At 36.2% G+C, this 68995-nt stretch overlaps 11 protein-coding genes and 1 non-coding gene across 17 annotated transcripts; 2 read left to right on the forward strand and 10 right to left on the reverse strand.

The window, feature by feature from the left end:
- Positions 1-682: 682 nt before the first annotated feature.
- LOC110603409 (CRIB domain-containing protein RIC10) lies at positions 683-3612 on the reverse strand. 3 transcript variants are annotated; one of them, XM_021741135.2, is made up of 5 exons: positions 3245-3612; positions 2845-3006; positions 2663-2760; positions 2481-2577; positions 683-1259 (listed from the first exon to the last, which is right to left on the reverse strand). In XM_021741135.2, the coding sequence occupies exons 2-5, from the start codon at positions 2900-2902 to the stop codon at positions 1093-1095; spliced, it is 420 nt and encodes a 139-aa protein (XP_021596827.1). In that variant the 5' UTR covers positions 2903-3006; positions 3245-3612; the 3' UTR covers positions 683-1092. The 3 variants fall into 3 exon arrangements, with proteins under 3 accessions (XP_021596827.1, XP_021596826.1, XP_043807616.1); XM_021741134.2 differs by having other exon boundaries at positions 2663-2763; positions 3245-3607; XM_043951681.1 differs by lacking the exon at positions 2845-3006 and having other exon boundaries at positions 2663-2763; positions 3245-3608.
- A 2753-nt stretch (positions 3613-6365) lies between these two features.
- LOC110603438 (nuclear transport factor 2B) lies at positions 6366-8060 on the reverse strand. Its single transcript, XM_021741169.2, has 2 exons — positions 6691-8060; positions 6366-6545 (listed from the first exon to the last, which is right to left on the reverse strand). Exons 1-2 carry the CDS (start codon positions 7057-7059, stop codon positions 6471-6473), a joined length of 444 nt encoding a protein of 147 aa, XP_021596861.1. The 5' UTR covers positions 7060-8060; the 3' UTR covers positions 6366-6470.
- A 2619-nt stretch (positions 8061-10679) lies between these two features.
- Positions 10680-11995, reverse strand: LOC110604042 (probable dolichyl-diphosphooligosaccharide--protein glycosyltransferase subunit 3B). The gene has a single exon (XM_021742083.2). The coding sequence runs from the start codon at positions 11941-11943 to the stop codon at positions 10864-10866; it is 1080 nt and encodes a 359-aa protein (XP_021597775.1). The 5' UTR covers positions 11944-11995; the 3' UTR covers positions 10680-10863.
- Positions 11996-12633: 638 nt separating this feature from the next.
- On the reverse strand, positions 12634-14522 carry LOC110603333 (pentatricopeptide repeat-containing protein At4g21170). Its single transcript, XM_021741030.2, has one exon. The coding sequence runs from the start codon at positions 14429-14431 to the stop codon at positions 12731-12733; it is 1701 nt and encodes a 566-aa protein (XP_021596722.1). The 5' UTR covers positions 14432-14522; the 3' UTR covers positions 12634-12730.
- A 31-nt stretch (positions 14523-14553) lies between these two features.
- TRNAL-UAG lies at positions 14554-14633 on the reverse strand. The gene has a single exon. It is a non-coding gene; the product is annotated as a tRNA-Leu (tRNA).
- A 1269-nt stretch (positions 14634-15902) lies between these two features.
- Positions 15903-17370, forward strand: LOC110603389 (probable xyloglucan endotransglucosylase/hydrolase protein 8). The gene is made up of 4 exons (XM_021741103.2): positions 15903-16273; positions 16353-16453; positions 16562-16764; positions 16853-17370. The coding sequence occupies exons 1-4, from the start codon at positions 16087-16089 to the stop codon at positions 17253-17255; spliced, it is 894 nt and encodes a 297-aa protein (XP_021596795.1). The 5' UTR covers positions 15903-16086; the 3' UTR covers positions 17256-17370.
- Positions 17371-18492: 1122 nt separating this feature from the next.
- LOC110603384 (transcription factor CPC) lies at positions 18493-19449 on the reverse strand. Of its 2 annotated transcripts, none has more exons than XR_006348911.1 (3): positions 19241-19449; positions 19053-19134; positions 18493-18964 (listed from the first exon to the last, which is right to left on the reverse strand). XR_006348911.1 is itself a non-coding variant. In XM_021741097.2 (3 exons), the coding sequence occupies exons 1-3, from the start codon at positions 19290-19292 to the stop codon at positions 18877-18879; spliced, it is 225 nt and encodes a 74-aa protein (XP_021596789.1). In that variant the 5' UTR covers positions 19293-19448; the 3' UTR covers positions 18493-18876. The 2 variants fall into 2 exon arrangements, 1 of the variants encoding a protein (XP_021596789.1); XM_021741097.2 differs by having other exon boundaries at positions 19053-19137; positions 19241-19448.
- Positions 19450-26770: 7321 nt separating this feature from the next.
- On the reverse strand, positions 26771-30027 carry LOC110603469 (protein translation factor SUI1 homolog). Of its 3 annotated transcripts, none has more exons than XM_021741208.2 (5): positions 29388-30027; positions 27828-27935; positions 27304-27509; positions 27158-27211; positions 26771-27066 (listed from the first exon to the last, which is right to left on the reverse strand). In XM_021741208.2, the coding sequence occupies exons 2-5, from the start codon at positions 27862-27864 to the stop codon at positions 27022-27024; spliced, it is 342 nt and encodes a 113-aa protein (XP_021596900.1). In that variant the 5' UTR covers positions 27865-27935; positions 29388-30027; the 3' UTR covers positions 26771-27021. The 3 variants fall into 3 exon arrangements, with proteins under 3 accessions (XP_021596900.1, XP_021596898.1, XP_021596899.1); XM_021741206.2 differs by having other exon boundaries at positions 29383-30027; XM_021741207.2 differs by having other exon boundaries at positions 29249-30027.
- Positions 30028-31881: 1854 nt separating this feature from the next.
- Positions 31882-33200, reverse strand: LOC110604293 (polyubiquitin). Its single transcript, XM_021742460.2, has 2 exons — positions 33042-33200; positions 31882-32938 (listed from the first exon to the last, which is right to left on the reverse strand). Exon 2 carries the CDS (start codon positions 32936-32938, stop codon positions 32018-32020), a length of 921 nt encoding a protein of 306 aa, XP_021598152.1. The 5' UTR covers positions 33042-33200; the 3' UTR covers positions 31882-32017.
- Positions 33201-37886: 4686 nt separating this feature from the next.
- LOC110603946 lies at positions 37887-39221 on the forward strand. The gene has a single exon (XM_021741954.1). It carries the CDS (start codon positions 37887-37889, stop codon positions 39219-39221), a length of 1335 nt encoding a protein of 444 aa, XP_021597646.1.
- A 187-nt stretch (positions 39222-39408) lies between these two features.
- Positions 39409-40193, reverse strand: LOC110604277 (ubiquitin domain-containing protein 7SL RNA1). Its single transcript, XM_021742443.2, has one exon. The coding sequence runs from the start codon at positions 40191-40193 to the stop codon at positions 39414-39416; it is 780 nt and encodes a 259-aa protein (XP_021598135.1). The 3' UTR covers positions 39409-39413.
- A 5528-nt stretch (positions 40194-45721) lies between these two features.
- On the reverse strand, positions 45722-49293 carry LOC110603093 (chaperone protein dnaJ 50). The gene is made up of 10 exons (XM_021740771.2): positions 48945-49293; positions 48789-48851; positions 48623-48689; positions 48262-48321; positions 47541-47591; positions 47343-47423; positions 46846-46958; positions 46576-46693; positions 46289-46415; positions 45722-46125 (listed from the first exon to the last, which is right to left on the reverse strand). The coding sequence occupies exons 1-10, from the start codon at positions 49061-49063 to the stop codon at positions 46022-46024; spliced, it is 903 nt and encodes a 300-aa protein (XP_021596463.1). The 5' UTR covers positions 49064-49293; the 3' UTR covers positions 45722-46021.
- Between the last annotated feature and the right edge of the window lie 19702 nt (positions 49294-68995).

Raw genomic sequence — 68995 nt, forward strand, 5'->3', positions numbered from 1 at the left:
TTTAAATATGTACTAGCTCAAATAAATTTTATTTTAAACTATTTGAATTCATATAAAATCCAATAATATATTAAAATTCACTTGAAAATAGGTTGGATTTATTTTAAGTTAAAAAACTAATTTAAAGAAAAAAACAAAAGCGTCCAAACCTTTATAAAGGGTATAATATCCCCAACCAAACTAAGACACAACATAGATAAATCAATGGTTTGACACCATCTTAAGCAAAACGAGCATTGTCTACATTCATTCAAAGGCTAGCACAAGAATTCCATTAAAAAGAGTACCAAAGGCTTTTGGCATATGACCCATATCCCAAAAATTTAACTTCCAAGGCTCATCCTTGCACTCATGCATTCTTCATATGGGCTTTCCTTCTTTTAACCCTTTGTTTAGAATTAATAATTTCATAAGAATTTAATTTAATTAATTTTTTTAATAATTCTCTTATTTGTAAAAAAAAAATTCATTCAAAAGATTTACTTTTAAAATAAATTGAAAACATATATTATTTTATAAGAATTCATTTAAATTTTTTCCCAACCGAATGAGGACTAAAAGAATTGGTAAGAAAAGAAAAATCCCATTGCATTAGCATTTCTTGATCATCATAATCTTGGCTTAAAATCAAATGAATATTTGTTAAATTAAACAAATGAAACAGAAGAACAAGACATCTCCATGGAAATTTAATGCCTCTTTTTATAATTTCAGTCAAAGAAAACTCAAAGATGGATCATGGGTTCTGCAGAATAATGATCTACTTCAAGTAATCAAGAAGATAAATAGTGAAAACCCAACAAGAAAGTTCAACAGTTTTTGGATAAAATTGCAGAGATTTAAGCCCCACTTGAGATTTCAAGTGAAATGGATTACTCAAACTCACTTTTCAGTCATATGGGCAAAATCAATGTCTCCCTTAACAATGCTTCCTCCATCTTCACATTTGTTTCCCTTAATCTCTGGCCTTCAATCCATAAAAGTTCATAATATACAAAGCTTCTACTCTTCTTGCTCTCATGACACCAATTCTGAGTAAAGAAAAGGTGACATTTGCAATGTTGACATGCACAGTTATAGTTCTCTGAGTTGTTAATTTGCACCAACCTTTGCATTTCTAGACTCATGAGTTTGATGTTGAGAGGAACTTCTCATCTTCCTTTTCGTTTTCGATTTCTTGGGAATTTTTGGAAGGTCTGAAGACGGTATGCTACTGAACGAATTCAACACGGGTTGATTTCCAATAGATTGATCAAAATCTGATGTAAGAAATTGAAAGTAAAATGAGGAAATTTGCTTAAACCACTAAAACAGATGACAGAGCAAATTTTCTGCACCAACAAAAAATTTTATTAATTGGATGCAAAGACAATGAATATTATCCAAGAATCTGGTTAAAAACTAGTATTTTAAGAAATTCTGAATCTCCAATCTACTCGGTAATTAAAAAGAAAAAATCAATTTAGTAGCTATTATCTTGTACCATTCTAGCTCTCTTTTTGTTTTTCGAACTCTTCTATTTTTCTCATAGACATCTCTCTCTCAAATTTCTTTCCATTCACCTTCTTTCTTCTCAATTTTCTCTCATTTTCTCACAAAACAAACAAGTTTAACTAGCAGCAGCAGACCTACCATATATAATTTTATTGAGAAGCATAATAATTTTTATTTTTTGAGGGAACTGAGAATCACACATACCATATATAAGATTAAGAATGGAAAAAGAAACAAATTCTACCAGCTAGGAAAATTCTATCTATGGTCCACCAAATTTTTTTATATAAGGTAAGGTAAGGCCAGAATTTGTAGAATCTTCTTGTTACAGAAGTAATATCTCGTGACGCAAGAGTCAAAAAGATCTGTCTGTTTTGAGGCAAAGAATCTCATAACTTTTGCATTACAAAACAAAATTACAAACATGGCTTCAATAAATTAAGACAATTATATACGTTTCCCCCCCAGCAACCAGAAACATGAAAAGAACCTATCCTTTGTCTGATTATGCAATACCCCTCACGGTAATCAATTAATTTTCAAGTCTAATGTCCAATTTCAATACGATATTTCAGTCCCTGCCTCATATCAAACATCCAAGTACAAGCAATCTCTCCAACATGTATTTGTGCATTATTCATTTATATATTAAAAAAAAAATGTTAAACACATACACACCTGTACTTTAGACTTTTGCTACAGTGACCTAATAAATACTTAAACTTTTAAAAGCACCTGATTTTTCAAAATAATTACTTTTAAACGGAACCTTTAAATCATATATTTAGCCAAATTGTATTTAAAATTAAAGTTTAGGTATTTATTAGGTCATGATTAAAGTTGAAATTATCTTACTGATAAAACTGTTAAAAATTGAGGTGTCCAAGTATGCATTTAACCCAAAAAAAAAATATATTAAAAAGCATTCAATTTAGCTTGATAATATGTGTATTTCTGGATTTGGGATAGCTTGATAGTGATAATACCTTGAGAGGACCAAGAAGAGAAAGCAAGAGAATTGGGATCTCTTGCATCACTGAGTGTTGTTGTTGCGAAATCAGGAGGTGTTTTGAATTCATTCATCTGCAATACCCATCAAAATTCACAAAATTTCAATGCAAGAACAAGTAATTGATCAGCTGAAAAATTCTACAGAAATTGTGCATACCCAACTGGGAGGAGTACCAGAAGCACCATCCCAACCAATGTGTGCTACATGCTTAACATCTGTTGGGTACCCAATTTCCATCTCTCTCTCCTTCACCACTGCTGCAGAACACCCAAAAAAAAAAGAAAATTCAGATACCCAATTGAAAAAACCTAAGAAACACATAAAGGAAAAGGGTTTACCAAACATTTGGGAGATGAACTTAAAGCCCTTGTAGATCCCTTTGATCTTGGTTGCCATGGTGGAAACAAGTAATGAAGTAAAAGTCTATGCAACAGTTTCTTCAATGAATGGCACAAAAGAAGAGGAAAAACAAAACCAACGAGTAGAGATTGTTGTTTTGCCTGCCATAAAGCGAGAAATATAGATAATTTTTTTAATTATTTATTATATGATTGTGTAATCCACTGCATTTTACAGCAGAAGAAGTCAAGAACAGATGCAAAAAGACAAAAAGATGCAGCAACATGTGATTTAACTATTTCCCTGTGAATGAAGAATGGAATCAATCCTTTGGATTAAAAGAGGGGAATGATGAGAAAGTAAAAAAAGAAAAATTAAGTGATAAATTTAAATTAATACCTCAAGAGAATGGCTGTGACAGCCTCTTCTCTGTTTCCTCCAAGCAATGTTGCAAAGTCTGTTTCCTGTATGTGATTCTTGATGAATACAGAAACATAAAAAGTAGTTTATCTGTGAAATCTTGATAAGTTTGGTTTGGAGTTGCAGAAAAGAGAACCCATTAAGGTAAATGAGAAAAACGAAAGAAACGAGACGGAAGAGACAGCAAGAGGGAAGCCATGGACAGGTCAAGAGCCAAGAAGAATGCTGAGAAGAATCTACAGAAGTGATAAAAGAAGGTGGGGAGCCATAAAAGAGAAAACATGCCAAAGAGCAGAAAATCAAGAATGCATGTTTGTCATTGCAGTTTTTATCCTTTTTTTTCAAAAACATGTATATTTTAGATCCAAAAAATTAAAAGTAAATGGGACTTTTCGCCGATGTGGGTTTGGGAAAATTTTTTTGTTAATTTAAGATTAATGAAAAAATATTTACAGATTTAGGATTTGATAGGTGCTTGGCGGGTCAAAATTCTTCTTTGACACGTTTGTAAAATATGATAGGATTTTTTTTTAATTATTAATATATTATAATAATATATTTATATTATATTAATTTAATAATTCTATTTATATTATATTTTTTATGATAATAAATTTTTTATAATATATTTTATTAATTTTAATATATTATTATAATAGTAATACCAGTTATAAATTTATTTATATAGTACATAATTATTATATTTTATTATTTTTAATATATAAAAATTAATAAAAAATTATAGATACAAATATTTAGAATTATAATATTATTTTATTACTAAATATGTATAATATTGAATTAAATAATTAATTATAAATAATTAAAATTATAAAAATTAAATTTACATTTTATTCGATTGCTCTGACAAAATAATATTAATTTTATAATCCTAAAATTACATAATATCAATAATATTTTTAATTTTAATATTAATAATAAAATACATTAAATATTAATATATTAATATTTAAAATTGTAAAATAATATTATGTAAATATCTATGAAATTATTAAATTATTTATAATTTATTAAAAAATAAATAAATTAATTAATTAATATAAATATTTAAAATATAAAAATTAAATTTACATTTTATTAAATTATTCCGATGACGTTATACATAACATAAAATAATATTGATTTTATGACATTGAAATTACATTAAATAAATAATATTATTAATTTAAATATTAATAAAAAAATATATTGATATATTAAAAATTATAAAAAAATATTTATTATTATAAAAATATAATATAAATAATATTATTAAATTAATATAATATAAATATATTATTATAATATATTAATAATTAAAAATTAAAAAGAAATCCTTGCACTTTATTAAAAAGCGAGGGCGACTACAAATTTATAAATATTTTCTATCCAGCTTTAAAGTAATAAATTTTTTATTTTTAATTTTAAATCAACAAAAAGTCCAAATAAATATAATTTAAAATTATTTTTAACAGTGTTTACCTAACACTCAACAGTAAATAAAATATAATATCAAATGAAATAACTATTGATAAATTTTATTTTGACATTAAAAAATAAATTATCTTTATTTTAAGAATTTAAAAAAATCATAATTTTAGTTTTTAAAAAATCATAATTTTTTTCCTCAGTACTATAAGGGTTTATTGCTTAAAAATCCAAATAATATCCTTTCATAAAAAAAAAAAAATTGAAAGCAATAAATGAAATCACAACTATTTAAAATACAAAATTAATATTTCTTAAAGAATACAAAATTGGTAAACCTTACAGACAGCAAAAGCTAATTAATTACTCTAATTGTTTACTATTCAAACATTTAACTGAAAATAAATACGAGGTGGCAAGCAGGAAGTATTAGATTGTCTGACCTGTTAATCCATTATTATTATTATTATTATTATTATTATTATTATTATTAATTTTAAAAAATATATTAAAAATATTTTTAACACTTTTAAAAAATCTATTAATTAATATTTTTTTAATTTTAACAATTAAATATTATAAAAAAAATATTTATTATATGAAAAGACTAATTAATAAATTTTTTATTAATTAATAAATTTTTTAAAATTATAAATACAAAATAGATAAAATTAATACATAAATTAATTACTAGAATTTTTAAAATACTAATAATATTTTAATATATTTTTTAAAATTAAAAAAATTAAATAATAAGTTTTCTGGGACTAAGTATTAATTTTTTATTATTATTAATTTCAACCTCATGTAGTTAGGAAGATGGAGCTTGCAATCCACTAGATATTAGTGAATCCGTACGCTTCTCTGGCAAATAAGGCTTAGGTGTTGTTTGGCAAAATACAAAGTATTGTGGATGGTTGGAGCCACGTTCTGTCAGCTGCTTCTTACAAGGACACAATCTTATGAATTAAGCCCCATTTTACCCTCTTACCAGTTCCCGGCTTCCAGCTCCTTCTAGACCCGGCTACCGGCTCGGTTTTTGGTCCAGTTTTGGGCTAACACTGCTGATTTGTAGGCATTTCGATTTGAAATGATTTTGGTTTCAATCAGTTACAGTTCGAAGGGATTCTATTCAATTCTGATAACAGTTCGATGTCAATTTATTTTTTTAAAACTATAATATATTAATGTTTTCTACATTAAAACAATAATAATTTTTGAACTGAAACGCTTTGGACCTTAAAGCTAATCAAGCTGGCAGTTCAGGTTCGAAACGGAAGCGGAACTGGACGTGAGTCACAAGTACAGTACGGCCCGCACTCTCACGGCCTGGTCCCTGGAGTGCTCCTTCCGAAGACAGCCTAAGAATGATCGAATAGAGACCTTAACAGCCTCAAAAGTGCTCATGTTTTGGTTTGGGTCAGTTCCGCCTTGGGCCTTTACCTTGTTCTTTTGCCCACTTACAGGCTTTGGGGCTTACTATTCTGCACTTTTGGACCAGCACATCTGCTTAAGTCCACTGTACCTGTGATGAGGCACAGGCACAGCTGCTGTGGGTTTTATGATTCTTTCATCTTCTCTGGCTCAGCCATATAAGCAAAGGGCTCAAGTCGCTAGTTGGTTTAATTAACAAATGGAGAAGATAGTAGAATGTGGAATTGTAGACTTGTAATACAAGAAATCAGTGAAAGATGATATAAATTAAATTTATTCTGTCAAGATTACCCTTCGTCAAATGAGGTAAATACAACAATTTTCCAAATAATATGAGTATACTTTAACCATAGTTGAGGCGAAACATGTCATTCTGCACGAAGAGGCCTCCTTGTGGAGCAGGAATCAAGTGAAACATCTGCATCACAAACAACATTCCAATCAAACAGTCATTTCCCCAAGCATCTCCCGTGCATGACACATTAGCAACTAGCAAAGGGACCATCAACTCAATAATATGCACGTAAAATAGAGAGAGAAGAGAGGGTTGAAAAAGTGAAGACCTGGCTAAATCTTAAGGGGTGATCCTCTCCTGGAAGATAGAGGCTGCCACTGACAAAGACCACAATCCCACCGGCGAAAGAAGAGGGCTGCGAATCAATGGTGCTAACAACATGTTTGCTGTGATCAAATGGCAAGTTGTTTAGCTTATTGGAGATATCATCAACGCCTACTATCTTCTGACCCTCGAAACTAAGCATGGAGTCAGGCTGGTAGAGATTGGCCAGAGAAGATCGATCATTGTCGAAAAGGTTGTAGTAGTGGTTCACAAATGCCCTCCCGACAGTTTCAACCTGTTCTTCCATTTTCTCCACTTGCAGCTCTCTGTGCCAATGAATTCCTTTCTCCTTTCTCGCAAGGCCACGATGCATATATAAATGGAGAATGAATATGGCATGAAGACAAGAAGCGGAAAAAAGAGAAATGGGTCCTTAATTATGACTATAATATCCTTGTGCTTTTTGCCTATGGACAGCACTGAATTCAAAAGGAAAAAGGGTAGTATTGTAAATGGGAATGAGAATCAGCACCGCTGCGTTCTTACGCAAAGTTGAATGGTGCTGGAATTGGAAATATAGAAAAAGGATTGTTGTCGGGCATCAACTTAGAGCAGATTGCGAGGCTACCCCACTCTGCACTTTAAAGCTTTTTGGCCGTCCAAGGTAAACTTTCTGCGTCAGCTTCTGTAAATGTTCAACAAACCCGGACGATCATATGCAACCAGGAAAGAGGAACGGATTTAATAATCTGGGAAGCTGTCCGTTTCCAGAAACAAAGTTTTAGGCCATATAATTAGGAAGATGAAACCCGCAATGAGCGTGAAGATTCTCGCTTTGGTGCTCTGAGCCTAAAGTGTGGAATATATTCCATATTCCTTTGCTTGAGATGAGACATTTCATGGCATCCCAATCGTAATTTATACCAAATAATACATCCTTTTGAAGTAATGACTTGGGGGTTTCAATCATTTGTTAGTAATATACCAAATATACAAGTACATGAACTATTAAGATCCCATGTGGAAGAATTTATATGCATAATTGTATGAATTCTGTCCATCTCATGCAAGTTTTGAATGCAGTAGGAAAAGGGAAAACCCAATTGGCATTTACTGTTTTTTTTTTTTTCGTCATTTGAAAAGAAAATATTAGCAAATACAGATCCAGTAAGACAATTATAGCAAGAAAGTATTCAGACAGGGTGCAGCACCACAAGGCTGGGACGTGGGAATCATCTGTCGAGGTGAATATGTAATATAAGGTTAATAGGTGTGTCTTTCACCTGCATCCACATTTTGGAGCCTAAGCTAATTATAGATCTGACCCATAAAGGATATATCAGTTACCAGTTGTCAGAGTTGCTGATCAAGCATAATTTAGCCACATTTTTATCATAATTATTATTGCTTATTTACACATTTTTTAGTTTAATTTATGATTTTTATCTTGTTTTTACAGAAAAGGAAGAAATTGGAAAATGGGAGAAAAAATGCAGAAAAATTACAAAAGGATGATTTGCCCAGTGATTTGCCCAAAAATCTGCTCCAATCACTGCCCAAATCAAGCCAAAGCAGAAACCCGGAGGCAACAGATAGCAGTGATATGGGCAGTGATTTGCCCAAGAAACTCGAAGATCACTGGTCAAATCACTCGCAGAGACACAGAGGACTGACTCACAGAGAAGCGATATGGGCAGTGATTTGCCCAATCACTTGAAGAAACTGGTCAAAGCACCGGGCAAATCACTTTGACAGTAGAAACTTACAGCAAAGCGGGAAAATGGGCAGAAAACAGAAATCCGAATTTTCAGAAGTCCAAATCCAATCCAATCACTTCCAACACAAAACCAAGAGCCACGAAAGAGTCTCTCATCCAAGGAATTCCAATTGCAATTAAAATCAACATCAAAAGAGGAGTCAAACACCAAATCAAAGAGGGATTTCAAAACCCTAGATGGAGAGAAATTCTGCAGCTATAAAAGGAGAGCCTCCAAACCAGCAATATCATCTTCTGATCAGCTACTTAGCATCTCTCCCTCTTGGCAGAACTGCAGTTTCTTCCCTTTTTCTTTTCTTTTCATCTTTTGTGTATTATGTCCACCATGAGTGGCTAAACACTTTCTTTTCTAGTTGAAGTTGGTGAATTTCAGATTTTGTGATGAATTGGGAGATTTAAATCTCCATTGTTAAACTTCTATTTATTTTCAATATTTATGCAATTTGATCTTTCCATAATTGTTGCTTTGCTTTTAGAATCAATTTAGGCCTATTGCTTTTAATTGCTTGAGTAACAATTGTTTGAATAGTTTAGGTCCGTAATTGCTTAGATTATTTAAACACACATTTAATCAAGTTGCATAATCTAAACTTGACCACACGGTTGGCAAGGTTAGAATTAGGTTTCTCTAAGTCTTAATGCAGTTAACAGTTGTTCGATGCCAAAGGCCCCAAGGACGTTCCTTGGCAACTTGTTAACTAGTGTTTGATTAGCGAACGTTTCCTAATCAAACTAGAACTAAGGAGGAATTTGGATTGTGAGAAGCGTCTTCCACATCCTAAACTAATTTATTGAAATAAATAGGAGTGTTAAAGAATCAATGATCAATTCTAAACAATCTGAAATAGATCCATACTTCAACTAGAAGCTTTTCTCTTATTGATTTACTCATCATTAAATTAATTGCTTTCTCTTGCTTTCTTAGATTTAATTCATCAAAACAAAACCCCCCTCTTTTTATTTATTTGTTATTTATTTACCTAGTCATTATTAGGAAAATCTTTGGTGTCAAGTCCCTGTGGTTCGACCCTATTGCCACTATCTGCAAAGTTATTTGTTGATTGATAATAGGTTTATTTTTGACGGCTTCGACAACCGCTTATCAAAAATTGGCGCCGTTGCCGGGGAATCAGAGTTGCCAAGTAATAAGAGTCTGATAATTAATACTGGGCCTATACGCAGTTAAACAAATAAGATGGACAAACCTTGGCCTTCTAATAAATTTAGCGAAGGCAAAACAAAACAGAACCCTTTTCCCTGACACTTGTAAGGGGCCCTGTATAGCTGTGACCTTAGCAGCATTTTTAGTGCAGTTTGCAAAGCTAGAAAGATCTATAACTCCACGAATGCAACTTATATCTAGTGCTAAATTGCAGACAATCAAGCTCACCATTGGTGAATATCTACTCCATTGTGATGAAAACACATGCAATCGTGTCTATAGGGTAGATCAGAGCACAATTGAATAGGGGGAAAAAGTTAACGATATCTAGCTCGGATGTGCCTAAAAGGACCAAACGTGCACTTAGGAATATGAAAACTCCAAAACATTTTGCTTGAGAAAAGACATTCAAAGAAAGGATACATATAAATCAGACATGAACCTTCAATAACCTAAGCTAAGCTAATAATATCATTTGAAGGGTTGCATGTATCCTCCTAAAGCCTAAATGAAAAACAAAAAAGTGTCGTAAACATATATTTAAGCAGCCAGACAAGCTCACGATGGTTATTCCGGTCAATCTACAGTTTGCAAACAACCTGCCCAAAATCCATTAGAATCCCAGTTCTTTCCCAGGCTTGTCTGGCTTAACCTTCAAGAATCCCAATACAAACATAATGAAATTTGAAGCTATGGAATTCAGTAACTTTGCTTTATCACATATTATTATGCGATTGAAGTCTTAAAGTACACTAGATGAACTTCCAATCTCCAAACCTTCTCATCTATATCTTACAAGCAAAAGCTAAGTCCAATACAAATTACAGTTAAGAAACAAAAGCCTGCTTAACTGAGAAGTAGACAAAGTGAAATCTTAGAACCAACAGTCAACAAAAAATGACAGTATTTTCAGCCATTCATAATAGCATACCTCTAGGTGGAAATAATCCCATGGAAGTGCATAGAAATTTTCACTCATTCACAGAGCATCTTTACCACTCCAAAGACAAACAAGAAATACTTCAAGTTACTAACTGAAAACAAGCAAGCACCATGACGAAATCTTTTAGCATAAAATTTAAGTATTTGCGAAACAGCAAAACAAACTGAAGCTAAAGTTCAAATGTAGCCCTCTATTCTAGGCAAACTAGTACATTGAAACATCAAAGTCATACACCAATATAGTTTCAGTTAATCAAAATGATCACCTTTCACTTCTAGAAATCTGAACTGCATCCTCACTTCCAACTCGAAGGCCAAAAAGTATGAATCCCATATCCAGTCTTCCAATTATCCAAGTAGATAACCTTATTCACAGCCCAAAATGAAACCACTAGTGAAATGACCATAATCAATCTCTGGACAGCCACATTCTTAACCATTACAAGCACATGAGTCACAAACGCTAACAACAGCCCCACAATGGTGTACAAGAACCCAATAGCGAACCCCTCTGCTCCCAGCTGCATCCCAGACCCCTGGTAAAAGAAAATCAGCTTGTTGGGGTCGTTTCGATCAGCCAAAAACATGGGCATCTTACGAATTATATTGTGCATTGCACCAGAAACACTGAAGAAGTACACAAATATCGACCCACCAAGCCATATTTTTGGATCGTGAAGCAATGTCTGGCCGGTCAACACCTTCTTAATCATAAACGGCGTCCAGATTAGTAAAACAGCAAATAGCAAACCCAGTTGGTTCCTGGAGAGAATTGGGGGACGGTGAATAGGTCCCACAGAGAGTTTGGTTCTGGAAGCAACGAAATTGGACATGGATTCAGCCATTCTAGAGAAATCTCCCTGATCCATTGCCTCAGATTCTTTAGGGTTCTTCACATTTGGACCCACTAGGCGTATGTGAGGAAGGGAATTGACGCCAAAGAGACCGAATGAAGATTGGGATTCTTTGAACTCGATGTCGCAGAAGAAGAGCTTACCATAGGATGAGGAGGATTCGTCGGGGTTGTTGGTGATGAAGGAAGAGGCCAGGAGAGAGAACTCGAGGTAGAGGTCTTGGAGGTGAAGCTCGTGCTTGTCATGGAGCTGCTTGGCGTCGAAGAAGATGAGGAGGGAGTAGGGGCGTGGAGTTTTGGTGGAGGTTAAGAAGCGAGAAACGGAGTGGTCATCTAAGTGGATTACGCCATTTTTGGATTGGGATTGTTGAGAGAGGAGTTCGTTGACGAGCTCTTCTGGATCAGAAGTGGAAGTGGCGAGATACGCAAAGAGCGAGACGAGAGCTGTTAAGAGTAGGAGACGGGCGGCTGGGTTTGCAGAGATCGCCATGTTTCTAGGTGGAGAGAAGTCGTTTGGTTTCATTTCCCTTTTGTTGAGGAAGGAAACGGCGTCAATAATAGGAGAGATCTTTTTCAAAAAATATAACTTAATTTTTTAATTAATTTTTCGAATCCTCAAAATTCATAAATTTATTTAATTCAATTTTTAATATCAATAAATAAATTAGTGTTGATGCATATTTACATTAATATAATAATATTTCTATTGAATTTAAACTACATATTAAAATTACATAAATTAAACCATCAAAAAGAAAAATATGATTGAGTAATTTTTTGAACTTATTGTTATGAAATTTTTATGAAAAAAAAATCTTTTTTAAAAAAGTTAACAAAAGAAATATAAAATTATTTATTGGTAAAATTTTATTAATAAATTTATTTATTTTTTAAAAATAATCTTCTAATACGCCCTTTTTTTTCGAATTCGAATATCCTTTGAAAAAATAGTAATTGATACGTGTAGCATCCAGTAAGGAATTGACATGTATGCATACGTCGACACTTCACACTCAGCCCAGTAAACGACATCGTTTTAACTACAGCAACGGAGCTATTCCCATTTCTGTCATTGGAGCTTAGATTTCTAAACTGTGCATTTGGAAACATTAATTTTCAGTACACAATTCTGCAAAACCATGAACCATGTCCTTACGAATGAAACAGAACATTAAAAAAAAAAAAAACTTTTTCCATTTTTGCACTGTGATCATGGCCTGGAAAAAATGATCAAGTCATAAAAAGAGGGCAAAGTATGCAGTTTCAGCCTGCACAGTTACAGACCAAACAAAGACATTAAAGTGTACATTCTATTGCTTGAATTCCAATATCAATCTTTTATAGGTAGCTTTATCTGGTTTAAGCTCCATATTCAACATTTCATCATGCAGTTTCATTGCTTTTCTCAGTTCCTTCGCACGACAAAGCGCTCGGATCATCACTGTAAAACTTGCACTATTCACTAATTTGAGTCCCTTCATATAATCAAACACCCTAATTGAATCTTCAATCCTTCCTTCTTTAACTAAACCATCAAGGACTACATTATATGTTGTTAAATCTAAACTTGCTCCTGATTTCTCCAACTTGCCATGCAATGCTATAACTTTATCAATCTGTCTGATGGAGCAATAATGCTCTACTAGGGAGCAACAGGATAATGAATCTGGTAATAACCCATTCTCTAGAATCACATTCAACAGCTCTTCCACCTCTTGCCATTTGCGTTCTGCACATAACGATGAGATAAATTTACACAAATTAGATGTACATGGACTAAAACCTCTCCTCATGATTTCCCTCAGTATTCCATATCTGTCCTCAAGTTGTTCTTCCTCACAAAGAAGATCTACAAATGCATGATAAGCACTGTTCTTTATAGTGATACCCTTTTCGATTATTACTCGATATAAACTGATAGCTTCCTCTACCCTTTTCTGTTTAGAAAATGCCTTTAGCATACACCCATATGTAGCATCCCACAACAAAATCTTCTCATCACAAGCCTTTTTGAAAAACATTGTTGCAGCATTCACCTTTCCCAAATGACAAAGCTTCTGAATTGTTGAACCACATTCAGATAAAAGAGGCTTTGGAAGCAATCCTTTCTCCATCATTATTGACATTACTCTCTCAATTACTTCAACTTTCCTACATTTGCAAGCTCCATCTAGTATGGAGCTATAGGTACTGAAACTAGTGTCAAGTTTTCTATTATGCATCTCATTTATTCGACAAAATGCAGCTTCCAAATCCCCAATTCTACCATAATAATCAACAACAGAATTGTACATAACTGAATTACAAATACCCATGTCTAACAATTTAACAATTCTCTCAAACTTCCCATCTAGACGAAGAGTATGAGCAACCAGTGAACAAGTAAACTTATCTGGAAGAATCCCAATTCGAAGCATGGAACCATAAAAACACCAGGCTAATTTTGTCTTATTTCCTCTTTGCAAAACATCAAGAAGTGTATTACAGGCATGAACAGAAGGAGTACAACCAATAACTTTCATTTTCCTATACACCTCCAAAGCTTCCATAAACAAACCCTTACGCGAATAGCATTCAAGGACAAAGCTTAACACATCAGATTGAGAACTTTTACCTTTACAAGCTCGAACCATCGTCTCCACGAGCATTTCTGAACTGTGGGCTTGAACTAGAGAATCCAAGATGGTCTTCGCGGATTGTGTAAGACCCGCACGGAGAGAAACTTGGATAACGTGGCATTGAGATATGAGGTCTGGCTTGAATTTGAGATTGGATACGGCCCAGTTGAAGAAGTTGACAGAGATTTGAGGGTGGGATTGGGTATTATAAAGGATTTGGAGGAAGAGAAAAGGAGTTAGCTTAGAGGAGAGATTAAGATTGAGAAGAAGTGAAACCCAGTTGTGTCTTTGGATTAAAATGGAGGAGATTTGAGAAACCATTTGAATTTGGTTGATTTGAGTTCTCCAGTTGAGATTAGAAGTTGCAGTTGAATAAGCTTTGTGAAGAAGCATTAGAGTTCAACGAACAGCCGCTGGTTTGACAGAGTTGCAAATGGGCGTGGAAGGGAAAGGGATTTGCAGGTGATCGAGCAAACGGCGTCGTACAAACAGAAAAAGTTAAAAAATATATTATTTGACAGCTGTGGGATTTGAACCCACGCCCTTTCGGACCAGAGCCTAAATCTGGCGCCTTAGACCACTCGGCCAAACTGTCAAGAGATGTTGTTTCTGTTCGTCTCAATTAGATGTCATATAGTTTTGAAGGATGAGCTGGATATGGACAATTAATCGTTGAACAAAGTCTAGAAAGACTAGGGTATTAACCGAACACAATTAAACTTAATCATAGATAAATTAGTTAACTATTTTGTTTTAATTTTTTTATGAAAATAACTAAATCAATTGCAAATTTGAACTAATTTCTATTTTTTTTATAAGTATAACCTATTTACCTCGAATAAAGACGCATTCAAAAGATAAATGGGTGAGTATTGAAATTGACTATAGTAATTTTAAAATAAAATTTTAATTTATATTATTAACTTGTATTTAAATTCACATAAAATATTATTTTTCGCTTTAATATTATTGATATTAATTTTAAAATTTAAAAATTTTGAATCTCAATAAAAGTCACTTATTATAAAAATAAAAATAAAAATTGCTTTTTCTCCTGCAATGTCTTCAGCCTCACCTGCTTGCCCACATGTACTGTCTGAGGAGAACTAAACCTCATTGCACACTGAAAATGGATATTATTTTCTTGGTGACTGCGATTAGTATGCTGGTCGTTTTAATTAATTAACTAAGAGAGCAACCTCTACTCCCCCAGTTGGAAAGTTTTTTTATTTTTAAAGCAGCACATAAAAAAAACACACACACATCAAACCCTAGTGATATTATAAGTATAAATTTTAAAGGCAACCAATATTTACATGTTATCAACCACTGTTCCAAATGCCTTTTGCTTTGCTTTTGACCGTAAATAAGCTAAAGCAATCCTTGATTCCAAGCCTGTTTCTTTTTGCTCCTGATAGTGTGGCTTGACATGTTTCTCCCTTTGTAGCAATGACACTGTTAAATTTACTCATGGGAGGTTAAAGATTAGCAAATTTTCCATAACAATTATTTAATATAAAAAAATGCTCCAATGAAATTCCCAAAAAACCCTTAATATAGGACATGCTGCATTGCAAATACCAGCTGTCCAATCCAAGAAATTTCTGATTATTATATGACAAATCAAAATCACTCCCCCTTCTCCCTCACATTCCATGTGGACCCATCTCCATTTTTATTCTGCTAATACTCATTGGAGGGCAGCCTGGCTTTCCTCACTCCTCTCTGTGCATCATTTTTATCAAAATCCCTACAATACCCATGTCGGTTTCAATCTTATACTTCTACATTGGTAATAATCAGGATTAATATCTAGAAGAATTTTATCATTGTTTTGCACGTCTCTGGATCATAGCTTACAGGGGTAAAATTGTCCATGTGATCATGACCAAATAATTCATCAACTGTTTTAAATATCAACTTGGTTTCCAGTTTCTACCCTCCATTGTCAAATGCTGATCATTTATTGCTCACAAGTCATAATTCTCTGATAGCAATCCAGCCAAGGAAGCCCCATTTGTCCTTGGCCTCCAAGAACTTCAAGCAAAATGGGAAGATGGGTTTCGACATATCTTCTCCTTATTGCAGCTGCAATGGCAGCTTCTTGTTTACAATCTGAATCAGCTATCTCAAAAGGATCATTTGAAGACAATTTCAGTATTATGTGGTCAGACGAGCATTTCAAAACTTCTGAAGATGGGCAGATCTGGTACCTCTCATTGGACAAAGAAACAGGTACAGAAATCTGACATCTGCATTTATGATTCAAGATTAATTCTCTTTTGGGCATAAATATTTTGTGTTCTTGAAATAGGTTGTGGATTTCAAACAAAACAGAGATACAGATTTGGCTGGTTTAGCATGAAGCTGAAACTGGTTGGTGGTGATTCAGCTGGAGTAGTCACTGCTTATTATGTGAGTCTTTCTTGATAAAATACTACCAAGATAAAATCATTCAAGGATCAACAATGCTCATAATGGAAGCAACTTGATATTTGGAAATTTGAAAAAAATTGATTGCAGATGTGCACAGAGAATGGGGCAGGGCCAACAAGGGATGAATTGGATTTTGAGTTCTTGGGCAATAGAACAGGGCAGCCATATTTGATTCAGACAAATGTATACAAAAATGGAACAGGTGGGCGAGAGATGAGACACATGCTCTGGTTCGATCCAACAGAGGAGTTTCACACCTATTCCATCCTCTGGAACAACCACCAGATTCTGTAAGAAAATCTTGAAATTTCAAGCATTTAGACAGAAACCCATTTTTCAGAACAGTGAAAAATGATCTAAATATTCATTACATGACAGGTTCTTTGTAGACAGAGTTCCCATAAGAGTTTACAAGAACAATGGCGAGGAGAACAATTTCTTCCCCAACGAGAAGCCAATGTATCTATTCTCCAGCATTTGGAATGCCGATGAGTGGGCGACGAGAGGTGGACTAGAGAAGACAGACTGGAAAAAAGCACCATTTGTGTCGTCGTATAAGGACTTCAGTCTCGATGGTTGCCGGTGGGAAGATCCATACCCTGCCTGCGTATCGACGACCACCAAGAACTGGTGGGATCAATATGAAGCTTGGCATCTTTCGGATTCGCAGAAAATGGACTATGCTTGGGTCCAGAGAAACCTCGTCATCTATGATTATTGCAAGGATACTGAGAGGTACCCAACCTTGCCAGTGGAGTGCTCTTTGAGCCCATGGGATTGAAATTGATATTCTTTTTTTTTTTTTTAAATTACTATATTAGTAATTTTTTATTTATATTTTTTTGAGATGAGTTTAAAATGTGTATTTGAAAATTTTATGTCGTGTATAAATTAAATAAAAAGTTTAGTTTTTTATAGGTTCATGTATCATTAATTTGTGTATGGAAAATATGATGAAATCAATTTATTTTATAGTTAGATAAAAACGGCACCGTATTGTGCAACAGAGCTTGTTTGGATTTAAGATTGAGAAAATAGAAAAAATTTATTTTTTTTAAATAATTATTTTAAGTATTTTTACAAAATATAATTTATTTGATGCCAATAAATCTAATTTGGTTGGTTATTAAAAATTTTACTTTTTTTATTTTTTCTAAAGTAAAAAAAAAAAAAAAAACTGTTTTTGTGTACATTTAAAAGTAATTTATTGGCAATAACTAAACCTCCCGTTACTTTTGACCACCATCCGATTAACGTTAACAAACTCCTCCTAAGAAGAAGACAATGGTTGATGGCTTGTACTTTGATAATCGACGCAAACTGGATGATCAGTTTTTTAATAGCTTAGTGGATTTTAGAAAACAATACTATTTGCCTCAACCTTATGCTGCAATGTTGGTGATGAAAGTTTTTTTTAGCTTCACCAAAAAAAAAATCTTATAATTTATGAATTTTAAAGAGATTTATAAAATAAAAAAAATATCAAAAATCCATTAAAAATATTTGATTAGAACATGCAGCGCTCAAATTAATTAAATTCAAAAATTTTATAATCGAAACATCTCTCAGAAGGTTGGCTTTAGAACTAAAGAAAAGTTTACTTTTTTTTCATTTATTTGTATATTTATAAGAAAGCTTAGAATATTTTTAATATATAAGAAAGTGTATATATATAAGAAAGATTTATGAAATATTTGGAATTATTATTTGGAGAAAATAAAAATTAACTAGGATTATATTGAAAATGAAATGTTTTAAAGATATTCATCCAACTAGCAGTAAAATTTTCATTATTTAATTTAATTTTATGGTGCCACCAATTTTTGGCAATCTATCTCTCCTTTTTAATTTGTTCCATCTGTATCCAACTACCAGACTCAAACCACATTTAATATCGCCATCAAATGTAGCTGAAATATCAAAATCTTCGGATAGGAAAAATTCTGATTTTCCTGAGGATTTTTGAATTTTTCCAGGAAAACATACTGCAGAAAGGACAAAGGGTATCGACAATAGACTAATCCCAGCAAATTGAATCTACTTTCTGTCCATTTCCCAACACTGTAAGTCCTTTTTTACTTAAAATATAAAAGCAAATTCCCAAATAAAGAACAACATGTGTCCTTAGCTGAGAATCGGATAGTGCCAGGAGCCAGAAACAAACAAGGAAAAGAAAAAAAGACAATCCAAATGCAAAGCCCAACCAACTTGGAACAAGATAATTGGTTCACAGGAACTTAAGATCTCAACAAGGAACACTCACATGAACATTTGATCCTAATTAAAACATAAGAAGACATGATCTGGTTCTTTAAATGAACAGAACCAGACATGAACTTGTCAACTACAAAAGTGAAACGTGGTCTGTTACATGCAAGGAACGACTCAGGTTCCTTGTCGTTTCATTCAGTTGTCGGATATCTGGAGTTCCAATACTTCTCAATCTCCTCAGCTGTTCTTCCAGGAATCCTCCCAGCAATTAGAGACCATCTAATTATTACATCAGAAACTTGAGATAAAGACGATAATGAATCTGGAAACTAAAGAAACTGAGAGAAACAAACGCTTTAAAACATACCTCTTTCCAACTAGATTATACATCCTAATGACAAGCGCTTCCTCATCCTCAGAAAATTCAAGCGTCTTTTCTTCATTACTTTCTGCTGAACCAAACAACCCAGCATCAACATCTCATGATACGTAGAAAAACTTGAACAGATAGAAGAAATAAACTGAAAACTGAGCAGTGCAGTTCAAAGTGGATACCTTGAGAGTTCACAAAAGTCTCATCAGAAGAAGAACGTTCACTTTCAGCCATATGGGAATTTAGTACAAGATTGCGTCTCACCGATTTGCCAATAAGAACACTCAAGTATGAGCCAGATAGGGTTTGAGGCAATGCAAGTGCTCATACATATTAATAATATCTTAGTGGTGTTGGAAGGCACTGTTCCCCAGAATAATAAAAAAATAGAAGTTTATCTTTGAGAATAAACAAATGTATGGTGCTAAGGAAGGGAAGAATGTTAGTTGAATTAATTACAGGGTTGCAATCTGCCACATGGCATGACTGTTGGAGCTGGCCCACTAAATTGAACTCGACGGGATTCAAGCCCATTAGTTTTAATCCTCTTTTAACTTGATTTTCTTCTTTTGCTGCATGCAGTTATTACAAGGTACAGGTAATTTCCTTGGTATTTCTCTCTTGCGAATTCACTGCAAAGCACTATTAGTAAAATCTAGATTTGCTTAAAGAAATCATATTTAATCAGGACTGCGAGTGCCAAAGTTGTCTGTATATACTTAATTATTGAGGAGCACTACCCCAGTCTAATAAAGTCTGCTGTCGTCTCTCAAAAGGTGACCCCATGATTATAGGTCGGTGTTTAAATGTCACTTCTCATCCATCTTTATCCTTTTCAATTTGTTCTTATCAGATTATCTTGATCCAGATGAGTTTCTTGCAAATTTCCTGATGTTTCAGTCAACTGAAGTTATGATTTGTAAATGAATTTCGTTCATTTTTTTTTCTTTTACATCAAATCTAAACTAGAGAATGAGAAAGATGAGCCCATGAAAGAGCAGTTAATAAAAGCAGGCTACTTTGTGAGCAACTCATACAATACTCAACAAAAGTTCCCTTAGAGAATTCCTCTCAAGATGATTTTTCTCTCCTCTGTATAGAGAGAGAAAATCCCCTGGAAGATTTTTCTCACCGGAGAAAATCCCTTCTTTTTATTCCGATTTTCTTGGGTTGTAGACCCTTGAATTGTCACTTTATCGGCTTCCCTTGTCTGGAGCCTCACCTTTCTAGCTTAACATTGGGTTTCCCTCTCCACCACCACTAAGTGGAATGGTAAATAATTCTATTATTTTACTTCTTACAGCCGCCAAAAACAAGGGTGATTGTTCCTTAAAAGCTGCTTGTCTATTTATATTTTCCTGTTTTATTCATGCGAGATAAGAAATTATAAGGATACTTTTATGGTATAATAAATTAACAGGATAGAGATATTCATGTAAAAGTAATTTATTTTGTTTTAAAAAACTTCTAATTAGCTTATGCAGGATAAGGATAATGATAATAATATATAATTTTTTTATAAATATTAAAGTGTCCAAAAAACGTAATTGAAATAGAACATGTGAGATTCCTTTTATTTCTTTCCTTGTAATAATTGTTTTTCCATGTTTCTTCTTTCTTTTAAGATTAGTCGCTTTACATCTCCGGTCGATTGGCCTTTCTTTGCCCCTTGGATAGGGGAAGGCCACTTCTTCCTCAACCCAAGCATGAGTCTCCCTCTCCCTATTTGAATTAGGTGTTGATGATCGCTGGATTTCTTCACCCCGGTCTAAAAGGCCAGACCCATGAAAACAGTCCATGATCCGAAGGCTTCAATATTCCCCTCGAGAGTCAGGTCCAGCCCGCTCAGTAACAGGGCCGGACTCCGCCTAGACTCCTCAATCAAGCCGGCCCAAACCTCTTGGCCCAGTAATCAGGCCCTCACCAGGCTCAACTTCAGCCCTACCATTCAACCCAGCCCGGAAAGGGAAAAATGACCAAGATGCCCCGCTGGTAGGTCCTTCCGCATGCGTATCAGAGGAGAATTAATGGCCGTTACGCATGGAGCAGGCGCCTGACACATCCGTACATACGGAACTAGGCGGCAGAAGACAGCTAGCATTGTGGCTAAGAGACAGATATATATATCACGGTAGAGGCCACGCAGAGGGGGGTCTCTCTTCTTCTTCCTTTTCCTTCCTGGACACCATTTTTATTTCTTTCTGTAACCCTTGCCTAAATATACTACTCTGAGCCATAAAATCTGACTTGAGCGTCGGAGGGCCTCTGCCGGGGCACACCCGGTAGGCCCCTGACCATTCTTTCTTATTTTACAGGTCCCTTCACCAGGAAGAACATGGAGAGATCCACCAGGGAGCCCAGCAAGAAGGGACCTAGAAGAAAACCAGATCTATCATGGACCAGGAAGAGGAAAAGATTTATCAGGTGTAAATATTTATTTTTCTTGTTTCTTTTTGGAGGTGGTCCTCCTTTACTAGCGATTCCAATTAAATCATTTTAAGGACGTTCACGACACCCAACTCCGTTTTGGATTGCTCCGATTCTTTATAGGCTTTCTCTTAAGCCTGCTTTTCGGTCTGGTCTTTGTTAAGACTGTTGGAAAGAATCCTCTGCCATGATTGTAAATCAATCAGTATTGGAAAGAATCCTCTGCCATGATTGTAAATCAATCAGTGATCAAATCTTACCATGTTTAGCATAGCACGATTCTAGGACATGATTGAGGGCACAATCAAAGGTCTAATTGTTCATATTATGTACTATATAAACTCTGTAACTTACTACACAAGAGATAAGAAAATAGAAGCAGTTTTCTTCCTATAATCTCAATATGGTATCAGAGCAGGTTCCGATCCTGGAATTATAGCCGTCCTGCAACCATCCGTTACCAGATATTTTTCCCGACCTTCTCTCACTAAACCAACCTACCAGATACCTTTCCCAACTTCTTTCTCTCACCGAAACAACAATGGCCGACCACCCCAGCCCGGCTGACCAATCCCAGGCAATAATTGATCCAATAGCAGACTTGTCACAAAAACTATTCCAGTTAATTCAGAATAGCCAAAATGGAAATCAGAAATTAGCAAACCAATTCAATCTTGATTCAGCACAGCCACCGTCCGACATAAAATTGAATGATTCCAATTATGTTGTCTGGACAAAGATGATGGAGATGTTTATCACAGGGCGAGGGAAATCAAACCATCTGACTGGGACTCCCTCCCCTCCGACAGAAACAGACCCCACAATTTACCTGTGGCAAACTAATGACAGCATTGTCCGAGGATGGTTAATCCAGACGGTAGAGCAGAAGCTCCGTCCAAATTTATTGCAGCACAAGACAAGCAAAGGACTATGGGATGCCCTCAAGATCAGATTCAATACAGGTAGCAACAAACTTATCATTTACGAGTTACAGTCTAAAGCATACAAATTAACACAACAAGGAAGCAATCTGGAAGATTTATACAACGATCTTCAGGCCATCTGGGCCGAGATCGATGAAAGACAACCGACCAGAATCGAAGGAGACAACAATATCACTATCCGGAATCGGGAAATCCAGGAGGAACGTCTGTACCTATTTTTGGCCGGAGTACAGTCGGACCTCGATCCAGTCCGTCGAGAAATTCTCAACGAGGAGCCATTGCCGACCTTGGACAACGCCTACTCTCGGGTCCGAGGTGAGAAGTTGTGCCGTGCCATCCACCTTCCTCTTCCATCACCAGCGACAGCAGGTTCCGACCTCGTGGGGGCCGGTCTATTGGCTAAAAACCGGTCAGACACAGACAAGTCATCACTCCGGGATGATAAATCAGGCTTAAAATGCACCCATTGTGGCGGATCTCGACATACCCGGGACGGATGCTTTAAGATCATGGGGTATCCGGAGTGGTGGGAGGAAAACAATATCCGTAAGAAGAAAGGAAAGGGACAAGGCGCAGGGAATATGGCCACGGTCACTACCAGCGGCACCCAAAAGGCTGCCTGCGACAATAACCTGATCGGACAAATGGAGGAAAACTCGGGCAACGGACAGGGCTCAGGGGTTGCAGCGGCACTACAAGGAGCCAAGAAAGGAGGAGGCACGGGTGTCCCTTATGATCGGGAAGGAGGTATTTTAGGGTTAGAAAGGAGGGACAATGACCTTTCTACCCCTGTCTCTTTAAATAAATCTAAATGTGCCCCTGCTTGTTTTAATTCTTGTAAAATTAAATCACTGGTCCCGGATGTTTTAGATAAGTCTGAATCATTAGCCCTTAACTCTATCGGTCATACTCACAAGGTACAAAATGCTAGTGGGTGGGTATTTGATTCAGGAGCCACAGACACTATGACTAATGATTCTTCAGATTTTGTTGTGTCAGCCCCACCCTCAAAATTCAATATTCTAAACGCTACCGGCGGCTCCTTCCCGGTCATCGGTGGTGGTACCGTTTCTATAAACCCCACTATAAATGTCTCCAATAGCCTCTATGTACCTTCCTTATCTTGCAAATTACTCTCTGTCAATCAGATCACTAAACAGTTAAATTGCAGAGTACTCATGTATCCTCATTTTTGTGTTTTGCAGGATATTCATACGGGCACGGTACTGGGCCGTGGTACTGAGAAAGATGGATTGTACTATGTGGAGGAGGTCTCAAGTACTGGGTCAGCTCATTTAGCTCAAGGGTCCTCAACCGACAGTTATGGCTCTGGCACCGGCGCTACGGCCATCCCTCAAGTGATTATCTTCGTACTTTGTTTCCTGAGTTTAAATCCATTGACATTCCAGTTTGTACTTCATGCGTGCTTGTAAGAGTCATAAGAGTACTTATCATATATCCACAAATAAATCTAATACTCCCTTCTCAATAATACACTCTGATGTATGGGGGCCTGCCTCGGAATCTGTCTCCCCTGATTATAGATACTTTGTGACTTTTATTGATGATTGCACTCGTGTTACTTGGGTTTACCTGTTAAAACAAAAAAGTGAAGTGGCTGAGAAATTCTGTGATTTTTTCCGCATGATTAAAACCCAATTTCACAGGACCATTCAAGTCCTCCGATCTGACAATGGGGGGGGGAATTTGTAAATAACCATCTCCAAACCTTTTTCCGGGATAATGGGATCCTTCACCAAACTACTTGTCCTTATACACCACAGCAAAATGGGGTTGCTGAAAGGAAAAATCGACATATCCTTGAGACTGCCCGAGCCTTATTGTATGAAGCCCAAGTTCCTCCTAAGTTTTGGTTTGAAGCAGTTGCCACATCCATTTACCTCATCAATCGACTTCCGTCTCGCGTCCTTAATTTCCAATCTCCCTTGCATACCTTGTCCTCTCATCACACCATCCCTTCCCATCTCAACCTTCCACCTAAAATCTTTGGCTGCACAGTTTATGTTCACATTCCTAAAACACACCGCACTAAACTTGATCCATGTGCTCTTAAGTGTGTTTTCTTTGGTTATGGTGTCCATAAAAAGGGCTATCGGTGTTTTGACCCAATCTCTAAACGGCTCTTCACTACCATAGACTGCACTTTTCTGGAAGAGGAATATTTTTTTCCTTCGCCAACTAGCAGTGAGGGGGAGACAACGACACAATCACCACCACTGCCAAATTGGCTTAGTCAGGGGGGTCAGAACTTGATCATTCTTCTCTTCCTGAGTCTACACCAGAACTGGGAGACACTGACCATCTAGTACAGTCCTCGGTCTCAACGTCACAACCAGAACCTGACACCGTAGAATATCCTGAGGAACACACAACTGAGGTATGTGAATCTGAACTTTCCCCTAGTTCTAATAACCTTACCACTGAACCCATTTCCTTTGAGGTTCCTGAAACAGGCCAATATGTCCTACTCCCTCGAAATAATAGAGGAATTCCACCCAGGAGATATGATCCAGAATTCGAGGCAGTCAGGTCCAGATACCCTGTGGCAAACGTTACCAGAGGAGAAAGACTATCACCTCAGTTGGTCAACCTACAGAAAAACATTTGCTCAGAATGGATACAAAAGGATGCAGCTGAACTCCGTTGTGACAACAAGGCGGCAATAAGCATTTCTGAAAATCCAGTTCAACATGATCGAACAAAACATGTTGAAATAGACCAATATTTCATCAAAGAAAAGTTGGACAGTGGTCTGATATCTTTACCGTTTGTTCAATCAAAGGATTAATGGGCGGACATCCTAACCAAAGCAGTAGCTGGACGAATATTCCATGAGGTTTTGGGCAAGTTGGGTATGCTAGATCTACATGAACCAACTTGAGGGGAAGTGTTGGAAAGAATCCTCTGCCATGATTGTAAATCAATCAGTGTTGGAAAGAATCATCTGCCATGATTGTAAATCAATCAGTGATCAAATCTTATCATGTTTAGCATAGCACGATTCTAGGACATAATTGAGGGCACAATCAAAGGTCTAATTGTTCATATTATGTACTATATAAACTCTGTAACTTACTACACAAGAGGTAAGAAAATAGAAGCAGTTTTCTTCCTATAATCTCAATAAAGCCTTTCTTGATGCTTATAAGCGATGAAATTAAAATATTAAAAAATTAATTAATCTCTAACAAATTTCCCACTTTGCTTCTTTTGGCTGAAATTCATAAATTAATGCATCTACGGTGGAACATAATAGAAAGCAAACCAAAAACTAATGAGATTGTAATTATTTTATTAATTTTTGTCTATTTTCAGTAAGTAAAAGTTCATTGAGATGAAATTTTTTTTTACCCTGCTTTCTTTTTTATTTTCTTGGTACTTTTTCAAGTAGAGCTACTTCTAGCTTGGATTGATCTGTTGCATGAAAGTGAAAGGAGGATTGGAGTACTTGCCTGATTGACGATGGTGACCCCTCTCCTCTTACTTCTAATGCTTGTCTAAAGGCTGCTTTGATCCAAACTGTAAAATCTAGTCGTGATTGTGGAAGTTGTCACTTTCCTTTTCATTCGATGTATATTTTCTTAAACCGTTGTTATTATTTGACATTCGATTTAATAAAATTTTAATTTGGATATATTTTTTAAATTTATTTAATAAATGAATTAAATATAAAATTATAAATATTTAATTTGTTAAGGTTGGAGAATATGTGTATTTATTTCTTTAATTAAATTAGGGTTGGAAAAAAAAATTATGAACTTTTTTTTAATAACATATATATACTTTGATAAATAATTTATTTATATTATATTGTTACTGACTCATTTATTTTGGAGGTAGATGTATTAAAATATAAAAATATAAGTAACAAATATAAAACTTAAATTTTATTAGTAAAAAATAAATAAAATAATGAAGAGTATTTAATATGTTATTATTAAATATATTAAAAACACGAAAAAGTATAATAACAATTATAAAACTTTTTATTTTAAATATATTCTTTACTGCTATTAATAAAAATTATTAACCCATTAAATTATTTAATTTTAAATATATTATCTTAACTATAAAAATTATTAGAAATATATATCAATTAAATTACTCATGAATTATTTAAAATTAAATTCAATAAAAAAATTAACTCTGTCTTGACTCGTTTTTTAGCTTCAATTTATTGATTCAAGTTCCACTCCAACACAAGAAATTATTTTAACGAATCAAAATTAAACGCTCCAGAACTCAGCGGGCTGTGAGCCATTTCAAGGATAGAGCACGATTGTAAAAAAGGAATGGAATTATAAAAGCTAGAATCTAACAATGTGTAAAGCCATTGCATCAATTTCCATTTCAATTCTAATGATTCATAATCTGAACTGAGAACAGAAACACTCTGGGTCTAACAGACGAGTGTAAAGACAAAAGCAACGGGTCAAAAACAAATTTACAGTATGAGAATAATAACAGAGATTTATGATACATGAAGTGGGAGAAGACTGAAAAATCCATATATTTTATATTAACACTTGAAATATAGCAGCAGTATATCGTTGGCAGCATGGAGATGCTATTTAGAATCCATGAATCTTGATTCGCTCTTTCTTCACTATGCCTGCCTGTTTGCCAGACCATGAGACAAAGGGATACTCAGCAACCCCCATAAGTTAAATTATGAAACACAAGCAACAAGAAGAAAATTATAACGACCTGAACAAGGAAGGTGGAAACATTTTTCCTTTGGTCTCCTTGAAGCTGAATAACCTGTGTGAACATAACATTTTATAGCAATTAAATCTATGAACCCACCAAAGGCAAATAAGGAAAGAAGGAAAAATAAAATAAAATAAAATTACCTGACCAAGCTCTGGATCCTGGACAACAGTGCCATTGCAGCAAAACTCTTTCTTTAGGTCCTTCAGAATCTTATTATAGCTGAATTCCTTCTTCAAACCCTGGACAGTTGTTAGGCTTTTCCTACCATTTCGCTGTTGTACGCGTATATGAACATATTCCTTTGCTCCAGCACTTGAATCAGCAGCATTTGCATCGGCAAAAGGATCTAAATGAAGTTATACAAGACAATGCATGAAAAATGTCAGTTTACTAGAAAAACATACAGATAAATGCTCATTTTGTATTTTATAACTTGGTGCTAATGCAGGCCCCATTCAAAAAGGCAATTATTCCAACTTAGATAGCTAAAGTGCTGAGAGGAATATTGAATCAGGAGGAATATTTAAATTATCAGCAGTGCAGTCATTGTTGCTGTGTTGTGTAGTTCAATATTCTCATTTTCTGCTAAAAATCATAATAGCATTAGATTCAAGGTGCTGAGTTTCCAGACACGACTGAATGATAAATGAAGGAAGAAACATACCAAAGGCAGTAGGAATTTGCACATCGAGTTCAGACATGAACCTTGGTTCTGATCAATTGATGGGAAGTAACAAAGATTTCCTTTGATTTCAGAAACAAAAACTTGCAGCTGCAATAGGGTAGTTACTATAATTAGCGCAAGCTAATGACAAGAATTCATCAGCGATCAGACAATAAACTATAAACATAATCAATAACTTCAAGGAGACAATGAGGAAATGCAGTTTCTAGACCACAAAGATAATGTACAGCACATCACCTTTTCAAACTGCAAAGGAAATCCTGAATATGCACATCAACATTAGCCTTAAATCGGAAATTTAAGAATGGTTGACACATGAACTTCTAGCAATAGAAGATAGAGGTAAGCATACTTGGGTAAGACCATCTACTGCCTTCTATTTTAGGTGACAACAACTGTTGTTTTTAATCTTTGGGAACTTTGTTTTTCCACCTAATATTTGTTTCAGAATTGAACGGATGTTCATATATTACAATTGTTGACAAGGACTTTCTTTAGGAATGACATTATAATCTATGAGTTGTTTGTGATCATGGTCTTGGCATTTGAGAAACCAGTGCCAACAAAGGAAATAATTAGTACAACAATCAGTTGGCAGACTTCTAAACCAAAAAATTAACTTAAAAATCTTGCAAAACATAAAGACAGCCAAAGTGGGGAAAAAGCCAAATCCTGTCAATGAAAGCAATGAAATATCTGCAACCGATAGAATACCACTTTGTAATTTGCCAATAATGACCTTTTCAAGGTAAATATCATTCTTCCAAGATGAACTAAGAAAAATACTTTAATTTATTGGTCCACACTTGGTTTTTGGGAAACTGGAACATAACTGCACTTTGGGCTGATACCACAGAAACATGCTGAATAAAAAGGATCTATAAAGAGTTACAGAATCAAACTCGTAATAAGCAAAATTCCAATTGCTTCATCAGGTGCAGTAATATATAATTCAGAATACAGCATTCCTTTATTTCCTAAAGGGGAGAAGAGGCATCCTTGGAATCCTAAGGTGAATGAATGTTTGGTACAAAACATGTCGTGAATTTCTTCTGGAGGAGACAAATGGCACAGAGTGGACATAGTTATATAACTTGACTAAAGAATATATGCCATGTATTAAAAATTTTGCCATATTATCCTAAAGTTTGCAGCCAATCATTAAACATGACTAAGAATAACAAATTCTAATAAGAATATCCAGAGAAAATGATTATTCAATTTGAATAACAATACAATCAGAAAGACCAAAAAAAGATTGGTGAATATCGGGTTTTTCTTTACTTGCATACCTAAAACATTGTTGAATTTTCAATGTCCAAAAAGCTTATCAATCTACTCGATGACAAAAACACATCCCAAAAAATAATTAAAGAAAAAAACCACAAAATCCAACAAACCTTATAAATAGGGGTCTGAAGTTTCAACCTCAATCAGTGAACATGAATCACAAAGAATGAAATGAAAATGGGAAGATGACAATAGGATAATAAAAGAGAAGACTGGATTGAATATTAGAAAGAGAAAAAAGTACCTGACCTCTTTTAAAGGAAGAAGCGAAGGAGAGGACAGGGATCGAAAGAGAAAATGAAAATGTTAAAATGGGTTTGGTCCTCTCCTGTTTTTATATTGGAGAAGAGTGCTCTTGACCACAAATAAGTCCAACCTATCTCAAGCACTTCTGGATTTTCGCAAATCCAGCTCCCTCAATTTACGTTTCCATTTTTTAACTACAGATTGTCGGATGGGGTTGGCATGAAAATTCATATAAATATATCTTTTCTTTTCCTTCTTTTTACTTTACTTTTTTCCTGATTTTGGGATGTTTATAAATGGGCAAAACAAGTAAGAAGAGGTGGGGAATAAGGGAACCTAACCTCCTCCATTAAACAATTGTGAAGTATAAACCATAGATAGGCTCAGGGGTTTACTTTTAAGCTGTAACATTTGACTCGTGAAATCAAATGGGGATTGATCAGTAATTCTCAATTAACATAATAAACCCCAGATAAATATAACAGGAACATAGACATTTTATTAAATAAACGATCAGCAAAAGCAAATATTACTCGCAAGGCCTTGAAGAAGCCAATCAATCACACATCACTATCTTAAGAGCAAATGAGAGAGCCATTAAAGTCTCCCAAAAACCACAAATACATAAGCTTTATAAAGATAGTCAAGAACATTAAAAAATAAACGATCGAGCGTAAAATAAATGAAAGTGTATTTCTTATCCTAAAATATTATACTTATACATTATAAATAAACTTATTATCTATTAATAATAATTTATTCAAATATTCAATTAAAATAATAATTTATTCAAATATTCAATTAAAATAAAACTTTAATTGTTTACTTTAATTAGTTTAAAGTTAAGAACATTAAAAAATAAATGATAGAGATTAAAATAAATGAAAATGTATTTCTTACTCTAAAATATTATACTTATACATTATAAACAAATTTGTTATCTATTAGTAATAATTTATTCAAATATTCAATTAAAATAAAACTTTAATTGTTTACTTTAATTAGTTTAAAGTTAAGAACATTAAAAAATAAACGATAGAGCGCAAAATAAATGAAAGTGCGTTTCTTACCCCAAAATATTATACTTATACAATAAAAACAAAACTATTATTCATTAGTAATCATTTATTCAAATATTCAAATAGAATAAAATTTTAATTGATCATTTTAATTAGTTTAAAGTCATTAAAGTCAAGAACTTTAAAAAATAATCAATAGGGCACAAAATAAATGAAAGTGTCTTTCTTACCCCAAAATATTATACTTATACATTATAAACAAAATTATTATTCATTAGTAATCATTTATTCAAATATTAAATTAGAATAAAATTTTAATTGTTCACTTTAATTAGTTTAAAGTCAAGAACTTTAAAAAATAAACGATAGGAGGCAAAATAAATGAAAGTGCCTTCCTTACCCCAAAATATTATACTTATATATTATAAACAAATTTGTTATCTATGAGTAATAATTTATTCAAATATTCAATTAAAATAAAACTTTAATTGTTTACTTTAATTAGTTTAAAGTGAAGAATATTAAAAATAAACGATGGAACGCAAAATATATGAAAGTGCGTTTCTTATCCCAAAATATTATACTTATACATTATAAACAAAATTATTATTTATTAGTAATCATTTATTCAAATATTCAATTAGAATAAAATTTTTATTGTTCACTTTTATTAGTTTAAAGTCAAAAAAATTAAAAAATAAACGATAGAGCGCAAAATAAATAAAAGTGTGTTTCTTATCCCAAAATATTATACTTATACATTATAAACAAAATTATTATTCATTCGTAATTATTTATTCAAATATTCAAATAGAATAAAATTTTAATTGTTTCCTTTAATTAGATTAAAGTAAAAAATTTTAAAAAATAAACAATAAGGCGCAAAATAAATGAAAGTGTTTTCTTTACCCCAAAATATTATACTTATACATTATAAATAAACATATTATCTATTAATAACCATTTATTTAAATATTTAATTAAAATAAAATTTTAATTATTCACTTAAATTAGTTAAAAGTCAAACATTGAAAAATAAATGATAGGGTGCAGCACATAAAAGTGTCTTATTTATCTCAAAATATTATACTTATATATTATACACAAAATTTTTATTTATTAGTAACTATTTATTCAAATATTCAAATAAAATAAATAAGGCACAAAATAAATGAGAATGTTTTCCTTATCTAAAAATATTATAATTATACATTAGAAAAAAATTATTATTTATTAATAATCATTTATTCAAATATTCAAATAAAATAAAATTTTAATTATTGATTGTAATTAGTTAAAAATTAAAAAATAAATAATAGGTGCAAATAAAAGCGTCCAAAAATATTATACGTATATATTATAAATAAAATTATTATTTATTAATAATCATTTATTCAAATATTCAAACAGAATAAAAATTTAATTGTTCACTTTAATTAATTAAAAATTAAAAAAATTAAAAAATAAATAATAAAACATAAAATAAACTAGGGTGCGTTTCTTATCCAAAATATATAAATATTATACATATACATTATAAAAAAAATTTAAAGTTGAAGATTTTTAAAAAATAAAAAAAAATAAAAGGGCAACCCAGGAACTCCAATGCCCCATTTAGAATCCACCAAGCAGACAGAGGACAAGGTGAAGGGTTGATTCCTTCTGGATGTTATAATCAGAAAGAGTCCTTCCATCCTCCAGCTGCTTACCGGCGAAGATAAGCCTCTGCTTATCCAGAGGAATAGCCTCCTTATCCTGAATTTTTGCCTTGACGTTATCAATAGTGTCGCTGCTCTCCACCTCCAAAGTGATGGTCTTCCGGACAGTCAAGGTCTTCACAAAAATCTGCATTCCTCCACGAAGCCTCAGCACAAGATGGAGAGTGGATTCCTTTTGAATGTTGTAATCAGCCAAAGTGCGGCCATCTTCCAGTTGCTTTCCGGCGAAGATCAGCCTCTGCTGGTCTGGTGGGATTCCCTCCTTATCCTGAATTTTTGCCTTGACGTTATCAATGGTGTCGCTGCTTTCCACCTCCAAGGTAATAGTTTTCCCAGTCAAGGTCTTAACGAAGATCTGCATACCTCCACGCAGACGGAGCACAAGGTGAAGGGTAGACTCTTTTTGAATATTATAATCAGCCAAAGTGCGACCGTCTTCGAGCTGCTTTCCGGCGAAGATAAGCCTTTGCTGGTCTGGAGGAATTCCTTCCTTGTCCTGAATCTTAGCCTTGACGTTGTCAATGGTGTCGCTGCTCTCCACCTCGAGGGTAATAGTCTTGCCGGTCAAGGTTTTCACGAAGATCTGCATACCACCACGGAGACGGAGGACGAGATGGAGGGTAGACTCCTTCTGGATGTTGTAATCGGCCAAGGTACGGCCATCCTCAAGCTGCTTCCCGGCGAAGATGAGACGCTGCTGGTCAGGTGGAATCCCTTCCTTATCTTGAATTTTGGCTTTGACGTTATCAATGGTATCACTGCTTTCGACCTCGAGAGTGATTGTCTTTCCAGTGAGGGTCTTAACAAAAATCTGCATCTGTACAAAATAATAAAAAGAAAAAATTCAGCAAATCAAACTAAATGATAACGAAATCCTAAACCCTAAAATACAGGAAAAAGAAAAAGGAAATTAATTCTACCTTGAAAGATTTTGATCGAACGATGAAGCTTGTCAATAGAAGAGAAGAGAATAACAATGGTGGAGAGGTAAGGGTTTCGACTTTCGAGGATCAATTTATAGAAGAGGAGGTACACTACTCCATCACGCAATAGGATTTGAACACGTGTAAAAATGACTTGTCTTAGTTGACAGGGAAGAGAATAGCGTCGTCTGGTAATTTACTGTGTGTAGCCGTTTGGAATCCGATGTTAACGAGGTTTGGGTGGACTGCAACGGAGATATAACGTCTGTGAAGACGGAAATAACAAGGTGAGAGATGACAACGTCGTTTAGTTAGACCTAGCCAAAGCTTGGGATCCAGGCAGAATCCAATAAAATTTAAAGAGATTAAATTAAATTATATAATTCTTTAATTTTAAAAGCTATATATATATATTAAATTTTAATATAATTCATAAAAATAATTTTTCCTTTACAATCACGGTTTAATTCCGTATTAAATATATTTAATTCAACATGGAAACACTAATTTTTCGTGTATTTATAAAAAAGAAAAATACATTTTATGTTTTAAAAATCACTAAAAAGGGTGACTTTCAATTTTTTTTATCTTATTAAATTAGCAAAAAAAATTAAAAAGAAAAAACCACTTTCATATTTAACTTATTAAATTAATGGAAACCAATGAAGGAATCCCATTTTCGTCTTCCCATTTTTCGCCACGCAGACATTTTCCATGGAAACCATTTGCAAGATTATCTTGAAGTGACGTAGATATTTTAGTATAAAAATCTTCATCTTTTAAATAGTAAAATACAATTTTTGCAGGTAAAGTAATAAATATTATTTAATTATATTTATATTATTTTATTCAAAATTAAATAATTCATAATGTTAATTAAAAATACATTAAGAAAATGACAAACAAGTTAGTTGTTAAAGATAAAGTAACTTATAATTTAAAATAAATAAAAAATAATTTTAGTTTTACTTGGTCAAAGAAAATATTATTTTCCAGGCTAGTGCACCTAATTTTATAAATAAATTGCTCCCTCAGTAAATTTTTACTCATTATAAAATACATTTTATTTATTCCATAAAATAAATATATATTTATTTTTATGTTATTAAAAAATATAATTAATACAGTTGAAGTAATAAATTTATATTATTTTCTTTTTTCAATTTTTATGCTCTATTTTAGGATTATTTTTAAAATAACAAATTTTACTTTTCTAAGAGATTAATAATTAAATTGTTTTATATATATATATATATATATATATATATATATCATTATAAAAAGGCAATAATAAATTTTTTATTATATTTTGACGTGTCAGTCACGTATTAAATAATTTTTAGCTGATTAAGTGGCAGGTCCCATTGGATTTGCAAAGTTTTTTTAAAATTATTTTTTGAATAAATTGTTTAAAAGCAATGGTTGGATGGGCATCTGTATCCAGTCATGCTAAAGGTAGATAGTTCTTTGACGTATCATTGCATTGTAAAGGTCATCTGACCAAAAAAACGGTCATCTAAAAGTGGGACCCAGACAGCTAAGCACGGGTTTCCAACGGCGAAAAATAAGAGAAGGGAAAATATCAATTTTTCTCATTTTCTATATTTAAATTGAAAAATATCAGGAGTATATATATATATATATATATATATATTTTTTTTTTTTTTTCCTTGACGATGCATTTTCCATGATCCAGCAGAGTTAGTACAAGATAGAAGGGAGCTACAGTTCAACCCATGAATCTAAAATAAACATTTCAAACAAGCCCAACAATCAAAAAACAAAATCCAGAAATCACCACAATCCATAATCCAGAATCTAGAACATGTGAGTCGTACCCAATCCACACCAAACAACACTGCAAACACATAATCCATTGTGTCACCGTCTAAGTCACTGAAGAATTTAGAACAGGGAAAAAAAATACAACTGAAAATCATTGGCAGCAAACTCCTATAAAAATCATGGCAACACAAGAAAGATAGCAGAAAAGACACAACAAGCTTTCGTGCAACTAAAGTCAAATTGAGAGAGTACTCAGCCGAATAAAAATAGCTCAAAAAAAAATCAGTCAAAAAAAAAAACAGCGCGAGCAGAGCTCTCGGCCAACCATTACCTTACCAGTGCAGTTTTAAGGAGTAATTTTTTAAATTATACATAAATTTAAAAAAATTATTAATTCATATAAAATTTAAAAATATTTTTGAATCTTGTGTGTCAACTAAATGTGTTCGACACCATGAATGTTGAACTAACCTTAATGGAATTTGTTCGGTATTATAAATACCGAATAAGCTGATATGTTAAAGTACACTGCTTTTATGGCTGCCATCTTGGCGAAATTCATCGACACTATGAGTGCCGATGCATGCACAGTTGGCATACTTTGTTCCGCAACGGTAGTACATAGCATGAACAACTTTTTAAAATTATCAATATAATAAAATGGTATGATTAGATTTGAAAAATCTTTCTGTTTTCATGATTCTATAGCATTTTATCGTTATGGGCAAATCCAAAATTTTTGTAGATAGAGCCGATCATTAGTTTCCAACCGTGAGGTGAAAGCGAGCCCGGACTTTTTCCAGCTGTTCAATAGTCCCTTCGTATAGTTTTTTTATCTATATGCATTAGAATCCCAATTCATGGATCTCTCGGTTCGAGATCCAATTGGGGGATCGAATTGATTATGGAAACATGAGTTTAATTAGTCGATTTATTGCACTAGTAGTGCCGAATAAAGTTGTGGCTAAAGCTTTCGCATTATTTTTTATTATTTTATCTGTAAAATAAAATACATAATTATAATAACGTTAATAATTTTTAAAAAATATAAAAAATTAAATTAATAAATTATTTAATTTCTCTTTTTTTTAAGTTTTTATAAATTTATTTTATTTTTATTTTTATATTATAATATTATATTATGTAAATTGATTATTATTAATTTTATTTTATGTTAAAGTTATTTTAAATAATTTTTAATATCTAATTATACAATGTAATTTTTTAAAATAAATATAATTAAAAAAATAAAATTTAATAATTTAAAAAAAAATAAAATAAATTCTTAAATTATTTAATTCTTATTGTATTTGTTATTTAATTATTTTAATATAAAATTTAATAAAGCATACAGGTGCATACACCTGCATGCAAAGCAGCACTCTTTTGCGCTTATAGTTCCGAAGAGTATTCTGCTTACACCCAGAGTTGGCAACTAGATCAGCTTGTTCTGTATTTATAGTGCTGAAGAAGCTGAATTTCCATAATTTTGGCACCTATAATGTCGAACTTGCATTTGTTCGATGTTATGGATATCGAACTAACGTATTCGGTAATATGACTGCCGAATACGTTGCGTTGACACGTAAAATCTGAAAATATTTTCGGATTTTGTCTGAATTGATAATTTTTTTTTAAAATAATACATAATTTGAAAAATTGCTCCAGTTTCAAGATGCAAATGCTACACAAATGAGGAATCTTCATCGCTAGAAATAGAGCCACCAGACCCTCAATCCAGAATCTATAAAGCCAACCCTCACCATCAATATCCGCCAGAAACCTGTAAAAGAAACACAAATCAAGTGTTGGATAATATTTGCCTCCAACTATTAGACAATTCTAACCACCATATCTTCGCATAGAAGAGTTGAAAATGAAGAGAGTGATTTTTCTTTTTTTCATTTGTTGCAACTTGCAAGCAATGTCATTGTCTGAAAGGGACATGCTGTAATAAAATGATCTAAGGAAGTTACAATCTGTTCCTAGAAGAGTGCTTACCAAACAATTTTATTAAGGGGTTTTGGTTTTTTTGGATTATTTCTTTAGATATCAACTAGAACAGGTTGAATCTGAATCAATTAATTAACTTGTGATTTCTCAAATTTAGTGATGGAATTTCAAGAAGTTGACAACAAAACAATTAGTAGAAAATTCCATTGGATTATCTGTAACAAGTAATCATTATGACTCGTTCAAGTGGCCTGCTCAGCGATATATACATCTGTGAAGCAGCGGCAGCGGCAGATATCAAATGGCTCTCGGAAATGCTACTTTAGTACTCAACAACGCTACTGCAGTTCCATCGGAAGGAGTTGCAGCCGGTGCTCGGCGGAGGCTAGAGCTGATTGAAGGATACGTGTTATTGACAGCCATCACACTATCCTTTCTATGTGTTTCTGGATCAATTAGACGTTGTCAACACAATGGATTGCTCAGATTCTTGGTAAGATCAGCTTATAATTTCTCTGCCTGTTCAGTATCCTACATCATAGGCCAGATGCAATCAGCTTCCTTTCGAAACGAGCTTTTTGCCATTTGGGCAGTCTTTTTTCTGATTGTTCTTGGAAGCTGTGATTCAATCACTGCCTTCAGTCTGGAAGACAATGAGAATCTCAACAGATATAATCTTCAACTTTTCGTTCAATCATTTTGGGTTGGTTGGTTGATTGAAACATATGATCATGAAACAAAATTTAAGTATTTGCTGTTTATTCTTTTGGCCTTATCCATGTTCAGGACAGACGAAAGAGGCAGAGCTATGTCATTGGCCGGCAAATCGTCAGGTTTGGTGAAAAACACCAAACTCATTGCTGACTTTATGGACTATGAGCACGAGTTGAGCAACCAGGAGGATATTGATCCTACGTGCATGAAAGGGTACAACTATTTGGTGATAGGAGAAGCTGAGGAGAAAGCAAAATTAGCCCACCCCATTACAGGAAGAGATTGAATATTGCAGATCCTGAAGTTGTCACCACTGATAAGATATGGCAATGTAAAGGGAGGCTTCTAAAGTCCACCGGAGGTAATAGAAAAACTGAGCAGCTAAAGGACATGTGCCTCTCGTTTGCATTGTTTAGACTTCTGTGTCGTAGATTTGCAGGATATTCCTTGTCGGAGAGCTCTCATGAGAAGACATGGAAGCTTGTTCGAAACGGTCTACTTTTTAAGGAAGGTGATAATGAAAGAGCATTCAGAGTTATTGAAGTAGAACTCTCATTTCTCTATGATTTCTTCTACACGAAGTATCCTGCCATCTTTAGAGGAAGAATGTTAATATTTAAAATCATTCAGCTTATTACAGTCGTAATTGTTTTCTGGTTCACAGTGTCTACACTACAAAATTATCGATCACCAAATGGATATCTGAACCTCATCACCATCACTGGACATAGCGTTGATGTTCTAGTTACAGGCATAATGATGATGGCCATCATCTTTGTAGATATCATGCAAGCTTTCTTGCTTATATTTTCAGATTGGTCAAAAGTGATGTGGATTTGCAAGTATGTACAGAAAGAATCATGGCAAAATAGAAAATGGATAGAGAAGATGATTGAAATCGTATGCCATGGATCATGGTTAAAACCTTGGGAAGGAAAACTCGGGCAATACTCTCTACTTGAGTCCTTTGATCACAGCCCATTTAAACTGATATATGACTATATTGTCACTTATTGTACAAGTAGACCAGGAATCAAAGAAAATGCTCACATTGAATTGCCTGTTGAAGTGAAGAAAGCAGTGGCAGATTCAATAAGAATTAACGAACGGCGATTGACAAATGGTGTAGCTTCACTGGAGCGAAATGGTGTTGCAGACCAACTTTCATGGGCATGTAGATTAGAGACACAGGCACATGTTTTCATGGTCTGGCATATAGCCACTAGTCTTTGTGAGTTTAAATCATCAGAGCAAGTTAATCCACAAAGTCTAGGAGAGAACTTTGTAGTTGCAACAAGCTTATCTAAATACTGTGCCTATTTGGCTGTTTTTGCTCCAAGATTTTTGCCAGATCATGCTTATACGACAGAACTTATTATTGACAAGGTACTTGGGGAAGCCAAGGATGTTCTGATTGGTTGCAAGAACCGCACGAGCATTTATGAAAAGTTGATGGCACTTGACAAAGACAATACTGAAGAAACTATAATTAAAAGAGGTGCAAAGCTTGGACATGTTATGATTGAAGGAATAGAAGACGAAGAGCTAAGATGGAAGGTTCTGGCTGATTTTTGGGCAGAGTTGATGTTGTTTGTGGCTTCATCAAATGACATACAAGTTCATGCAGATTATCTAGCCAGGGGTGGAGAGTTTGTGACACACTTATGGGCTTTGCTTACTCATGCTGGTATACTCACACAAGACTCAACTGAGCAAGATGTTTGATCTATGTGCTTTCTTTCTTTGTTTCTTCATTGTCTTTTGATGGTTTGTGAATCTTACTTTTTATTAATAATTTATAAAAACAAAGTAAAAAATAGTTTAATTTATTATTGGTGAGAATGCAGCATGATGTTGTACACAATAGAACAAAGCCCACCCATAGACCAATAAACAGAATAAATAATATATATAGAATTAGGATCCTCCAGTAATGCTTCCATTGAAGATCTCAATTGTATCACCTTGGCAAACATGGTGCCACCTGAAAGACCTATCGTCGTCCATCACATTCTGTTTGTATATGAAAAAGTAATCTGATGGCAGATGAAAATGCAGCATTTGATTCAGCTTTTCCAGCTCTTTTCTCAGCTCCCCAACTTTGTCTGATGCATTCAATTCCACCGGTATCTTCTTAGCACCGCACTTGGGTAGCACCATCAGCTTTAGCTTCTTGGTTCCAGTGGTGGTGGCTCCAGTTGATGGCCTTATGTTCACATTAATTTCACTATTATCCCTCAGCTCACACTCGCTTAAAGAACGAGTATCCAGCAATTCTCCACCGTTGGATTGGAGTATTAGCCTTTGGATTGGAATAGAATCCATTTCATGTATCTTTTCTTTTAAATGTAAGATGGTATCATCAACATTCATTTCTATAGGGACAAGCATTTTGGAGGATGATATCCTGAGGATGAGTTGAATTTTGTCGGAAGTTGATGATTCTTCAATCTTGATTTGATGCTTATGATTATTATCAGAAGCTATAAGGAGCTGGATGCGAGAGTTTTGGAGAATTTCACAGTATTCTACATCACGATCATCCTGAAGAACTTGGCCATTGAAAACTAGGGTTTGCTTGTGAATTGGTATTCCTTGATATTTTTCAACCTTTTCTTTGATCTCTAAGACAGTATCAAAGAAACCCACTTCAATGGAGAATCGTGTGCCTCTCTGAGTCTCGAAGAAGACATCCATTGAAAACTGTGGTGGTTTGAAGAAGCAATGGAGAGAGACTGTGGAACAATCTCCGATGTTGTCTAACTGTGAACAGATATCAATGGCTGTGGATATGAAGTTCTGAAATGAGATTGAAAGTTTTGAAAATGAGAAAGCAATCTTATAGAGGGTTTAGATTCTTTCCTTTGATTATGTAATCCGTTGACAGATATATGGTTACGTATCTATTTTAGATTTACTTACCATAATAAATCTAAATTTTAATAACAGTCACTTTGCTTAATACATTTTATTAAATTAATAAAAATTAAAATATATTATTTAGTAATTCAATTCAAATAGAGTTAATTATTTCACCAAATCTATATTCTGCTTTAAAATTTTATTTTTCTCATATATTTTTTTTATATTAATGAAATAAATGATAAATAATTTATTTAATAACTTGTAATAAGTCTAATGTTGTATAAATTTAGAAAAAAAAAAAGTCTAATTAGAAAAATCGTTATTATATAATAAGCATTTAAAAAAAGAATAATAATTTTGAAATGGGCTAATTAATAATAAAGAATCAGCCGTTTCATAAATTAATTGTCTCATTCAAGAACGTTTCATCAAATTTGATAAATATAAAGAGTTGCCCTTTTTCCTTTATTTTATATATATATATATATATATATAAAAAGAGTTAGCCGTTTCACTACCAAACTTAGGAGATATTAGGGGTGTAAATGAACCGAATCGAGCCAAGTTTTGAAGAGTTCAAACTTAGTTCGTTAAAATTTTTCTAACTCGAGCTAAATTCGAGTTTTACTCATTTCGAACTCGAGCCGAGTATTAAGATGCTTAAATTTGGCTCGTTTAGCAAACGAGTTTAGACGAGTCGAGTTTTTATCGAGTTGAGACGAACTTTAATCGAGTTTAGTCTTGAATAGTTCACGAGAAATTTAATTTATTTACATGTATAATGAGTTTTAATTTAAAACTAATAAGTTTAAAACTAAAATAATTTTAATTAAATAAGTATATCTATAAATTAGCACGTAAACTTATAAAGATGAACTTTTAAATTTTAATGACCTAAATATATGCAAATTTAAGAGTGTAACTAAACTATATAGAGCTGAATTTTAGAAAATTTAGATTTGACTCATGAAAGTATATGTAAGGTTTGAGTTTATTTCTCTTATGATAGTAATTTCAGTTTACTTAACGAGACTGTTCACGAGTCTATTCGCGAGCTTGCTAATGAACTCATAAACGAGCCGAGTTCATGAGTTTTAACGAGCGGAATAATATGGAGCTCAAACTTGGCTCGTTTACCAAATAAGCCTAACAATTAAGTTCGAGTTTGGCTCGTTTAGAAATCGAGTCGAGTTAAGTCGAGTTTTTATCGAATCGAATTTCGAATAGCTCATAAACGGTTTGATTCATTTACATCCCTAAGAAATATGTAATATAAGTTGGATTTTATTTAATACCAAGGCGTAATAATTATTTTATTAAAAAAAAGAAGTGTAATAATTTTTTTATTAAATATTTATATTTAAATTTATATATTTTTACATAAATTCTAATATAAATATTTAATATAATCAATTTTAAATTTATTTTCATATAATATTGAATTTTACATTAATATTAGCTAATTAGATTTTTTTAGTAGAAAATTAACGTAGGTATTAAATCTAAAATTTTCAAATAATTAATATATTTTAACTGATTAAATTGATTCAAATTAAGCGACTAATTAGCCTTGATATATATTAAACAAAAAGTTGGATAATATTTGATATTCTCACTCTTAACCTCGGCCATCTAATATTTATGGAATTATAATTATTTAATTTTTAAATTTTATGAAATATATTTATAAATATTTAACTCTCAAGAAAAAAGATAAGATTATATATATTCTATTTATTTTATTAAAGATTTCAAATTTAAAATTTGAATATAAAATATATTTAAAAATTAAAAAATATCATTTTATTTCCTTAATTAATATATTTAGCGTAAATTTAAATTAATTGAATTAGTGGATTTGAAATGTCAAATATAATGTAATAAATATTGTTGCATATTTATAAAAATTAAACACGAAAAAAAAAATTATCTTTTTTTCACTAAATCTTTTGTCCAATTCATTGTAGAATCAAACGCTTTCACCAAATTCGTAATTTCATTCATCGTAAAGAACCGACCGTTTCACTAAGCTTTTAGTCTAATTGATAATTTTATCAAGTATTTTCATAAAGAAGAGTATAGAGTAAATTATATCCTTACCCATTAATAAATAAATAAATTAATATTATTATTTCATTTAAAATTTTTTAAGTTAATAAAAATTAAAATTTTCCATTTTAAATAAAATAAAATAATAAAATAATCAATTAAATTAAATTATTGTGAAACCATGAGACATTGTATGGTTGGAACAATAAAGTTCAGATTACAAGTATCTAACGCAGGCACATAGGCATTTGTGTGTATTAAGATAAAGCTAATCCAATTTTGCAATTCAATATCTATATATACCAACCATCAGTGTGACTAGATGTTAAATTTGAACACGTTTAATTCATCTTAAAAACTCATTAAAAGGAAGTGAGTTAGGTCTGATTTAAATTTGACGTGATATCAGAATCTCCTGTCCATGTTGAACCTCCCGTAAATATATCATGTTTTAGTACAATCTTGAGTACGAGAAGTGTATTGAATTTACATAAGTTTGGGATGATGTGCTCTTATAAAATCTTAAACACTCCACCTCTTGAGCTAAGTTTTAGACTGAATTAGGTATGATCCAGTGCAATCCTGAGTATGAAGGGTGTATTGAATTTATATAAGTTTAAAATAAAGATGATGTGTCTTTATAAAATCTTAAACACTCCGCCTCTTGAATTAACTTTTAGGCTGAATTAGGTATGATCAAATTTAATAGTGCCTTCCATTTTGAGTAACTTCTTCAAAACAATTTTCTCCAGATTCTGTAATGGGCTTGGAATGGCATTTCCAGCCACATAACTAAATCTTTGAATGTTGAAGGGAGAACTGCTTATCTTTAATTCACGTTATCACACAAGAAGGGATATGTTAGCAAATGAGGACATATTCAACAGAGATTGGTGTTTAAACTACACATACCCAGCATGACTCTCTAGATGAAATTCTATATTGACAAGGCTCATAATTCATACTCTACATTGTCCTGCCCAAACAAGTCAACATAAATACAATAGGTCATATGATTTGAAGGCTCTCCAAGACCAAGAGGTGTTTAATCTTTTGAGAACTCAGAAGAAAATGAGATAGCCAGCTCAATCATCCCCTTTCATCTACTGAAGCAAGCAAAGAGAATAGCAAGAAAGCAAGAAAACTGATGATTTAAACAAAGTTGTCCTAAAATGGAACGTAATCAGCTTGAAAGCAGATGCATAACATCACAATTTTTCCCCTCAAAAGAAGGGGGGAAAAGATATGGATGAAGATGCCAAATCATTCCATATTAACACCTGGTGTTGGTAGCTAAATACAAAAAGCATTCACATCATGCCATCCACTTCATGCTGATCAAAGATTACACCATTTCTGCACCTGATTACTGAAATCTAGCATTCATATTTGTCTATAGCAGCCAAGGAAGAATTCACCTTATTCAACCTGAAAGGCAAGAGAAGCATGACCTTTATCCCAAATGAAATGGTTAATGGGCTTTATGCAGAATCCAACTCGTAGGATTGCTTTAAAACAAAAAAGAAATCAAAGATAACAGATCTGAAGTCCAGGTTTCCACGCATAAATGAAGAGTTGAAGACTGGCTCAAAAAGGATCTAGTGCAAACCTTCATATGTTCAAGTGTACTATCATCCTCTCCATGAAAAATAGAGACAAGGATTTTTCAAGCATTGGGCAAAGAATCTAAAATGGGCAAAGTTGCAAAAGGTTTGGCAATATAACACACAGTGAAGCAGAACAAATATCCATTATCAAATTTTACTTATAACCTTAGAAATGGATATTTTACATAGAACTACCACGATTTACTTTAATTAGAAGAAATCAATTACCTAACCAAGCTGCTAAGCATACATTCATTAATGGATACCCCTATGCATAATCAAAGAAGTTACCAGAGAGTGAGACATCGGCGTATAGTTTTCATTATAAAGATTGGTTAGCATGAGGTTTTTTATTCAAATAGCTTAGTTATCGGTAGTAGTTAGTTTTATTATGTGTTTTCTTAGTTACTTTTTCACTGTTGTAAGTCTTTGTTACCGATTTACTGTTGTAAATCTTTCTTTTTAGTTACCCTTGTTAATTTCCTCTTTAGATAGGTCTTGATAGTGTATATAATGACTCTGTTTGGTTAGTTTTGACAGTGTGGTAGTAAAATTGTTGATCGATTTTCTCTTCATCTCTTTATCTTTCTTCTCTATACATTCATAAGAAGAGAGAAAGAAGAGAGGAGGAGGTTGCATAATAATTTCAATTCCGTGGAGAAAAGAGAGATTTGCAGCAAAAAGGAGCTCTTTTTCTCCAAAACACCGGAGAATTTCGAGCACCGAATGCTGATGGTTTGCAGAGCAAGACGCGCGTACAACAAATGGCCAGCGATGATCCCTAGCGTAAAGTATCAAGAATACGGGGTCGTTTCATTTAGACCGTTGTATGTTAAACGGTGCGTTTAACAAAGAGTTGCATGGGGAAAAAAAATGTGCATCCCACTTTATTTTTCAAGCAATCTAAGCTGAAGTTGTGTTATTTCAGTGGAATTCATTGATATCTCTCTCTACTTTTTTGTTTAGAGAGAAACTCTGAGGCTCTAGAGTTTGCAGATGAAAGCGTGAGGAGTGGTCCCTAATCTTGTTTTTGTTGGGTTGATATTTGTTGTAGTTTTGTGCTTGCAGGTTTCAGAGCATCAAGAACCACATTTATCTCTTATCATTTTCTGTTAAGGTTCCATTGATTTGATGGTTGAGTCATGGGATTCAAATATTTCGAAAGGCGCAAATAAAATGCCAAAGAACTTCTACAATTTCCCCTTCATCGGTACAGTGAAGTCTTTGGACTGCCTCCCCACGGTCATGCGCTTCCTCCTACTTTCTGTTTTAAGTGCTTTGAGCTTTGCTAAGTTTGGTTCTTTGGTTCCGTAAGCTCCTTGGTCCTCATACATATACAATGTTGTTCGGCTAATGGAGGATCTAGATGACGGAGACGGTAAGAAGCAGCACTACTTTATCTCACTCCTATTGAGCCAGCTTAGGCTAGGGTTATGGTAGAGTTTGTTTATGAACTTGGGTTTAGCCCAGATTTGGTTAGTGTAAACTGAGTTCGTTTATTCGCCTTATTATCTCTCTCCTATTGAGCGTGATGCCTTTCTCTATTAGTGCAAGCCTTATTATCTTTGGATAAAAAAAACATACACACAGACACAGAGAGGTAAGCTGGGAGTTGATCCAGGCTTCCATGGATGGTAAAACCATGTGAAATGATGCACAATAGCTTACCGGCAACAACATGCGAGTAAAATACTCTCTATGATTGGAAAAAAAAAATTCTCAAAGTTCAATTAATCTGTAATATAATCTCGAAAACCATCTTTATGATAATGCAACCTCACGTAGCTTCTGTATGAGCTCCTCAAAAATTTCAAATTTCAACGTTTACAGGTACATATTTGGTAAGTGGCAACGATAAATCTTGCTCTGTCTTGGACATAGATCAACTCTAGAAATTACATATGGTAAAATGTGGGCAAATTCTATTATATCAGGCAACTTCAACTTTAAAGAGATGTGTTGTCAGTATTTGAAGAACAAGAGAAAACAATGCAGCAAAATTTTCTATCTTCTGCGTTTAGATTCTTTGCGCATTTCTGCTAGGTACCTCTCTAAGTTGGCCTTCTCCCACAATCGTCTCTGAACAAGATCATCCTTCATTGATTCATCTAATACACACAGAAAATAAACGATTTGGTGAAATAATTAACCACAAGTAATCAAGCTGGTTTAGTGCCCTAACAAACTTAATGTGTTGTCCTGTATACTAGCATGAAAGACAGAAAAAGGGGGGTTTCACCGAGGATAAGACAAGGTATAAGGTAGGAATACCAATGCTTTTCCATGCATCAAGAGGCACTCCTAGGGACCTTCTTGTCAGGTAAGATGCATCTTCCCAAGAATATGGAGCATGTTTCACTTTATATCTCCAGAACCAGCAGCTATGCCACAGTAATAGCTGTGTTGACAGAAAATCAATCAGCGACTTCTTTACACAAAACTTAAATATCAAGCCAGAATTGCTTTTGGATACAAAAAAAATAAAGAAATCAATTTAAGCCGTTCTAAATTTTTCCCCTTGGAAAAGGTTGAGGCCATATATATAGAGGTAATCTAACCTTGCCTATAGTGTAAGGTAGAAGGACAAAATGAACACCAATAAGTTCCCAGATGACAGGTTTTTGAGCCCCCTTTATGTCCAGTTCAAGTTCTTTGCTGAGATCTTCCTCCATTTTCCTGCCATATAAATGTGACTTTTGTTACAATTTACCATAAGTTTAGAATCATAGAGGTGAAACAGTAAGAATAAACAACCCACTTGACCAGACATATGAATGACATAATGATGCAAAATTTTCTTATCATGAAAGATCAAAATAAGTTCATACTTGTCCATCTGCTTGTTACCCTTCTTCTTAGTTGTAGTTCCTCCACGGCGTTCGAGTTCCAGTGCCCGTAACCTGTTTTTGTAAGCAGGCGTCTTCTTGACCATTGCTACAGCCTGCAATAATGTGAAGAACCATGAAAAGCCAACTCAGAGATCTTATAGAGCTATTGATGCAGGGAATGTAAAAGAGAAAATAGTCTCCATATGTAAATTTAAACTGCATAATCCTTTATGCCATATTTCCTTATCCTGTGACATTTGCTATCACCAGATTAACACTTTCAGAATGCAGAAAAGATACTGATTATTATAGAACTCAGATGCACAGGGAATGATGTTAGCCACGACAAATGACAATAATATGCATACAGTTGCCACAGAGATGGGTTCTGCTAGGATACAGAGTTACTGTCATCCAGAGTAGGTGTAGGCATCAATATTTATCACATAAAATATCATTGCACAACTGTATAAGTTTTGCTTCACATGAGACTATACCTGATGATACCTTGTCCACTGATTCAGGTACTGAAATCCTGAGAAAATCAGAAGAAGACCAACCAGTACATATCGAGGATCCTACAAAGGATACATATCACAATTAAATTCCACATATAGGTTCATCTATCAGCTTAAAGAAGAAGTTTTCCAACAGTACAAATACTAGTATTGGAAAAATAACTAAAAGGCACCCACCGTCTTATGACCATAATATGCACGATAGTATCGAGCTGTATTGTAAAATACCTAAAGGGAAAGAAGAGTGAAATAGTTTTAGCATTACTTGATAATTTAAAGTCCAAGAATTCATGGTCAATGAGATTAGCATGCATAAGAAAGTTTCTAATAAGAAATTTGCTTCAAGTCCCCATGTCAATTATTATGTGCATACGCACTGAAAAAAAAAATCCAAATTATGAGATGGTATACAGCCCCTTCAGATGTCATCTCCTTCATAAGTCATAACAGAAATTTCTTTCAAAATCCTTCTCACCAATCACATACTCAGTATTCTAGTATGAAATCAAAGAGAAGTTCATATACTGTAAAGTTCAGATGCAATATGTTAAAGATTTAGATCATCTGTAACCCATCATTGTTTTATAATAAATACACAGCACATTGAAAACCAAAATGATTTATCACAACATACTACGTGATACTGTGACCAATAAATGGTATTTTGGATAACTAGAGTTGCATATCTTTCATGGTAACATAAAACTCACAGAAAATACCACCAGTCCTTTGGACATAACAGTACTTCCTTTAACTCCAAAATACTAGATGGATTTGCTGGTTTTGAGTATATTATAGAAAATGTTGAAGTAGATGTAGATGTTACAGGAGTACATGTATCCACTAAAATAGTGCAATGCAAGTAATAAGGAGAGAAAGAAAACAACGAAAACAACACCTCCTCTGGATGTGCAATTGCGTAATCATACTGCTCCCGAGTGGCTTCATCTTTCAGAATCTGCAATCCAAACATTACTCTCATTTTACAGATATGCAAGTTTTAAATAAGGAACCAAAAAATTCTAAAATCATAGATTCAAGTAGTGCAATCATTTTATGCGTTTAACGTTGGCAGTCGTTTTCCATATAAGTCTAATGATATTAATAGGATATATAAACTTCATTCATTTGTAGTTTTGTATTGAAATTACATTCAAGCATGCCAAAAAGAGACAATGTCGCTCACATTGTGGTTAAATTGAAACACATTTGACTAGCAAAAACAAATTAGCTAAAATCGAATAAAGGATTAGTGCTACCTCATAAGCATTTGCGATTTTCACAAAGAGCTTTCTTGATTCTGGATCAGGGTTTTTGTCTGGGTGACTTGCCATGAAAACAAATACAAGAAACTCGAATTCAGCTTACATTTTAAAGAATCAATGCACAAATAAACAAACTTGAAAAGAAAATAAATAGACTTACTATTTTAAAGATAGTTTGTAGTATGCCTTTTTGATCTCTGAAGCATTGGCATTTTGAGAAACCCTAGAATTGAAGGTAAATGGTACTAAATCAGTAATAACCAAAAAGTATTGAGAAAGAAAGAGAAAGAGAAAGAGAGAGAAAGAAAGAACTGACCCTAGCAGATCATAGCAATCGTCTTCGTCGCAGTATATTGCAGCTGACGGAAAGATGAAGAAAGACATCGTAAGAACTAATACGACGGCGCCCCACCGAATCGACACCGGTGACGCCATAGGCTCTTCGTTACGGCTGATAATCGCGTTTTCTTTGACGTAGAGACACAGAGAAAAGCATTCACTTACATGAATGTCGTTTGATTGACCCGTGAAAGTCAACAGAACCAGAGAGCTTGATATCTGGACCGCCGATAAGGGCGTGCCTTCAGTTAATCCAGCGGAGGCCGAGCTCTGAATCAAACAAGCTCTGAAAATTTTGAAGAGAGAATCTAATATAAGCTCAAATTGTATAAAAATCGGTTTAATAACCATTTTATTAAGGGTATGTGCGGTTGAATTTCAATTTGAAATTCAATTGAATTTTATATTTTGTGTTTGATTTAAAGGAAAATTAGAATTAAATTTTATAAAATTGATTATAATTAAAATTAATTTTTATAAATTTTGATGTAATTTAAAATATATTTTATAAAATCTATTTAACAATATTTTGTGTATTAAAATATTTATAATAAAATATTTTTTTAATTATTATTTATTTTAATAATTAATAATTTTAAAATAAATAATTATATTGTTAATTTTTATGTGCTTTTATAAATATTAAATAAACAATCAACATTCTAGTTTAAACTTCAGAATCTCTTGAATTGATTAAATAAAATGAAAACTTTCTTACACAAAAATATATGTTGATATCAACTTTTATGTTAATTTATTTTAATTTTATTAATATATTATTAGTAGATTTATATTTTATTAATAGTGATTATTATTATTATTATTGATTAATTATTATATATATGTTCAACAAAATATTTAATAGAAAATTATATATATATATATACATTCCTTTTAAAAAAAAATTTAAGAATTAAACTAATAAATTTAGTCTGATAATAAATATATCTGAGTAAATATGAGAGGTGTCCTATTTTACTCTCTTAATTTTCAATTTACATTTTTAAAAAAATAATTTAAGAATTAAAAGTAAATAAATTTTAATTTTAATTTTAAAATTAAATTAAATAGAAATTATATGAAATTCAATTGAATTTTATATTTTAAATTATATAAAACTAAACAGTAGTTTATTTTAAATAAATTTTATTTAAAATTCAATTAAATTTCACATAATTTTAATTATAGAATTAAATCAAATACTATATAAATAATTAGAAAAGTTTATTGTTTAGGATCGTTTGATATGAGTTAAAGGATGATCTTAATATATAATTTCATTTTTTACGTTTGATTTTAATAATTAAATATTTTAGTATTTAATTTTTTATATTATAAAAAAATTATTAATGATTAAATTAATGGAGGGCTAATCAATAAATTTTTAAAAAATTAATGATATTTTAATATATTTTTAAAATTAAAAAAATTAATTAATAAATTTATTTATATCTTAAACCAAATAATAAATTTTATAGATAATTACATTGACAGTATAATTAATTAAAATATATAATGAATTTATAAATGGGACAATTATCAAAAAAATATTTATATCTTTAAATTTATTACAATTATATCTTATATTATATTTTTAATAATTAAATTTTAAAATTTTAAAATTGCTCTAATTATATTTTATCGTGTACAATTAAAAATTAATTGAATCATAATTTCATCATATTAGATCAATAAATTTCAAGATATAATTAATAATAATTTAAAATTTTAAAATAAAATTATTAACTTTTCTAACAGAATATAATTTAATTAAAAAATAATATAAATTATAATAAAATAAAAAATATAGAATTTTTTCAGTGTTATCTATTATATTAATAAAATTTTAATAATAATAAAATCTTAATAGTAAAAGAGGGTAACTGAATAATTTTATAAGTATACAACTATATCCGTATTTAGAGAAATAATTAAAAAATAGATTTAATTAATAAAAAATGAAAATATAAATTGTAATTATAATAAAAATAAAATATGAAATTTTTTTAATAATTAATTTTAAATTTTATTAATATAATATGATAACATGGCGTTAACTTGGTAAGTGATGTAATAATTTTATTAATTTTTAAGTACATAAATAATGATTAAGAGTATTTAAAATAATTTAAAAAATAATAATTTAATTAATAAAAATAATAGTACATGACGTTATAGTAATAAATTTAAAAGTATAAAAATATTTTATGATTCTCTCCTTATAAATTTATATGTAAATATTTAATTTAATAATTACTATAACATAATATTTATAATTTACGCCTTATAAATAGCGAATAATATAGCTTATAATTTAAATTTAATAGTAATGACAGATAGCGAATTATTTACGAAAATAAAAAGAAGAAGTGATAAAAATTAATTTTTATTGTTTAAATTAATGAAAAATTATAATATATTATTATAATTTAATAATTCAATTAGATAACCAAAGTTAATATTAATTTTGAAATTCGGTTAAAATATTTAAACTAAAAGATTAAAAAATCATATCAAATCATATCAAAATTATATATATTGATAAATCTTTTTCTCCTCCTGACCATGATAGATCTGACTTTCTTCTTAGTCCACCATATGGGTCCATTAAATGGGTCTCTCAATATTCTACTTGATGAAAGGACTTGCAAAAAACGATCAGGGGTCTACTAGGGATGCTCCGGTGGAGACCCTCCGACGCTCAAGTCAGATTTTATGGATTAGAGTAATATATTGGGTAAGGGTTGCAGAGAGAAAATAAAAATGGAATCCAGGAAGGAGCGGAAGAAGAAGAGAGAGCCTCCATGAAAGAGAAGACCCCCCAGTATATAGTGCTACCTGTCCATATTAGTCAGGTCCGTACGTACGAACGTGTCAGACCCTTTCTTCACGCCAGGCGGCCATTTAATTCTCCCTATCACGCATGCAAACAGGGTTGGTGAGTGAATGTGTCTGTTTCCCTATTGGGCCTGTGCTTGTATCTAATCCAAATTGTCCTGGGTTGCTGATCCCGGACTTGTGAAATCGGGCCGTCTTTCGAGCGTATGGTCTGATGGGCTTTGGACTTGTGGCCTTCTTTTGGATTCGTCCTTATTCTTGGGCTAGGAAAGCCAGGCGGTTATCAATTGCCCCTTTACCTCCTCGGTAGTTATTCCATGACTGGCGAGGGGGTAAATCCTTGAACTCTATTCATGACCATGTGACCGACGAACGATGCCGTTAATGAACAAGGACGAGCTAAATAACGGATTAGAGCCAGAAGAGCGGGTGACTTGAGTTGTGTGCTTTATCAGGATGGAGAGCTCGGTTTTTTATCGTTTTCCTCTTCCAGGGTCATCTTTGCTAAGTGTTTGTTTACTGTGAGTTAATCTGAGTTGTGAACAGGGTCTCTTGCTTTCATTTAGCCTTTTGTGTTTTTCTGCATTTGCAGGCTTTTTCATGTAGGGAGTTCGGTTTCCTGGTATGTCCTCTATGCTCAGCTTTATTCAGCTTGATTGTTTACTTGTCGTGAGTCCATCCGTACTGGGGATTAAGGAGCTCGGATTTTTGTTCTTTGCTTAGGCTTTTACGCCTATAACTTGTGATGCTGCCTATGCTACGGGCTCAGGAATTCAGAATTTCGCCTTCCTCACTTTGGTGTCCCGAGCTCTTTTGTGAAGTCAGACTTAATTTCTTGCTTTCTTGTCGAGCCTTATTCGGGCTGTGTTTCAGTCTGACTGCTTGTTTGTTCGGTTTTAACTTTTCTTTTATAGGCTTATAACCTTGCCGATCTAGATATGAGGCCCGTCCAAGCTTCTGTGGAGATCGACCCTAGATTGAAGAGGTCAGACTATCTGTTTTGGATTTGACCGTATTGCAGTTCGATTCTTTTGTATCCTAATGAGTCAGGGCTTTCTACTGCCCCATTCGGTCGTTCAGAATGGTTTATTTGGCTTTTTATGTTGCTCATGTCTCCTTGATTCTTTATATGAGCATTGGGCTCTCGTGTATGTATCGGTTGGTTAGGTTTTTTGCCCTCGAGTGTTTATGGGCTGTCTGCTCTCGAGCGTTTTGCGGGCTCTTTATTGCCTGGACCTCTCTTTAGGTCAGCTGAGTTGGTTTAGTGTTAGCGGTCAATTCTTGAGGTTGGTGTCTCTTATGTTTACCCCCGATTCTCTGTTTGACTCTGTATTTTGCATTTTGCTTAGGATTCGCCTTGCCTTAATTCGGTCTGCCTATTGGGTTTACCAGTACCGAGCTCATTTTCTTAAGGTCGGCATGGTACTTCAGCGCTTTGGCGCCGCGAGCCCTGCTTTAGCCTTTAGTAGGTCGTATTGCTATATGATACAAGCGTTGAGGCGCCTTGGTTTAGTTTCGTTATGTGCTGGTTACTTTGCGAGGTCGAGGTCTTATTGGCTTGTAATCCGAGCTCTTTCGAGAGACCAGATTCAAATTCTTTTATTTCTGTTCCAACACCCTCTTGAGGTCAGCATGGCACTTTGACGCTTTTGGCTGTTTGTGTGAGATCAAAGTCTCTTTACCTTATGACTCGAGCTCCTTTGGGAGGTCGGAGTTTAGCTTTTCATTTATGGTCCCGTGCCTCAATCTTTTATGTGAGGTCGGAACTATGTTCTTATGAGTTATTTTTGCGTGTGGTCGTTGTATACCGCTGTTAGCTGTGAGTATGTGATACCGGAAGACCTCTGAGGATCCTGGTCTTTGTTGCTTCGGGAGATCTTTGAGATCTTCGCCGGCTGTTTTTTGCTCCGGGAGGTCTTTTGAGATCCTCGCCGGCCGTTTTTGCTGCGGAAGGTCTTTTTGAGATCCTCGCCGGCCGTTTTTGCTCCGGGAGGTCTTTTTGAGATCCTCGCCAGCCGTTTTTGCTCCAGGAGATCTTACAGAATCCTGGCCGTTTTTGCTCCAGGAGGTCTTTTTGAGATCCTCGCCGGCCGTTTTTGCTCCGAGAGGTCTTTTTGAGATCCTCACCGGCCGTTTTTGCTCCAGGAGATCTTACGGGATCCTGGCCGTTTTTGCTCCGGGAGGTCTTTTTGAGATCCTCGCAGGCCGTTTTTGCTCTAGGAGATCTTACGGGATCCTGGCCGTTTTTGCTCCGGAAGGTCTTTTTGAGATCCTCGCCGGCCGTTTTTACTCCGGGAGGTCTTTTTAAAATCCTCGCCGGCCGTTTTTGCTTCGAGAGATCTTTGAGATCCGTCGGCCTTGTACCTCATTGAGGTTTTGCGCAAGATTTGGGCTCTATAGCCTTACTGTCGCTTCGTCATCTCAGTTCGGTTTGTGGCGCCGGGAGATCTTGGGAATCCCGGTCACCCACCTCCCCGAGGTTGTAATACCCGGCTAGACTCCGGTATCGGAATTCCTACCGTCCGGTGGAATCTCGGATGTCGGAAGCCTCTAGTAGGGTAGAAACATGTTTTCATAAAATGTTTTAAGGTATTTCATGGTTTTAAGTATGAAAATTAAATGAGTTTTTGCATGAAAAGTCTTTGGAGGAAAACCCAGGTTCGGCCGCCGAAAGTCAAGTTCGGCTGCCGAACATGCATGCGTTTTGGAGGCACGTTAGGCCCCCGAAAGCATGAGTGAGGGAAGTCCAGGTTCGGCCGCCGAACATGCCATGCATGCGGAGGCACTTTCGGCCCCCGAACGTGGCCTGGCCAGCCACCTATAAAAGGGTCACTTAGCCGAAATGGGCGAGCTTTCTCCTATTTTCGGCCACAGCTAACTTCCGACCTCCCTCTCCCCAGATCTTGTGTTCTTTCTCCAAATCTCCTCCATCTTTCTTGAGTTTTCACCTCTCATTGCAAGTTTTGAGCATTTAAGACAAGTTTTGGAGCTTTGGGAACTCAGGAGCTCATTTGCTTGGATCTCCGAGTCTAGGTCGTCTCTCTCTCTATCATCAAGAGGTAAGAGCCGATCTTAAGCTCATTGTATGTTTTAATTAAGTTTTAAGTTGTTTTATGGGGTAGAATGGCATGTATAGGGTTGTATGAGTTTTTAAGCAAATGTTATGTTTTTGAACAATGTGGCATGTTTGAAGTGTTGTAGTTGGGGTATTTGATAGTTTGAGACCCCTAGGTGTGATGTATGATGAGTATGCATGTTTTAGAACAGGTTTATGCATGATTTGAGGCTTTGGGAGGCAAGAGGTTCATTTGAGCCAAGTTTCTGCCCATTTGGGAGAAACCAGGTTCGGCAGCCGAAGGAACTTTCGGCCGCCGAACCCCCTTGTGGAGGCAGCATTCGGCTGCCGAAACTTGCCCCCGAAAAGAGACTTTCGTCTCTGTCTGGGACTTTCGGCCGCCGAAGGTGCCGCCGAAAGTGCCTGACTTTCAGCTCTGGAGGGACTTTCGGCCGCCGAACCTGCCGCCGAAAGTGCCCTGTCCAGCCATTTCTTACATGTTTTTATGTAATTATTTTATGATGTTTTAGGGGGTTTTTGGGGAGGATATTAGAGTTATGTTTATGTATGTTTGGTCCCTCATTGGAGTCCACCTGTGTAGGTTCAGACCCGAGGAACCGAGGACCCCAGCAGTGAGCCAGCTGCTACAGAGTTTGTCAGAGCTAGCCAGAGGTGAGTGGAATAAACCTTAAGTTTTAAAATAAATGAAATATGAATTTTGAGCATGATCCATGCATCATGAATTCCATGAGATGTAGTAGGTTGTTTGCATTAGTATTCACGAATATGTTGCATTGCATTTATGATGTTGATGTGGATTGGTTATTGGATGATCCTTTAGTCCTCATATGGTATGATGATGTTACGGCATGATATGGTATGGAAGTCCAGGTTGTACCTGTAATACCCGGCTAGACTCCGGTATCGGAATCCCTACCGTCCGGTGGGACCTCGGATGTCGGAAACCTCTAGAAGGGTAAAACTATGATTCTATGAAATGTTTTCATGTATTTCATGTTTTTAAGTAAGAAATTAAATGAGTTTTTGCAAGAAAAATCTTTGGAGGAAAACCCAGGTTCGGTCGCCGAACTCCGAAGTTCGGCCGCCGAACATGCATGCTTTCGGAGGGACTTTAGGCGCCCGAAAGTTTTGAGTGAGGGAAATGCAGGTTCGGCCGCCGAACTCCAAGTTCGGCCGCCGAACCTTGCATGCATGCGGAGGCACCTTCGGCCCCCGAACGTGGCCTGGCCAGCCACCTATAAAAGGGGCACTTAACCGAAATGGGAGAGTTTTCTCCCATTTTCGACCTCAGCGAGCTTCCGACCTCCCTCTCCCAAATCTTGTGTTTTTCCTTCAATCCCCACTATTTTCTTTGAGTTTTAAGGTTCCACAAAAGTTTTTGAGTGTTTTTAAGCAAGTTTGGAGCTTGGAAGTCTTGGAGCTAAATCCCTCTATTTTCCGAGCTAGGGTCGTTCTTCCTCTCGATCTTCAAGAGGTAAGCTTCGATCTATGCTTCTTTTATGTTTTATGAAAGTTTTATGCAAGATCTATGGGTAGAAATGCATGTTAGGGTATATGTTAGGTTTATGGGCTTATGTTGTGATTTGAACAATGTATGTTGGAAATGTGTTGTTTGAAGTGTTGTAGTTGGGGTATATTATAGTTTGAGACCCCTAGGTGTGATGTATGATGTGTATGCATGTGTAGAAACAAGTTTATGCATGTTTTGAGGCGTTTTGGAGGCTGTGGGCACAAGGGAGCCAAGTTTCTGCCCTTCGGCAGAAACTCAGGTTCGGCCGCCGAAGTGACTTTCGGCCGCCGAACCCCCTTGTGGAGGCAGTTTCGGCTGCCGAAGCCTGCCCCCGAAACTCAAGTTTCGTCTCTGTCTGGGTGGTTCGGCCGCCGAAAGTGCCGCCGAACCTGCATGACTTTCGGCTGCAGAGGGACTTTCGGCCGCCGAACCTGCCGCCGAAAGTGCCCTGTTCAGCCATTTCTTGCATGCTTTCATGTGATGTTTTCAGGATGTTTTAGGGGGTTTTTGGGGAGTATTTTAGAGTCATGTTCATGTATGTTTGGTCCCTCATTTGAGTCCACCTGTGTAGGTTCGGACCCGAGGAACCGAGACCCCCAGCAGTGAGCCAGCTGCTTCAGAGTCTCTTCAGAGCTAGCCAGAGGTGAGTGGAATAAACTTTAAGTTTTAAAGCAAATTAATGAAATGTTTTAGCATGATTCACGCATCATGAATGCCATGAGATATATTAGGTTGTTTGCATTAGAATTCACGAATATGTTGCATTGCATACTTTGTTGTTGATGTGGATGAATGTTGAATGATCCATTAGCCCTTGTATGTCATGATAGCCTATGTGAGTCCAGGTGTGCCTGCTACGGCTCTACGCCCCTGGCACTATGACTGATTATGGAAGTCCGGGTGTGCCTGCTACGGCTCTACGCCCCCGGCATGTATAAGTAAGAAAGATAGGGGCTAAATGGTGACAAGTTCATCCTTGTTGTGAAATGTTTGTGTTATGGCGCATACATGAAAGCATGATTTAAATTGATGTTTTATTATTCTGCTCACTGGGCTCTAGTAGCTCACCCCACTCCCTTTATCCCCAGAGTTGCAGGTACAGGATAGATCGGGAAGTCGGCTAGAGTGAAGTTAAGTCATGTATGTTGTAATAGATAGTAGTGGACATGAACATGATGTAATGAATATTTATGACCATGTAATGTAATGTAATAAATGATTTGATGATGTATTGAGGATTATAGTAGTGCTTGACCTAGAGGTGTGTGAATCCCTTTTATGTACAGAGTGTTTAATGAGTAATGATGTTAATGACCATGATTATCCAAGCTGATATGTATGATGATGATACCCCATTGGAGTATTTGATGAGGACTCCAGTGTGGGGTTTATGTATGATTTTGTGCATGCACAGGTTTTGCTTGGATAAGAAAAAAAAGAAAATTTTTACAGATCATGTATATGTTGTTATGTATGGGATTCCACAGGTTTACAGGAGGTATGTAGGCTTGCTACGGGTCCCGGCGGCCTTAAGCCGATCTGGATCCTAGCGCCGGTAACGGGTCGGATTTCCGGGTCGTTACAGAGTGGTATCAGAGCCCTAGGTTCATATGGTCGGACCTAGAGTGTCGGGCTCATAGATGTTCTAGAAGGTCAAGCACACTAGGAAAATCATGTCCACTAGGATAGGATGTAGAGTCCTGTCTATATGATGATATGATATGCCATGATGATATGCATGTGCATAAATGCTATGATGTGATGCTATGTATGTGATGAGGGTTCATGTGTGCCCACATGAACCATATGATGCTAATGATTGCTTATGTAATACCCGGCTAGACCCCGGTATCGGAATTCCTACGTTCCGGCGGATTTTCCGTTGGAAGTCGGGATTCGAGGATGTCGGAGCTTGCCCTAAGGGTATAAGAAAGGTTTTTAAGATGTTTTTTTTTAAGTGTTTTTATCATGTTTGCATGTTTTGAGTTAAGAAAATTGAGTTTTGAAATGAAAAGGCCAAGGGGACAAAAGCCAGGTTCGGCCGCCGAAGGTGAAGTTCGGCCGCCGAAGGTTGCATGGTTTCGCATGCACGTTAGGCCGCCGAAGGAAGAATCGGCTGGTCACTACAAAAGCCCCTTTGCCCAAGACTTGAGTGTTAAACACTCTGTTTTTGGGTCAAAGGTAGGTTCAAGCTCTCCTTGGTGTGTTTTTTCATGTTTTCCTCAAATCTTGCATGTTTTAACTTGATTTGAGCTTTGTATTAGAGATTTGAGCAAAAGGAAGCAAAGTTGAGCACTTGGAGACTTTGATTGAGTTTTTCCCCATCTCCAAGCTTGGATCATCAATCCTCTAGTTCTTCAAGAGGTAAGCATGGATCCTCACCTCCCCTTATGTTTAAAGCAAGTGTTAAGAGTTTTAGAGAGTTTGATGGCATGTTTTGGGGGTATAAACATGAGTTTGAGCATATGTTGATCATATGAGTTTCTATGAGTTTTGTTGTTGTTTTTGAGGCTTGAGCTAGTTTTTAGGCCTCTATATGCCTGAGTTATGTTCTTTGTGAGTTGAGAAGTGTTGGTATGCATGTTCTGGGTGTTTGATAGGAGTTTGGAGGCTGAGAGCATGAGTTGTGCTCGGATTCTGCCTTTCTGGAGAATCCAGGTTCGGCCGCCGAAGCAAGGTTCGGCCGCCGAACCCCTTGTGGAGGCAGTTTCGGCTGCCAAACCTTGCCCCCGAAAGCTAGGCTTTTGGGTGAGAAAGAGGCTTTCGGCCGCCGAAAGAGGGAGTTCGGCCGCCGAAAGTGCATGAGTTTCGTCTCTGGACGAGACTTTCGGCCGCCGAAGGTGCCGCCGAACATGCATGAGTTTCGTCTCTGGAGAGGGGTTTCGGCCGCCGAAAGTGCCGCCGAAAGTGCCCAGTCCAGCCTTCTTTTGCCCATTTTTCCATGCATGCCTATGATGTTTTAGAGGGGTTTTGGGGAGATACTAAGAGTTATGTTTAAGTAAGTTTGGTCCTCATTTGAGTCCACCTGTGTAGGTACGGACCCGAGAGACCAAGGAGGCCCACAGAGTTAGAGGTACAGAGACTGCTCAGCAGTTGACAGAGGTGAGTGGAACAGAACTTTATTTTAAAAGATAAGAACTGTTTTAGCATGATTCATGCATCATTAATGCCATGTTTATGTAGGATGCTTTGCATTAGTATTCACCAAGTTGCTGCATTGCATTATTACGTGTATATGTGGATTGGACTGAGGCGATCTCAATAGCCCATAAGTCTGTCATTATTGTATGTCCTGTGTGAGCTCCTTTGGGGCCGGGCATTTACCTTGGATGAGTCCTGTGAGAGCCCTTATAGGGTCGGGCACCATGAGTAGTTAGTGGAAGACCTGTGTGAGCTCCTTTGGGGGCCGGGCACTGACAGAGGGAGTTTTGGGATCATGTCCAATCCGAGATGTGAAATGTTTGTGTAGTGATGCATCATATGATAGCATGTTTTAAATGTGATTTTTATAGATTCCGCTCACTGGGCTTTAGCAGCTCATCCCTCTCCCTAACCCCATTTTTTTCAGGGCCTCAGAGAAGAGAAAGAGAAAGAGATAGCAAGGGTAAAAGGCATATGTAATAGTATAGAAGAGTGGACATGATAATGATGTACAGTACAGTGTTTACATCATAACCAGTTATGTATTGAGTTATAGAATTGTGCTTGGCCCTAGTGTATGTTTATCCCTTTGTACATGATCCTTTTATGTTATATATGTTTGAGCAAATGTTGTTATGAGAGCTAGGCTGGGTGCATGGTAGTATTTCTATCTCTGTAGTTACTGTATGGTACCATAGCAGGTATCACTCTTCGAGTGCATACAGACAGAGCATGCATAGTCCAGGCTTAGTTGATGAGAAAAGTTTCAGTGTTCCAGAAAGTCAAGCAAAGAACAAAAAAAAAAAAAAAAAAAAAAAACATATATAGAAAAGAGTAAGTAACAGTTTTAAGCTTAAGTTTGATCATGTATGGGATTTATCAGGTACACAGAGTTGACAGTAGGCTTCCTACGGGTCCCGGCGGCCTTAAGCCGATCTGGATCCTAGTGCCGGTGATGGTCCGGTAAGCGGGCTGTTACAGATTGGTATCAGAGCATAGGGCCTCTAGAGTACGGTGTGCTGAGCTAAGATGCTCAGGGATTAGAGAGATCTCACATCGGAAAGAGGTTGTCTTAGAGGGCAAGCACACTAGGAAGATCATGTCCACTAGGATAGGATGTTGAGTCCTGTCTTGATGCTGTGTAATGCCATGATTTTATGCATGTGCATTTACTGATATGCTATGATATGTTATGTTATGAGTTGCGGGTTCATGTTGTTACATGGATCCTATGATGCTAAAGTTTATGTTATGTTTTCAGAAGCTAAGATGAGAGGAACCCGTCGATCAGCTAGATTGACTGGAGCTCCGCCCGAGAATGAGGGTATGGAAGGGCGTCCCCCTGCTTTGCCAAGAGCTATGTCCCAAAGGGCAGGCAGAGAAAGATCATCAAGGGACCCTAGAAGGTCTTTTGATGAAAGCAGGAGGGAGACAGAACAGAGAAGAAGATCGAGTGATACAAGGGAAGAGATGGATGTGGATCCAAGAAGGGATGGAGGGTTAGGTGTTGGCACTACAGAGGAGGATGTGGGATCATCACAGGGAGGCGGTCAGGCCTCGGGGTATGGTTATCCACCCCATTATCAGCCCTACCCACAGGGCCCAGGATATTCGATGGGAGGTACATCGGATCATCCTAGTTTTCACCATATCCCACATATATGCCTTATCCACCGTATTACCCCCCATATCCACCATATCCCATGTATCCACCCTCACCTTTTTACCCCAGTCCAGCATACTCTACACCAGAGAGTTCTGCACCTCCTCCACCACCACCACCAGTGGTACAACCAGAAGCCCCAGTTATCCAAACACCTCAACCTGGCCCATCTGTGAAGAGCAAGGTAAAGATGACTGATTACCTAAAGTTAGATGCTCCTAAGTATCAATCCGGAGATGATCCGTTTGAGTACATTAAAGCAGTAAAGATGATAGCAGATGAGTTAGGGGCAGATGATACCAGAGCCATTCAGATGGCAGGGTTCACTTTAAAATGTAAGAAGGCGAAGGAATGGTTTGGCGTCTATGTGGACCCTAGGTTGGATAACATGTCTTGGGAGGAGTTTGCTAATGAGTTTGCCGGATGGGCATTCCCAGATAGCTCGAAAGAGCTAAAGATGATAGAATTTGAGCAGCTCAAGCAGACAGAGGATATGAGTATTGATGAGTTTACTGATAGGTTTCTGGAGTTGCTGCGGTATGCAGGACAGGCCTATGATACTGAACAGAAAAAGGCTAGGAGGTATGCTATGAAACTGCATTCAGGGTATTCCTCTTTGATCCATGCAGCCGAGAGGGAGAGTTTCCACACCGTGGTGGATTTAGCACGGAGAATGGAGGCTAGTGCCATTATACAGGGTACAGTGAAACAGCAGCCGGCACAGTCCTCTGGTTCTAAGACCCCAGGTAGGGGTAAGTCAGATCCCTCTTCACAGGGTACAGCAACTTCCAGTGGTAAGAAGTGGAGTGGTTCCACTCAGAAGTCAAGGAAGAATAAGTTCTGGAACAAGATTAAAGCAGGTCTGGGATTGGGCAGTGGCATGAGTTCAGGTTCAGAGGTTCCAGTGTGTAGTAGGTGCGGTAAAGCGCACAGAGGAGTTTGTCGCTTTGGGATTACAGGATGTTACAGGTGTGGCCAGGAGGGACACATGGCTCGTGAGTGCCCTCAGGCATCTTTCACGGCACCATCCCAGCAGACAGCTCCAGCTAGCATGCCACAGCCACCAGTTTCAGTGATGACGCAGGGCAGAGGCAGAGGGAGAGGGTCAGCCTCTTCATCTGCAGGTCCCAGAGGTGGAGGTCCGTCAGCTCCGGCGCGGATTTTCACGATGACACAGCAGGAGGCAAACACTTCTAACACCGTGGTGTCAGGTAACCTTCTCATTGGGTGTTCTGAGGTGTATGCTTTATTAGACCCTGGTGCTTCGCATTCCTTTGTTGCTCCCAGAGCCATAGAGAGAGTGGGTTTGCTGACGTCTGGGTTAGAGTGTCCCCTATGGGTCAGTGGCCCTAAGTGTGATCCATCGTTGGCAGAGACAGTCTGTCGACATAGTCCAGTGTTTTTAGATGGTAGATGCCTTCCAGCTGACCTTGTGGTTCTAGAGTTGACAGATTTTGACGTCATTCTAGGGATGGATTGGCTATCTGCATATGGTGCTACCTTGGACTGCAGAGACAAGGTAGTTAAGTTCAGAGATGAGGATGGATCTGAGTTTGTCTTCAGAGGAGACAGGAGGGGCACGCCTAGAGGTCTGATATCAGCCCTACAGGCTCGTAGGTTGCTCCGGAGGGGATGTCAGGGGTATCTAGCACATGTGAGAGAGCTAGACAGTCAGGTTAGGGACCCCAGTTCAGTGCCCGTAGTCAGAGAGTTCCCAGATGTGTTTCCAGATGAGCTTCCAGGACTACCACCTGATAGGGAAATAGAGTTCGAGATAGAGTTAGTGCCTGGTACCAGACCGATCTCTATTCCTCCCTACAGGATGGCACCAGCAGAGCTTAAGGAGTTGAAAGAGCAGCTACAGGAGTTGGTAGACAAGGGTTTCATCCGTCCGAATACCTCACCCTGGGGTGCTCCAGTGTTGTTTGTCAAGAAGAAGGATGGATCCCTTAGACTTTGTATCGACTATAGGCAGTTGAACAAAGTCACTACCAAGAATAAGTATCCTCTACCCAGGATCGATGATCTATTCGACCAGCTATCAGGAGCAGGTTGTTTTTCTAAGATAGATCTGAGATCGGGCTATCATCAGCTGAGAATCAGGGAAGAGGATGTACCTAAGACAGCTTTCAGGACCAGATATGGGCATTATGAGTTCTTAGTGATGCCGTTCGGGTTGACTAACGCCCCTGCAGCATTCATGGATCTCATGAACCGAGTTTTCAGAGAGTACCTGGATCACTTTGTTATTGTCTTCATAGATGATATCTTGGTGTATTCCAGGAATGCAGAGGAGCATGCCCATCATCTGAGGATAGTCCTGCAGACCTTGAGAGAGCATGGTTTATATGCCAAGTTCTCCAAGTGTGAGTTCTGGCTAAGGAGCATTTCATTCTTGGGGCATGTAGTGTCAGATCAAGGTATAGCAGTGGACCCCAAGAAGATAGAAGCTGTAGCCAACTGGCCTAGACCCACCACAGTGACAGAGGTCAAGAGTTTCTTGGGTTTGGCAGGCTACTACAGGAGGTTCGTTCAGGACTTCTCCAAGATAGCGGCTCCTATGACCAGATTAACCAGAAAGAACCAGAGATTCACATGGTCTGACCAGTGTGAAGAGAGCTTTGAAGAGTTAAAGAGAAGATTAACTTCAGCACCGGTGTTAGCTCTGCCTAGTAGTGATGAAGACTTCACAGTGTTCTGTGATGCGTCCCGAGTGGGATTAGGTTGTGTGTTAATGCAGAATGACAGAGTAATAGCTTATGCTTCTAGACAGCTGAAGAAGCACGAGCTGAACTATCCAACACACGATCTTGAGATGGCAGCTGTTATCTTTGCACTCAAGATGTGGAGGCATTACCTCTATGGGGTGAAATGTGAGATCTTTACAGATCATAAGAGCCTACAGCACATCCTGAGTCAGAGAGAGTTAAACTTGAGGCAGAGACGGTGGGTGGAATTGCTTAGTGATTATGATTGCAGGATCCAGTATCATCCGGGAAAGGCAAATGTTGTAGCCGATGCCTTGAGCCGGAAATCACTAGGCAGTTTATCTCACATTACAGCAGAGAGGAGGCCGGTGGTGAAGGACTTCTACAGGTTAGTCGAGGAAGGGCTACAGTTAGAGTTAACTGGTACAGGTGTTTTGATTGCACAGATGAAAGTTACACCCGTGTTTCTGGAGCAAGTGGCTCAGAAACAGCATGAGGATCCAGTGTTGGTCAAGATTGCCAGGACTGTTCAGTCAGGCAAGAGCGAAGAGTTCAGATTCGACGACCAAGGGATTCTCCGATACGGGCATAGACTATGTGTACCAGACGACATCAGTTTGAAAGGCGACATTATGAGAGAAGCTCATAATGCGAGATATAGCATTCACCCTGGAGCCACCAAGATGTATCAAGATCTGAAGAAAGTTTATTGGTGGCCAGCAATGAAGAGAGAAGTGGCACAGTTTGTGTCAGCCTGCGAGATATGTCAAAGGGTGAAGCTAGAGCACCAGAAGCCGGCTGGAATGCTTAACCCACTGCCGATTCCAGAATGGAAATGGGAGAACATAGCGATGGATTTTGTAGTGGGGTTACCGGCGACGTCCAACAGACTAGACTCCATATGGGTGATTGTGGATAGACTGACTAAATCTGCTCACTTCATTCCTGTCAGGAGTGGCTACTCTGTGGACAAGCTAGCGCAGGTGTATCTTGAGGAAGTTGTGAGGTTGCATGGGGCGCCTATTTCTATAGTGTCTGACAGAGGACCCCAGTTTACCTCTAGGTTTTGGCGAAGTCTGCAAGAGGCTATGGGCACAAGATTAGACTTCAGCACTGCTTTCCATCCACAGACTGACGGACAGTCAGAGAGGACCATCCAGACCATAGAAGATATGCTTCGCATGTGTGTGCTAGATTTTGGCGGATCTTGGAGGCAGCATCTACCCTTAGTGGAGTTTGCCTACAACAATAGTCATCATGCTAGCATAGGGATGGCCCCATATGAAGCTCTGTATGGGAGGAAGTGCAGGTCACCAGTTTGTTGGGAAGAGGTTGGAGAAAGGTCCCTAGCAGGGCCTGAGTTAGTAGAGATCACGAACAGGATAGTGCCCATCATCAGAGAGAGACTCAAGACTGCTGTTAGCCGGCAGAAGAGCTATGCAGACGTTCGCAGGAAGCACATAGAGTTTGAGGAGGGGGATCTGGTCTTGCTGAAGGTGTCTCCAATGAAAGGGGTGGTTCGTTTTGGGAGGAAAGGTAAGCTAGCTCCACGGTACATCGGGCCTTTCGAGATTTTGCAGAAAGTCGGGAATGTGTCGTATAAGCTAGATTTGCCTATGTCTATGGAAAGAATCCATCCAGTCTTCCATGTTTCGATGCTAAGGAAGTTTGTGTCAGATCCGAGTAAGGTTCTCAGTGAACCAGATGTGGAGATCCTAGGAGATCTCACGTATGTAGAGCAGCCAGTACGGATCATTAACACCCAGATCAGAAAGCTAAGGAACAAGGAGATCCCGATGGTAAAAGTCCTCTGGAACCACCATAATATCGAAGAGTGCACCTGGGAGACAAGGGAGTCTATGCTCCAACAGTACCCCTATCTCTTTTGAGGTTCGTTCTAGTTTCTTTTGGTCTTTATGTGCATTCTGTTATGTTTTGAGTATGTCTGAGGTAGCGAGGAACATTCGGGGACGAATGTTCTTAAGGGGGGGAGAATGTAATACCCGGCTAGACCCCGGTATCGGAATTCCTACGTTCCGGCGGATTTTCCGTTGGAAGTCGGGATTCGAGGATGTCGGAGCTTGCCCTAAGGGTATAAGAAAGGTTTTTAAGATGTTTTTTTTAAGTGTTTTTATCATGTTTGCATGTTTTGAGTTAAGAAAATTGAGTTTTGAAATGAAAAGGCCAAGGGGACAAAAGCCAGGTTCGGCCGCCGAAGGTGAAGTTCGGCCGCCGAAGGTTGCATGGTTTCGCATGCACGTTAGGCCGCCGAAGGAAGAATCGGCTGGTCACTACAAAAGCCCCTTTGCCCAAGACTTGAGTGTTAAACACTCTGTTTTTGGGTCAAAGGTAGGTTCAAGCTCTCCTTGGTGTGTTTTTTCATGTTTTCCTCAAATCTTGCATGTTTTAACTTGATTTGAGCTTTGTATTAGAGATTTGAGCAAAAGGAAGCAAAGTTGAGCACTTGGAGACTTTGATTGAGTTTTTCCCCATCTCCAAGCTTGGATCATCAATCCTCTAGTTCTTCAAGAGGTAAGCATGGATCCTCACCTCCCCTTATGTTTAAAGCAAGTGTTAAGAGTTTTAGAGAGTTTGATGGCATGTTTTGGGGGTATAAACATGAGTTTGAGCATATGTTGATCATATGAGTTTCTATGAGTTTTGTTGTTGTTTTTGAGGCTTGAGCTAGTTTTTAGGCCTCTATATGCCTGAGTTATGTTCTTTGTGAGTTGAGAAGTGTTGGTATGCATGTTCTGGGTGTTTGATAGGAGTTTGGAGGCTGAGAGCATGAGTTGTGCTCGGATTCTGCCTTTCTGGAGAATCCAGGTTCGGCCGCCGAAGCAAGGTTCGGCCGCCGAACCCCTTGTGGAGGCAGTTTCGGCTGCCAAACCTTGCCCCCGAAAGCTAGGCTTTTGGGTGAGAAAGAGGCTTTCGGCCGCCGAAAGAGGGAGTTCGGCCGCCGAAAGTGCATGAGTTTCGTCTCTGGACGAGACTTTCGGCCGCCGAAGGTGCCGCCGAACATGCATGAGTTTCGTCTCTGGAGAGGGGTTTCGGCCGCCGAAAGTGCCGCCGAAAGTGCCCAGTCCAGCCTTCTTTTGCCCATTTTTCCATGCATGCCTATGATGTTTTAGAGGGGTTTTGGGGAGATACTAAGAGTTATGTTTAAGTAAGTTTGGTCCTCATTTGAGTCCACCTGTGTAGGTACGGACCCGAGAGACCAAGGAGGCCCACAGAGTTAGAGGTACAGAGACTGCTCAGCAGTTGACAGAGGTGAGTGGAACAGAACTTTATTTTAAAAGATAAGAACTGTTTTAGCATGATTCATGCATCATTAATGCCATGTTTATGTAGGATGCTTTGCATTAGTATTCACCAAGTTGCTGCATTGCATTATTACGTGTATATGTGGATTGGACCGAGGCGATCTCAATAGCCCATAAGTCTGTCATTATTGTATGTCCTGTGTGAGCTCCTTTGGGGCCGGGCATTTACCTTGGATGAGTCCTGTGAGAGCCCTTATAGGGTCGGGCACCATGAGTAGTTAGTGGAAGACCTGTGTGAGCTCCTTTGGGGGCCGGGCACTGACAGAGGGAGTTTTGGGATCATGTCCAATCCGAGATGTGAAATGTTTGTGTAGTGATGCATCATATGATAGCATGTTTTAAATGTGATTTTTATAGATTCCGCTCACTGGGCTTTAGCAGCTCATCCCTCTCCCTAACCCCATTTTTTTCAGGGCCTCAGAGAAGAGAAAGAGAAAGAGATAGCAAGGGTAAAAGGCATATGTAATAGTATAGAAGAGTGGACATGATAATGATGTACAGTACAGTGTTTACATCATAACCAGTTATGTATTGAGTTATAGAATTGTGCTTGGCCCTAGTGTATGTTTATCCCTTTGTACATGATCCTTTTATGTTATATATGTTTGAGCAAATGTTGTTATGAGAGCTAGGCTGGGTGCATGGTAGTATTTCTATCTCTGTAGTTACTGTATGGTACCATAGCAGGTATCACTCTTCGAGTGCATACAGACAGAGCATGCATAGTCCAGGCTTAGTTGATGAGAAAAGTTTCAGTGTTCCAGAAAGTCAAGCAAAGAACAAAAAAAAAAAAAAAAAAAAAAAACATATATAGAAAAGAGTAAGTAACAGTTTTAAGCTTAAGTTTGATCATGTATGGGATTTATCAGGTACACAGAGTTGACAGTAGGCTTCCTACGGGTCCCGGCGGCCTTAAGCCGATCTGGATCCTAGTGCCGGTGATGGTCCGGTAAGCGGGCTGTTACAGCTTATGCTATGTGCTGTTTTTCAGAAGATAGAATGAGAGGAACTCGTCGATCTGCACGATTGACTGGAGTGCCACCTCAGGACGAGGGCGCTGATGCCCGTCCTTCAGCATTGCCTAGGGCAATGTCCAGTAGGTCCAACAGAGACAGAGTAGCTAGAGACCCTAGAAGGTCTTTGGATCTGGGTAGAAGCAGATCAGTAAGGGGAACAGTGCAGGGAGGAATGTCTGAGGATATGGAAGTAGATCAGAGGAGGGATGGCAGTCTCGGTGTGAGCATGCCGGAAGAGGGCATGGGAGAATCAGAAGGAGGCGCTCAGGCCTCGAGTTATGTCCAGCCACATCACTACCCACCCTATTCACACCATCCAGGGTATTCGATGGGAGGTACATCGGATTACCCCAGTTTTAGCCCTTATCCTCCACATATGCCATACCCACCTTACTACCCACCATACTCTCAGTACCCCACGTACCCACCTCCACCTCCCTATACCAGTACAGCAAACCCTACCCCGGGGGATGTTGCACCTCCACCACCACTAGTACCTACTGTCCCGGAAACACAAGTACCCAAACCTACCTCATCTGGAGGGAGCAAGGTCAAGATGACCGATTACATGAAGTTGGGTGCTCCTCAGTACAGAGTAGGTGATGACCCATTTGAGTATCTGAACAGGGTCAAGACTATTACAGATGAGATAGGGGCTGATGATAGTAGAGCCATTCAGATGGCTGGGTTCACACTGGAGTGCAAGAAGGCACGTGGTTGGTTTAAGAACTATGTGAACCCGACAGCGGACAG

This window comes from Manihot esculenta, chromosome 16 (genome assembly GCF_001659605.2).
Source record: "Manihot esculenta cultivar AM560-2 chromosome 16, M.esculenta_v8, whole genome shotgun sequence".
Lineage (NCBI taxonomy): Eukaryota > Viridiplantae > Streptophyta > Magnoliopsida > Malpighiales > Euphorbiaceae > Manihot > Manihot esculenta.

Coding starts and splice junctions, on each gene's coding strand:
- LOC110603946 (XM_021741954.1), top strand. CDS start 37,887: ATGTGCCTCTCGTTTGCATTGTTTAGACTTCTGTGTCGTAGATTTGCA.
- LOC110603469 (XM_021741208.2), bottom strand. CDS start 27,864: ATGTCTGAACTCGATGTGCAAATTCCTACTGCCTTTG. Junction 27,510..27,827: donor GCAAATTCCTACTGCCTTTG/GTATGTTTCTTC, acceptor AACTTCATTTAG/ATCCTTTTGCCGATGCAAAT. Junction 27,212..27,303: donor AGGATCCAGAGCTTGGTCAG/GTAATTTTATTT, acceptor ATGTTCACACAG/GTTATTCAGCTTCAAGGAGA.
- LOC110603384 (XM_021741097.2), bottom strand. CDS start 19,292: ATGGCTGAAAGTGAACGTTCTTCTTCTGATGAGACTTTTGTGAACTCT. Junction 19,138..19,240: donor GACTTTTGTGAACTCTCAAG/GTATCCACTTTG, acceptor TGTTTGGTTCAG/CAGAAAGTAATGAAGAAAAG. Junction 18,965..19,052: donor TATAATCTAGTTGGAAAGAG/GTATGTTTTAAA, acceptor TGTAATAATTAG/ATGGTCTCTAATTGCTGGGA.
- LOC110604042 (XM_021742083.2), bottom strand. CDS start 11,943: ATGAAACCAAACGACTTCTCTCCACCTAGAAACATGGCGATCTCTGCA.
- LOC110604277 (XM_021742443.2), bottom strand. CDS start 40,193: ATGGATGTCTTCTTCGAGACTCAGAGAGGCACACGATTCTCCATTGAA.
- LOC110603333 (XM_021741030.2), bottom strand. CDS start 14,431: ATGCTTCTTCACAAAGCTTATTCAACTGCAACTTCTAATCTCAACTGG.
- LOC110604293 (XM_021742460.2), bottom strand. CDS start 32,938: ATGCAGATTTTTGTTAAGACCCTCACTGGAAAGACAATCACTCTCGAG.
- LOC110603389 (XM_021741103.2), top strand. CDS start 16,087: ATGGGAAGATGGGTTTCGACATATCTTCTCCTTATTGCAGCTGCAATG. Junction 16,274..16,352: donor CTCATTGGACAAAGAAACAG/GTACAGAAATCT, acceptor TTCTTGAAATAG/GTTGTGGATTTCAAACAAAA. Junction 16,765..16,852: donor TGGAACAACCACCAGATTCT/GTAAGAAAATCT, acceptor ATTACATGACAG/GTTCTTTGTAGACAGAGTTC.
- LOC110603438 (XM_021741169.2), bottom strand. CDS start 7,059: ATGCATCGTGGCCTTGCGAGAAAGGAGAAAGGAATTCATTGGCACAGA. Junction 6,546..6,690: donor ACCCCTTAAGATTTAGCCAG/GTCTTCACTTTT, acceptor TTTGTGATGCAG/ATGTTTCACTTGATTCCTGC.
- LOC110603093 (XM_021740771.2), bottom strand. CDS start 49,063: ATGGCGTCACCGGTGTCGATTCGGTGGGGCGCCGTCGTATTAGTTCTT. Junction 48,322..48,622: donor AAATCGCAAATGCTTATGAG/GTAGCACTAATC, acceptor TTTGGATTGCAG/ATTCTGAAAGATGAAGCCAC. Junction 46,694..46,845: donor GGTAACAAGCAGATGGACAA/GTATGAACTTAT, acceptor TTTATATGGCAG/GAAAATGGAGGAAGATCTCA.
- LOC110603409 (XM_021741134.2), bottom strand. CDS start 2,902: ATGGCAACCAAGATCAAAGGGATCTACAAGGGCTTTAAGTTCATCTCC. Junction 2,764..2,844: donor GTTCATCTCCCAAATGTTTG/GTAAACCCTTTT, acceptor GGTGTTCTGCAG/CAGTGGTGAAGGAGAGAGAG. Junction 1,260..2,480: donor CTCTTCTTGGTCCTCTCAAG/GTATTATCACTA, acceptor TTCTTACATCAG/ATTTTGATCAATCTATTGGA.